The following is a 71,097-nucleotide window of genomic DNA, read 5'->3' as shown; positions in this document are numbered from 1 at the left end:
TTGGATACGAGCCCTTTATCTGATATGTCGTTTGCAAATATCTTCTCCCATTCTGTCAGTTGTCTTTTGGTTTTGTTAACTGTTTCCTTTGCTGTGCAAAAGCTTTTGATCTTGATGAAATCCCAATAGTTCATTTTTGCCCTTGCTTCTGTCGCCTTTGGCGATGTTCCTAGGAAGAAGTTGCTGCGGTGGAGGTCAAAGAGGTTGCTGCCTGCATTGTCCTCAAGGATTTTGATAGATTCCTTTCGCACATTGAGGTCCTTCATCCACTTTGAGTCTATTTTCGTGTGTGGTGTAAGGAAATAGTCCAATTTCATTTTTCTGCATGTGGCTGTCCAATTTTCCCAGCACCATTTGTTGAAGAGGCTGTCTTTTTTCCATTGGATATTCTTTCCTGCTTTGTCGAAGATTAGTTGACCATAGAGTTGAGGGTCTATTTCTGGGCTCTCTATTCTGTTCCATTGGTCTATATGTCTGTTTTTGTGCCAGTACCATACTGTCTTGATGATGACAGCTTTGTAATAGAGCTTGAAGTCTGGAATTGTGATACCACCGACTTTGGCTTTCTTTTTCAATATTCCTTTGGCTATTCGAGGTCTTTTCTGGTTCCATATAAATTTTAGGATTATTTGTTCTATTTCTTTAAAAAAAATGGATGGGATTTTGATAGGGATTGCATTAAATGTGTAGATTGCTTTAGGTAAAATAGACATTTTCACAATATTTGTTCTTCCAATCCATGAGCATGGAATATTTTTCCATTTCTTTGTGTCTTCCTCAATTTCTTTCATGAGTACTTTATAGTTTTCTGAGTATAGATTCTTTGCCTCTTTGGTTAGATTTATTCCTAGGTATCTTATGGTTTTGGGTACGACTGTAAATGGGACTGACTCCTCAATTTCTCTTTCTTCTGTCTTGTTGTTAGTGTAAAGAAATGCGACTGATTTCTGTGCATTGACTTTATATCCTGACACTTTACTGAATTCCTGTATAAGTTCTAGCAGTTTTGGAGTGGAGCCTTTTGGGTTTTCCACATATAGTATCATATCATCTGCAAAGAGTGATAGTTTGACTTCTTCTTTGCCGATTTGGATGCCTTTAATTTCTTTTTGTTGTCTGATTGCTGAGGCTAGGACTTCTAGTACTATATTGAACAGCAGTGGTGATAACGGACATCCCTGCCGTGTTCCTGACCTTAGCGGAAAAGCTTTCAGTTTTTCTCCATTGAGAATGATATTTGCGGTGGGTTTTTCATAGATGGCTTTGATAATGTTGAGGTATGTGCCTTCTATCCCTACACTTTGAAGAGTTTTAATCAGGAAGGGATGCTGCACTTTGTCAAACGCTTTTTCAGCATCTATTGAGAGTATCATATGGTTCTTACTCTTTCTTTTATTAATGTATTGTATCACATTGATGGATTTGCGGATGTTGAACCAACCTTGCAGCCCTGGAATAAATCCCACTTGGTCGTGGTGAATAATCCTTTTAATGTACTGTTGGATCCTATTGGCCAGTATTTTGGTGAGAATTTTCGCATCTGTGTTCATCAAGGATATTGGTCTGTAATTCTCTTTTTTGGTGGGATCCTTGTCTGGTTTTGGGATCAAGGTGATGCTGGCCTCATAGAATGAGTTTGGAAGTTTTCCTTCCATTTCTATTTTTTGGAACAGTTTCAGGAGAATAGGAATTAATTCTTCTTTAAATGTTTGGTAGAATTCCCCTGGGAAGCCGTCTGGTCCTGGACTTTTGTTTGTTTGGAGATTTTTGATGACTGTTTCAATCTCCTTACTGGTTATGGGTCTGTTCAGGTTATCTATTTCTTCCTGGTTCAGTTTGCAGGACTTCATCTTAAAACACTGTTCATGGGGCTCCTGGGTGGCTCAGTGGGTTAAGCCTCTGCCTTTGGCTCAGGTCATGATCCCAGGGTCCTGGGATCGAGTCCTGCATTGGGCTCCTTGCTCAGCGGGGAGCCTGCTTCTCTCTCTGCCTTTCCCTGCCACTCTTCCTGCTTGTGCTCAATCTCTCTCTGACAAATAAATAAATAAAATCTTTTAAAAAACCAACAAAACAAAAAACTGTTCATATTCACCACTGTCATCAGAGTTGTAAGATCCCCTGCTAGTTCTTTTGACATGTGTTAATAATGAAATGCATACATTCCTGTATCATAAATGTGTTTTTAACATGTTTTAATAATTATATTTCAGAATAATGTTTTAACTTTTTATTTTAAGGTAAGATTATCTTAATATAGACATGAATTTTAAGAAATAATTCAGGCAGATCCTGTATGCCTTTCACCCAATTTCTTCCCATGTACTATCTTGCAAAACTATAGTACAATATCACAACCAGCAAACTGATGTTGCTACAGTCCCCATCCTTGATTCTGATCTCACCAGTTTTATGTGCACGTGTGTGTGTGTGTGTGTGTGTGTGTGTGTGTTTGTGTATTTAGTTCCATGCAGTTTTATCTCATGTGTAGGTTTGTGTGACCATGACAACAGTTCTATCACCACAAGGATCCCTCGTGCTATTCTTTCATAGTCAGACACTTGCCATCCCCTCCCTTCCCTAAACACTGGCATCCTATAATCTGTTCTCCATCTCTATAATTTTGTCATTTAAAAAATGTCATGTAAGGGAATCTATACCTTTTTGAGGTTTACATACTTTCCAAAGTAGATAAACTTTTGAGACTGGCTTGTTTTCATTCTGTATAATTCTCTTGAGGTCAACTCAAATTGTCGTGTAGATAATAGTTTGTTCCTTTTTGTTCTTGAGTGGTGTTCCACGGTAGGCATGTACCTAATTTATTTAACCATTTTCCCACTGAGGACATTTGGATTGTTTCCAATCCTGAGGTAGAATTGCTTTTTAACGTATCTTGCTTTATGTTTTTAAAAATATTATTCTGAGAGAAAGTCTAAGGCTTTGCTACACTGCCCAAGGGGCCCACTGGCACAAAAATGTAGTTCTAAGGAGGAGGAGGACTATGTATTTCCATATTATCCTTTTCTCCATAGGGACTGGGTGGGAATGGGCACAGGGGTCAGGGGAGGTATTTCAATGCTCTGTGCTGCTGGGTGAAACCTGATGTAGGTGATCTCTGTCACTGCAGTGAGCCACTGAGCCGATCTTCACTGTAATGAGGGGAGTGCCTCTGTGGGAAGGAGACTCAGTGACTGAAAAGGTGCCAGAAAAAAGCAAGGGACCCAGACACAGGTCAACTTGAAATCCAACCAGGGGCCCAAACCTAAGGAATATCTGTCATGCTCACAAAGGAGGTGTGAGTGATTCTGAGGAGACAGAGTCCCAGGGCTGAGTCCCATACCTGGATGTGCAGGGGTAGGGGAACAGCTGGGGGAGATGAGCTGTGAGTGGGCTGGAGAGTTCAAGGTTGCAAAGACTGAGAGCTAGAAGTGACTGTGACAGTACAAGCTGCTGGGAGTTTTAGCGGGGGCATCCTCCTGCTAGGTGCAAACCTATTTCATTCCTTTTCAAAAAACCACGTGACCTCTGCTGGCATTGAGCTACACTTGACTTCACCTGTGAGAATCTTATTTTGGTTGGAGGAGTCAGGGCACACACTGTGATGATCACCAAACCTCCTATCTCCCAAGAGCAGCCCCCTAACGGAGACATTTGGGGTAGAATCTGTGATATCTTCTTTTTATGCCCAGCCCTGTGTGACCTTGACAGGAATCTGGTAGTTAAGTGCCAAGGAATGCTAGTAGCTAAGACCCCATTCAGGAGGAAGATGCTACAGAAAGATCGGCGGGGGGAGGGTGGTTGGAGCAGAGTCACAGAAGGAGACCATAAATCATCAAAGGTAAACCAGCCACAGTTGTGCAACCACTAAAGAATGAATGGGCTTTGGTATTGAGCATCAGTGGCTGCTCAACTCACAAGAAGGGCAACAGCCTGACAGTACATGCCCCTTAATGGATGAACAGCACCAGCTGTGAAGTATCAAAGCTAAATCTGGTCAGAACGCAAACTCCCAATTTACAGAAAAACATGAGGGCAGAGAAATGTGCTCAACACCACCAAGGAAGCAATCAGCACAATCCAGACCATGGGAATCCCAACATACAGGACAAACAACAAGTTTCTTCAGTAAAAAAGGTTTTGAGGAAAAGCAAAAAGATGGAGGTGGGAAAGGAACCTATAGGTTTAAAAAGACAACATACACATCAGCCATTCATAGTGTAGACTTTATATGGATCCTGGTCCAAACAAACACACTATAAAGGGAAAAGATTATGACATCAGTGACTGGATACTTGATGATATTAAAGAATTAGTGTTAACTTTTGACAATGATCAAAGCCCTTAACTTTTAAAGGCACATATCAATATTCATGGATTACATGACACAGTGTCTGATATTTGCTTCAAAATAATACAGGAAGGGATAAGTGGGTGGGTGTGTACATGAAAAAGATTGGCCACTGGTTGATAATTGAAGCTGGATGATGGTCACATGGGAGCTCATTATACTATCTTGGTATTTTGGGGGGACTGTTTGAAAAATACCATAATAAACAACTTAGCAAAACTATAAAACATATCTGGTGAGGAGGGGAGAATATCTGGATTCAGAGGGAGATGTGGTCAACCAACTGGCTGGGGATCAAGGTCAGGAGTGGGGAGTCCTGCTGCCTGTGCCTGGGACAGACACTTGGAGAAAGCCTCCTGGATGGACACATGGGATGAAAAGATGAAGGAATAGTCAAGCAAGCCTTTCTTTCATTTCTCAACCATTGATTAACAGTCAGCTTTCCAAGAGTTTTGAAAAGGAATGAAATGGGTTTGCTCCTAGCAGTTCAAAAGAAAGTAATATCAGAACTTGGGAAGATGGCAGAGTATTAGGGAGACCCTGAACTTGCCTTATCCTTTGAATTTAGCTAGATCAACATTCAATTATTTTTGAACAACTGGGAAGATGATCCGAGAATAAAGAAACAATCTGCACAGTTGGAGGGAGAGAACATGGCAGATGTGAGGCTTATCTCAACAAACAAAGCACATCTACTTAAGGGTCCAAACACTCCCCACTACAACCAAGGAGGAACTCTGTAGAGGAAGGTCTAGTGGGAAAGAGCAGCCAAAACACAACAGAGTGTACACAGCATGCACCAGAAACACTTCCTGAAGTTTTTGTTGTTGTTATTACTGCTGTTTTTGCTGGGTTTCTCTTTCCTCCTTTCTTTTCTGGACATAATGACTAAACAGGGAAATTCACCCCAAAAGTAAGAATAGGAGGTAATACCCACTGTCAGGGATTTAATCAATACAGATATAAGTAAAATGTCTGAACTAGAATTTAAAACACGGTTATAAAGATACTAGCTGGGCTTAGGGAAAAAAAAAACATAGGAGACACTAGAGAATCCCTTACTGGAGAAGTAGAAGAACTAAAATCTAATCCGGCTGAAACGAAAAATGCTATTACTGAGATGCAGTCACAAATGGAGACTTTAACAGCAAGGATAAACGAGGCAGAAGAGAGAGTCAGTGATATTGAAGACAAAATGATGGAAAATAAGGAAGCTGAAAGGAGAAAGACAACTACTGGATCACAAAGAGAGACTTTGAGAACTCTAGTAATTCCATAAAATGAAATAATATCTGGATAATAGGGGTCCCAGAAGATGAAGAGTGGGAGAGAGGGACAGAAAATTTATTTGAACAAATTATAGCTGAGAACTTCCCTATTCGGGGAAGGAAACAGGCATTCAAGTCTGGGAGGCATAGAGAACCCACCTCAAAATCAGTAAACATAGGTTGGCCCTTCAACATACTATAGTGAAGCTTGAAAATTTCAAAGAGAAAGAGAAAATCCTGAAAGCAGCTTGGGACAAGAGGTCCTTAACCTACAAGTGCAGAATCATAAGGCTGGCAGCAGACCTGTCCATAGACACCTGGCAGGCCAGAAAGGACTGGCATGATATATTCAATGTGTTAAATGGGAAAAATATGCAGCCAAGAATATTTTTTAAAAAGATTTTATTTACTTATTTATCAGATAGAGATCACAAGTAGGCAGAGAGGCAGGCAGAGAGAGAGGAGGAAGCAGGCTCCCTGCCAAGCAGAGAGCCCGATGCGGGGCTCAATCCCAGGACGCTGGGATCATGACCTGAGCTGGAGGCAGAGGCTTAACCCACTGAGCCACCCAGGTGCCCCAACAGCCAAGAATATTTTATTCAGCAATGCTGTCATTCAGAATAGAAGGAGAGATAAAGAATTTCCAGGGCAAACAAAAAGTAAAGGAATTTGTGAACACTAAACCAGCCCTGGAAGAAATATTAAAGAGGATCATTTGAGCAAAGAGAGAGGCCAAACAAAGACCAGAAAGGAACAAAGACAATCTACAGGAACAGCAACTTTACAAGTAATACTATGGCACTAATTTCAGATCTTTCAATAATTACTCTGAATATAAACAGACCAAATGCTCCAATCAAAAAGCAAAGGGTATCAGAATGGGTAAAAAACAAAACAAAACAAAACAAGACCCATTGATATGCTGCTTACAGGAGACTCATTTTATTTTTTTTTTATTTCGGTTTTTTTTTCCAATTTTCTCATTTATTTTATTTTATTTTATTTTTTACCTCTTAATACCATTTATTTTTTTTAAAGATTTTATTTATTTATTTGACAGAGAGAGAGATCACAAGTAGGCAGAGAGTCCCAGGATCAAGTCCTGCATCGGGCTCCCAGCTCCATGGGGAATCTGCTTCTCCCTCTGACCTTCTCCCCTCTTGTGTTCTCTCTCACTCTTTCTCTCTCAAATAAATAAATAAAATCTTAAAAAAAAATCTCCCAGCAAACAAGAGTCCAGGGCTGGATGGCTTTCTAGCAGAATTATACAAAGCATTTAAAGAAGAATTAATACCTAGCGATTCACAGACCTGTATCCCCGGGGCTAATAATACATTATATATTTATAAAAAAATTAAAACATAATAAAAAAGAAGAAGAATTACCTATCCTTCTGAAACTGTCTCAAAAAAATAAAAATGGAAAGAAAACTTCCAAACTCATTCTATGAGGTCAGCATTACCAAACCACACAAAAGACCCCACTAAAAAGAATTACAGATCAATATCCCTGTTGAACATGGACGCAGAAATTCTCACCAAGATATTATCTAATAGAATCCAAACAGTACATTAAAAGGATTATTCACCACAACCAAGTAGGATTTATTCCTGGGCCGCAAGGGTAGTTCAAAATCTATAATCAATTAGTGTGATATACCACATTAATAAAAGAAAGGACAAGAATGATTCTCTCAATATGATCCTCTCAATTGACGCAGAAAGAAACATTTGAAAAAATACAGCATCCTTTTTTTTTAAGATTTTATTTATTTATTTGACAGAGAAAGACACACAGAGAGAGGACACATAGTAGGGGTAGTGGGAGAGGGAGAAGCAGGCTTCACGCTGAGCAGAGAGCCGGATGAGGAGCTCGATCCCAGGATCCTGGGATCATGACCTGAGCCAAATGCAGATGCTTAATGACTGAGCCACCCAGGAGCCCCTACAGCCTCCTTTCTTGATAAAAACTCTCCACTGTGTAGGGATAAAGGGAATATACCTCAATATTATAAAAGCAACATATGAAAAACCCATAGCATCTTCAACAGGGAAAAACTGAGAGCTTTCCCCTTTAGGTTAGGAACACGAAAACAATGTCCACTCTCACCACTGTTGTTCAACATAGTACTGGAAGTCCTAGCCTCAGCAGTCAGACAACACAAAGAGATAAAAGGATCTAAATCAGCAGAGAGGAAGTCAAACTTTCACTCTTTGCAGACAACACAGTACTCCATGTAGAAAACCCAAAAGACTCCAGCAAAAAATCGCTAGAACTGATATAGGAATTCAGCAAAATGGCAAGATATAAAATCAGTGCACAGAAGTCAGTTGCATTTCTATACCCTAGCAATGAGGCAGAAGAAAGAGAATTCAAGGAATTGATCCCATTTACAATTGCACCAAAAACCATAAGATACTTAGGAGTAAACCTAACCAACAAAGTCATAGGATCTGTACTCTGAAAACTAGAGGACACTTATGAAGGAAACTGAGGAAGACACAAAGAAATGGAAAAACATTCCATGCTCATGCATTGGAAGAACAAATATTGTTAAAATGTCTATGCTACCCAAGGTAGTCTACACATTCAAGTCAATCCCTATCAAAATACCATTGACATTTTTCACAGAGCTGGAACAAACAATCTTAAAATTTGTATGGAACCAGAAAAGATCCCAAATAGTTAAAGGAATGTTGAAAAAGAAAACCAAAGCTGGAAGCATCACAATTCCGGACTTCAAGCTCTATTACAAAGCTGTAATAATCAAGACAGTATGGTACTGGCACAAAACCAGACACACAGATCAATGGAACAGAATAGAGAACCCAGAAATGGACTTTCAGCTCCATGGTCGACTAATCTTCGACAAAGCAGGAAAGAATATCCAATTGAAAAAAAAGACAATCTCTTCAACAAATGGTGTTGGAAAATTGGATATCCACATGAAGAAGATTGAAACTGGACCACTTTCTCATATACAAAATAAACTCAAAATGGATGAAACACCTAAGTGTGAAACAGGAATCCATCAAAATCCTAGAAGACAATGCAGGCAACAACCTCTTTGACGTTGACCACAGCAGCTTCTTGCTAGACACGTCTTCAAAGGCAAGAGAAACAAAAGCAAAAATGAACTATTGAGACTTGATCAAGATGAAAAGCTTTTGCACAGCAAAGGAAACAGTCAACAAAACTAAAAAGGCAACCTATAGAATGGGACAAGATATTGGCAAATCATATCAGATAAAGAGCTGGTATCCAAAATCTAGAAGGAACTTACCAAATTCAACACCCAGAAAACAAAAAATCCAATCAAGAAATGGGCAGAAGACATAAACAGATACTTCTCCAAAGAAGGCATACAAATGGCCAACAGATACATGAGAAAATGCTCAACATCACTCAGCATCGGGAAAATACACATCAAAACCACAATGAGATACCACTTCATACCAATCAGAATGGTTAAAATGAACAACTCAGGAAACAACAGATGTTGGTGAGAAAGAGAACCCTCTTACACTGTTGGTGGGAATGCAAACGGTGCAACCACTCTGGAAAACAGTATGGAGTTTCCTCAAAAAGTTAAAAATAGAGTTACACTATGACCCAGTAATAGCACTACTGGATATTTATCCAAAGGTTATAGACATCATGATTTGAAGGGATACCTGCACCCGAATGTTTATAGCAGCAATGTCCACAATAGCCAAAATATAGAAAGAAACCAGAGGTCCACTGACAGATGAATGCATAAAGAAGATGTGGTAAATATACACAACGGTATATTTCTCAGCCATCAAAAAGAATGAATCTTGCCATGGCCAATCTTGCCATTGCCAACAATGTAGATGGAACTTGAGTGTATTATGCTAAGTGAAATAAGTCAGTCAGAGAAAGACAAATGCCATATGCTTTCACTCACATGTGGAATTTAAGAAACAAAACATGATTGTAGGGGAATGGAAGGAAAAATAAAGTAAGACAAAAACAGAGAAGGAGGCAAACCATAAGAGACTATAGGGAACAAACTGAGGGTTGCTGGAGGGGAGGAGGGTGAGGGATGGCATAATTAGGTGATGGGCGTTGAGGAGGGCACTTGATGGAATGAGCCCTGAGTATTGTATGCAACTGATGAATCACTGAATTGTGTCCCTGAAAATAATGATACAGTATATGTTAATTAAATTGAATTTAAATAAAAAAAATTTTTAAAGTAATATCAGAGAAATGTAATTGACAGCAGAGGGCCGACAGCTCAGCTTGTTCATGCCACCCACTTACTTCCAGGCTCAGCTCTAAGCACCAATTTCCAAGCCCTATGTTGTCTTCTTTACCTCACAGTGTACCCAACTGCTCCTATACGCTGTCCCTGACCTCAGGCTTGCTGGGTATCATGTGTTCCCAGAAGCACAGACACCAGCCCTCCTGGGCAGAGTCCCAAAGCCAACAACAGTGTCCCGGCTTAAGGAATATGGACACCATCGAGTCCAACTGTACAACTGCCCTACAGACAGAGAAAGTGAGCCCCAGAGAAACCGAGGGACTAGAATCCATGTACGAAAATCTCTGGGACCGTCTTGGATAAGAGTAGGTAATTCTTGGGAAGGATTTCTACATAGAAACGTACATTCCCTCAATAAATTTTTACTGAGTGTCTGCTGTGTTACCATCAGCTGGGCTATGATGTGAGGGATCCTCAGATGAATGGGAAATAACTTCTGTACTAGAATAGCTAACTAGAACGGAATTAGAAGGGTTGCAGAGAGGAAGGAGAAAAGAATTAAACAGAATATTCATATATATTGTGGACAAGAGAGCACTGGTATTAGAGCCAGATGGCCCTGTTGATTCCTATCAACTCTGTGATTCCGGGAAAGTGACTTGGGCTCTCTGAGCCTTGGCAGCCTTGTCTACAAAATGGGTGTGATAACCTCGCTTTGCCTACTCACAGAGAAGACATCTGGAGAACTCTAACATGTAATATGTGGTTGAAGACATTTTAATAAATGAATAAATACACTGATTGCAAACAAATATGTTTGTACCAAGGCAAGGGACCGGTACATGGTGGAACGGTTACACACGCCATCCCTTCCTCTGCTGAAAGCAGCCCCCCTCCCAAAGCCCCGAACACAACACACTGGGCAGAGGTACAAAAAGAAAGACAGGCTGGGTGGCTAGAAGGGATCAGCCAGTGGGGGTAGCACAGAAAGAGGAAATGGAAGAGGTGAGATGAGCAGAATTTCCTTCCTGTTTTGCCGTCAACAGAGCATGATAGGAAGAAGTTGGTCTGGCGTGAGACTCTGGCGCGACGTCTATTCAACGTGAGTAAACATGGGTGTTACAAGAACTTCTAAATTGTACAAGAACTTCTAAATTGGAGGGCAAGTTTGCAGTTTAGAAATTCCAACTTGGAGAACCTAGAGAGAGTCCAGACTGACTCCGTAATGAACTTGGCTCAGAAAGGGATGAAGTTTGCCCAAGGAAGACAGAGGAAATAGAGAGAAAGGGACTGAGAGTGAGGCAGAGTTGGAGGCAGGGCCAAATGGGGGCTCTTCCATCAGAACCCCAGCTTGTCAAGTGCCGGCGGAGCTCTGTCAGCAAGTCAACTGCCCAGCTCCCTAGCCTGGCCTCCATGAGTAGCACCAGGCACTGCGTACAGATGAACAAAAACCCTGACTATGAGGAATTTGCAGGCTAGCAGGGAGACAGACTTGCCCCTGGACAATATTTCCCCTACAGACAGGAAGCTCAAAGCAAGTCATCAGAGAGGGCTGGAGAGATTGGGGAAGCTTCTGGAGGGGAGATGGGCCTGGAGTTGGCTGGTAGAGGACAGGAAGGGTCAGGCTGCTGGCAAAAGTTTCACAGATTCAAGTTCTCAGCTGACAATAGAAGCAGGTGTTTTGAAAATGTGATGTCACTTTTTGCTGTAATACTAGATGCGGCCTATGTGTTAAAATTGTGTGTTAGGAGTGTGCGAGAACAGTATGTATTTTAAGGTCTGTATTCTGAAGTTGGGGCAGCATGGACTCCTGAAGGAGAGGGCCCTGTGCATCTCGGCTGCCTGGCTTCAGAGGCTAGGGTCTGCACCCTTCCCAGGGCGAAGAACCCTTGCACATCTTAAAGAGCAAGAAGATGAGGCAGAGCCTTCTCCTCCCAGCCCACTTCAACATGGGAAAGTCCCTCTTGTCCTTAGGTAGTCTGTCTTGCAGTAGTGCCCGGCTGTCGTTGCTTTGGCCGCTCTTGGGATCCGTGGAGAATAGCTGGGAACTAAACCCCAGGAGGAGGGGGCTTCCTCTGCACCAAGGAATACGGTAAAGGGCTGCCCAGCTGTCTGCCACCTGACTTCTCGGCTGGCGGCTCTACCCGAGCTGGGCAGAGAAGAGTGGGTCAAGGATGAAAAACGCAGGATATGTGAGGTCTGAGCTGGTGCTGCTACTGGGACAGGCCTGGGTGGGTCTATGGAGGGCAGGATGAATTATGGAAGAGCCTACCTGGCCAGGGTCAGCCCTTCCTGGAACTCCCTGACCCTGGAACCATGACTGACTTCCCGTGGCTGGGACCTGTCCCTTTCTTTGCTGGGAAAGTGCCTCAGTGAATTCCCCAGAAACCTGGCCCTCGGTGCAAGGGCTCGGAATCTGCCCTGCACACAGGGAGTAGGTGACTGAGGGGCTGTGGCTGGAAATTCAGCTCAACAGGAAGCAGATGGACTGAAGTATTTCGAAAGAGGATGAGACAATTGAACAGCAAAATTGATGATGATAATAATGGAATTAATTTAATACTCCTGAGTCCATAACAACATACATAAATAAATTGAGAGAAGGGCCAACTCTTTCTTACGGTAAAGTCCAATTAGTAAATGTTAAAAAAAAAAAAAAAGATGTAAACTGTGAGAGAGATTTGCTGGGGTAAGAGGTTATAGCTCCCTGAGCTGGAATTTTTGACGCAGGCATAAAAACTGGTGTCATTTTGTAATGTTCCTGGATAAACGGATGAGTCTTGCAGGTTTTGGCATAGCTCTACAAGATAATTATTACTGGTACTGGCAGAGGGTGAAGCCAGCATTCCAGCCCTGCCAGGGTTACCACTCGGGCAACTGGTTTGAGCAACAGCATGGCAGTTCCTCCCTTTCTGGCTAGAAGTGTGATGGTGCCCCAGATGCAAATGCATGCAACCCTTCTAGGGACGCCCAGCTGCAACTCTGGTCACGTCTGAGGAAAGCACACTTCTGTCAGAAAAGCAAGACGAGGACCCACTGGAAGATCAAAACGTCATTAGAATATTGAGGAATTAAAGAAGGACTTCATGGTGAAAAGCAAGGAACTCTCCAACTCTCTCATGAATTGCCAGTGGCAGCCCCCGGATGCAGTTCACTCTAAAATCCCAGATGAGCCCCCACTGAAGCATGAGGTTCATTAAATTACCCAACTGTCATATTAATTGTCTCCTGTTTTGTTTTTGCTTTTAAAGATTTTATTGGTTTTTTTTTGTTTTTTGTTTTTTTTTTTTTTTTGAGACAGAGGGAGATAGAGTGCACTAATGGGGGGGAGGGGAGGAGGGAAAGGAAGAAGCAGGCTCCCAGCTGAGCAGGGACCTGGATGCAGGGCTTGATCCCAGGACCCTGAGATCTTGATCTGAGCCAAAGGCAGACAGTTAACTGGCTGAGCCATCCAGGTGCCCATTTTTGTTTTTGAAAAAACAAAACAAAACAAAACAAAACAAAAAAAAAAACAAACCTCCCAGGAATGTCCTGAATTCTGTATGTAAATAAATACAAATCTCTAGGACTTAAATGTGACCGATGTGCTGAAATGCAATGTAAATAAACTTTACCAGCACACACACACACACACACGCATGCACGCATGCATGCACACACACAAGAATTATGGAAATAGAAAATCACTGTTTGGCAAACAATACAGTAATAATTGTCAGCACCATGGATGAATGAATATTAACATTTGTGGGCAAAAGTTCCTCCCCACAAGCTGCTTATTAATTACGAAGGAATAAATAGTAATTTTATGGTGGAAAAACCTGGCAGACACCATCTTACCGGGTGATTAAAGTTAACACTGCCAGTAATGAGACATATTGAAATCATATACCTCTGGTATAATGCACTGAGAAGGACACGTCACTTCTGTGGGGTTCTTACCTAAAATACATAACTGTAATTTAACCTTGAAGAAGTATCAAACCAAAAGTTAGCGACGTTCTACATTCCTCTTCAAAATTATTAAGGTCATAAAAGACAAAACAAGATGGAGGAACTGCCCCCGAAATGGAGCGACTGAGGAGCCACGACAATCAAATGCAATGTGGGAGTCTGCTTCAGATCTTGGACCAGAGTAAGGACATCAGTGAGACAGTTGGCGACATTTGAATAAGGTCCGTAGAATGGTATTGTGTCAATGTTCATTTCTTGGTTTAGATCATTATGCTGTGGTTCTGTGGTTAACATTAGGGGAAACTGCCTGACAGGTGTATAGAAATTCTGTGCACAATTTTTACAAGTCTAAAAATTATCTTAAAATAAAAAATTTGAATAAGGTGGTGGGGGGAGGAGGAAAGAGCCTAGATTCTAGAACTTAGCTGTTCTACTTCTCTTGAGAGACTTAATGAAGAATGAAAGACAGAATGAAAACAAGACAATCTTTAAAGGTTATCCATCCCCAGGGTAGAACCAGGGCTCTGTGGCTTCTTTTGGCCATCTCCCTATTCTTTATCCTTCCAGCATTTATTTGGCCTGGAGAGACTTGGAGACCCACTCACTTGGAAGGTCCTTTGCTCCCCTCTATTGGGGTGAAAACCCATCACAGTTTGACCTCCATGCTATGTGGCCTGTGGACCCCAGGTCCATGCCCATCTCTCTGGGGACAATTTAGTTCTCATCATGACGGTCTGAAGAAGACAGGGTCTCCATCCCCAGTGCAGATCTGAATACCAAGGCACAGAGAGGTGAACCCACCATCTCTAGATCACACATAGGTACACAGAGCGCCAGATTCAAGTCTGGCACTGTGTGACTCCAATGCCAGTACCTGTGACCACCAGGCATTATTCTGTTACTGCTTAATTCAGGTATGGACAGCAGGACCAAGCTCTTGCTGTGTATCAGGCTGGCCGTGGGGGTGGAGGTGGAGGTGGCTGAGATGTTGCCCCCAGACCACAGGTGCTGTCCTGGCAGAGAGTTACCCTCATACTGGCATGCATATGGCAGGCAGAATGTCACACACGCACACATATTCAATGAGTTTCTGCTCTTGCCTGGCCCTAGTGTCAGGTTGGTTGGTCAAGTATGGTCCTTGCCCTGGGAGTTCTTGACCCAGGAGGAGAGCAGACAAATAAACAGGCAGAGATACATGCTGTGATGTGAGTCCTAGAGGGAGAAGGGTGGGGGAGGAGGGAAGATGGTTTGGAAAGTCTAGGAGATGAGAATGTTCCTGACTCTCTGGGGAGGCAGACACGGGTCTGCTTGGTGGGAATTTTGGCCGGAGGAGATGTGGGGGAGGAGGTAGTCCGATCGTGCCGGAGAGGTGTCTGAAATCAATGCAGCTGGATGGAGTTGGGAAAAGCTGCCTAGCAAAGACCTGAAGGTCTGGCCTGGAGCTGTTCATCTCCTTGGTGCAGCAGCCCGGGAACTGGTCCAGAGAGGTGTGGTTGGGGAGGAATATTTTCTAAAGTCATTAGATTGTCTTGGGGTGGGGGGAGTTGCTCCTTAATGAGGGGCGGTCCTTTGGGCTTGACTCCTTTCCAGGGAGGGAAATAGGCTGTGGCAGGCGCAAAGGGATGCTCTGTCCCCGCCTTAAAAGCAGGATGTGTGCAGGGCTGATCCCAGAGGGGGAGGACTCATACTCTCTCTGCACTTCTCTGAGGAAGCAGGACCCAGGCGCTGCTGCTCTCCTCCTGGGTGAGGTTGGACACCCCCAGGCAAGTGGGTCTGGCTCTGGTAGGTTGTGGCCATGGTGGGATTGGGGTGGGCCCTACCCGGAGGGCTGCGGAGAGGGAGACTGGGTTCAGGGGCTTAGAGAGTGGCCACAGGTGTGGGGAGAGGGAAGTGCGAATGGGTCAGGTAGAACATTCTCTCTAGGGCAACTCTTGGAGCAATTGCCTCAGCAGCTGTGGAGTGAGGCAGTCTGCCGACCCCTTTCCCCTTGACTCCAGCTCTGAGAATCTGCTTTAGTGGATTCTGGAAGTCCCCGAGAGTTGGTATCAGACAACTGAGTACCTCAGGCATTCCCTTTCCTCCCTGGGCCTCAGGTTCCCCATGGAGACAGACAGGGATGGTCTTTAAAGCTCCCCCTCCCAGGGCTGAGGTTCCCCAGCTCTGCGGTCTTCTTTTGCATATGTCTGCACTCTCTCCTTAGACCCCCTTCTTCTGCCCCAGACAGTCTCAAGATTTCCTCTTATCCATCCCGGGCTGAGCCAAGGGTTATTTTGGGGCCTGGAAGGGAACCAATAGTTAGGTGCCAGACACTCATTTGATTATTATAAACACTCCAGGAAGGAGACATTTGCTAGGTAAGGCTCAGAGAGGTTAAATAATTTGCCCAGGGTAACTCAGCCGTTAAGAAGTGGACTCATCTATTCTGTTTATTCTTCCGTGCCGCACCATGCTGAGTGTCCCACCCTCCCTGCGGGTAGTGGAGGTGGTGACTGTTTCATTCTGAACCAAGCATCATGCTGAAATATAAACGCAGAGAGCCCTAGTGGTAAGATTTCAGGCAACAATGAGAGAGACAAAGGAGAAAAAAACAAAAGTGATTCAGGAAAGACATGAAAATTATACCTTCTTCTCCAGCAGCAGCTCCTTCAAGCATTGGGCTCTAAAACCACTTCGTTTTTATTAACTGAAATAAGCTTTGGAAGGAGGGGTTGGCTTGTGATTTTATCAATGTCACAAACATCCCCAGTCCCTGATAAGAGCCAGGAAACATTGAGTAATGTGGGGTCCCAGGGAGCATGGGGAGCAGGCGGGCCTCGCATCTCCCAGGGAGCAGGAGTAAACTTCAAAAGCACTTACGCCCTGCAGGGGACTGGACAAAGGCATTCTCTTCCAGCCAGGCTCTGTGATTCCACAAACCCAGAGAGGTGTAGTGCAGTGGACAGAGCTCCGGACATGAAAACAGACAAGATACACCAAAACATTCCCAAAGATTATTCCTGGAAGCAGTCAGCCTCTTTTCTATTTTTTTCTCTTATATTTCCGCATTTTACATTGCACATATGTTACTTCGGTATTCAGGACAAATACATGCTAAAAAAGTAAAGAGAGAGAGAGGGAGATCGTGCCATGGTCCAGGGCTCCGCAATTCAGGACTCAGGTCAGCTGTGCCTGACTTGTAGTGTGGTTCTGGGCTTCCTGAGAAACCAGGGAGGTGACACCTGCTGCCTCTAACAAGGGACCCAGGACGACTTGCAAGGAGCAGGCTTAAGAGTCTGGAGAGGTAAGGAGCCCTGTGTAAATGTCGGGACCCAGTTACTATTGTTTCCACTGTGTCTTATACATCACAATGAATCCAAATGCAAGGCTTCCCAAAGTGGACCATGAAGAGGGCAGCTGTGCCTCCCATGAGTCTGAGATCAGGGCTCCCAGCAGTGGAGCTCCCAGTGTGTGGTCCAGGGCTCTGGCCCTGAAGGTGCTGCAGGGACTTCATTTCTGACCCTGTAGCACACCTGCCGAGTGTCCTTGGGCAAGTTAGTCCCCTTCTCTGAGCCTCAGTTCCTCATTTGTAAAATGAGAATAATAATAGTGCTTGTCTCACAAGGTTGTTGGGTGAAGTGAGTACATTAATACACAGTAAGCTTGGCAGAGGGGGACTTTCTTTGAGAGGCAGTATGACTTAGTGTTGAAGAGCGTGGACTCTGGGAGAGGCGCCTGGGTGGCTCAGTTGGTTAAGTGTCCGACTCTTGGTTCTCAGGTCATAATTTCAGGGTTGTGAGATCCAGCCAAACCACGTGCTGGGCTCCACGCTCAGCGTGGAGTCTGCTTGAGATTTTGTCCCTCTCCTTCTGCCTTCTGCCCCTCTCCCCATGCTCTCTCTCTCTCTCTCTCTCTCTCAAAATAAATAAATAAATAGATAAAATCTTTTTTAAAAATCTGGGTTTCAATTCCTGAATCTACTACTCACTTGCTGTGTGATCTTGGGCCAGTTCCCTAACCTCCCTGTGCTTCAGTGTTGTCGGCTATAAAAGGGGGCTGATAATAGTATTGAACTTCTATAACTTCTGTAAGGTAAATGTGAGGATTGAATAAGTCAACACAAGTAAAGCTCCTTGTCTCAGCACCCGGAACGCCGTCAGGGCTCTATGGTGTTAGCTCTATGGTGTTACAGTGATTGCATGCCATTTACTCCTCACAACATTCTTTTCTGTGTGTACTCTTTATTTTATGGGCCAGAAGATAGGCTTGTGCAAGTCAAGGGCTCCAGGATGGAAGCCTTGACTTTGTGTTAGGGCTGGCAGGGCCCTAAGTTCAAGCCCAAGGGCCTTCCAAACCAAGCAGTGAAGCAGAGACCCAACTGAGTTCATGAGTTCTCTCCCAGTGCGCCATTCCTGAGACACTAAACTTCTTTCTTCGGGTCCGCCTTGTATGGCTGGCATTTCCTTTCCCTGTTTTTCACTCACATACCATCAGCCCCCCAGCCTCTTCCATTCAGGCACCCCCAAGCAACAGTAGCAGCCTGATCGGTCACTTCATCTCTAGTCCCCATCCTTCACCCTTGTCTTTTTTTTTTTTTTTTGAAGATTTTATTTATTTATTTGACAGAGAGAGAGAGAGAGAGATCACAAGTAGGCAGAGAGGCAGGCAGAGAGAGGGGGAGAAGCAGGCTCCCTGCTGGGCAAGGAGCCCGATGCGGGGCTCGATGATGCCAGGACTCTGAGATCATGACCTGAGCCGAAAACAGAGGCTTTAACCCACTGAGCCACCCAGGTGCCCCTTGCACCCTTGTCTTTTAATGAGCAAGCCCAGACTCAGCCTACTTTCAATGCCCAGCTCTGTGACTTAGTAGCTGTGTGGCCTCGGGCAAGTCCCTAAGCCTCTCTGTGACTAACTTTCCTCATATGTAAAATGGAGATGACAATAGCACCTGCCTCCAGGAAGAAATGAATGGAGTTCTGAGAACAGAGCCTGGCCCAGCACAAGTGCTATGGAAGTGGTGGGTGTTTATTACTGTTGTTGAAAGTGTCACATAGGCAGTAAGGTTTAACATCTGGTGTTTTCTCAAACCCAGGGGGAAGAAAATAGAACGATCCCCAGCTGTGACCAGTTCACCCAAAGGCAAGTATTCCTCTATGTATGTCCCAAGGCCAGAGCACTTTCCGTGGTTGGAGAGGGCATCACTTCCTAACTCCTTGCTTCAATTTTTCCAGCCACAGCTAGGCCAGAAATGCAGAATGGTAAAACCAGATTAATAGGCAGAGGGAGTCCATTCCAAGCTGGGCCAGGGTGGAGTCCTGGCCTTGGACTCCATCTCCACCCCAGTCCTCCCAGAGCAGTTAGGGGAGCCTCCTGAGGGAGGAAGCTGGGGGTGGTCAGAGGGCACATCCTGTGACATTGGTCCAGGGAGGCTGTGCCAGCTGGAGACAGCACTTGAACGTGGCTCAAGGAGAGCAGTGGGCCAGACGTGCTCCACGGCTAGGGGTTTCCAAGGCCGCTGTGGCAGGGCTGGCCCAGGCTGGGGAAATGCCCCACACAAGAAGGGTCTTGGCTCTGCTGTGTCCAGGGCACCAGTTGGGGGGAAGGCGAAAAGCCAAGCAAGGCGAAAATGTGGTGGGAAGAAGGGATGAAGAAAGGTGACAGTACTGATTAAGTCCACGGTCACTTGCTGAACGCCTCTCAGATGCCAGCCCTGTGCTAGTGAGTTCCAACCCCTGCCTCGCAGAGGAGACAAGCCATTCTCACAATGTGACACCACTCAAGGAGACAGGCACCAAGGCTGAAGAGTGGCCTTCTGCGAGTGCTGGGCCTCAGGGCAGGAGTTACACCAGGCTAGCAGCCTGGGTAGGGAGAATTCTGGGAAGGGAGAATTGGGGTTGCATTTTAAAGGATATGATTTCTAAATTGTAAGGAGGCCAGCATAATTTTTGTTCACTAGGAGTGATCTCAGATGTTATTCTTGGTTTTACATTTTGAAAGCTGGTGTCGCTTTTTGGGGCAACATTTGAGCTTGTTTATTTGTTCACTAGTCACAGCTGCACTGGGGGCAGCATGTTCAGTACGACCGTGCCACGGGCCACCTACATGTGACTCTGTCCCAAGGGTCCTTGGCTAGAGAGGAGGGCAGCTACAGGACGGATGTGGCGGGTAGAGGAGAAAAGGTGATGGAGACACAGACAGGGACAGAGGGAAATGGACAGGGATAGGACAAGCTTCATGGGGTCTTGATCAGGGGTATTCCAGTAAAGGTTTAATAACCAGCTCTCAGGGATGGAGGTGGTGGTGGGGGCACATGCAAGAAGGAGAGGAAGCTCCAATTTGTAGCATTTGCAACGGTATAAATAGCCCCACCATGATCAATTTCAAGCTACCAATTTAAAATCCCCAAATGCGGAATTGGTTAATTCTACGATCGTTTGTTGGATGCCTCCCAGATGTTGCATAACTGGCTCTCGCAAGCCTATGGGAGCTGTTCCAGCATATTAACGACTTTGGATATTTTCTGCCACTGGTTACTAAGGTCAGAAATCCTGCTACCAGAGGCCCATCCTTCAACTTCAGGTTTGGCCATACTGAAAAAGGGAGCTAGAGGGAAAGGGTCACCAGTTCTACCTTATATTGTTGGGGCCATCCAATCCTGGGTCCCCGATTTGCTGATCTGAAGCTTGGGGCAATGGGACTGCACCCATTCCAAGCCTCAGTTTCCTCATCTAGAACATGGGAATCACAGTAGTATTGCTTCTCAGAGCTATGGTGAGGATTAAAGGAGAAAATTGCCTCCGGGTGTTCAGCTCTTAGAGGGAGCTCAACTAACATCATTGCCTTCTTGCCTAGATGGACATAGCAATATCCTCTCTCTTGTTGCCTCAACTGCGACTTCTCTGAGAGGCCCAGGGAAGCAAGCCCTAGATCCTCAGGGGGGGACATTACTCTCCGGCCAGAGATTCTTGCTGAGTCAAAGCTGGAGCCAGCCCAGGCTGTCAGCCTCAGGGAGTCACAAAGACCGTGATGTTACTGCTCCAGAGACAAGCTGTAGTTTGCCTTTGTGCCCTTGGCGTCATTGTTGGGGAAGCTCTGCTCGCCTCACCTTTGTTTTCCCTCCTCTTTAAATCCTCCGTCTCCATATGATTCCCTAGATTTCCCCAAAGGTTACACGACAGAACTTCATACTGCTAATTCCCACCAGCATGTATATAACTGACACCCTCCTTTATTCCTCTCAAGGTATTGCTGGATAAACCAAATGAATTCAGGCATAAAGAAGAGTGAACACAAAAAACAAAAACCCCAGTGAATCCAGAGGAACAGGTAGGTGTGAGTTGACAGGGACCTGAAGGGCAATCTGGGGCATGGGGTTCATGGTCTCAGAGTTCAAGGCAACCTGGAAAGATTCCCAGAGTGAAATATCAGGAGGCCAGAGGCCACGAGAGGGAAGGGAACAGTGTTCCAAGGGGAAGGAACCTTGTAAAGGTGATCTTGGCCTGCCTGGAGCCTGCTGACCCTGACTTCTGGCTTTGATCAAAGCAATCATCAGACTTGGTTGTTTGTTAAAGAGGGGACTTTGAGAAACCAGGTCAGGATCAACGTCAGTAATTCTGGCTGGACCAGAAGAGCTGGTGTTTAGTTAGTGACAACTTTTAATTAATAATCCCTAATCAGGCCCAAGTGCAGAAGAACACTCACTCCTCCCAACCCCAGTAGCTCATGGACTCCAACACCAGCCATGGCCCTTACTGCTGCCTAGGAAAAGGAGGGGATCAGGGACAGGAGACCCCAGATGCACAGGAGGGAAATGGAGGAACAGGAAAGGAAGGCACAAGGCAAATTTCCTGAGGCCAGTCCAGAGCCCAGCCCTAGATAAAGCTACCCAGGCTGAACTTCTAGGCAGACCTGGGCATGTGTGTGATTTTCCCCATTTGGCAGATGCCATTTGATAGGAGCCCAAGGGTGGTGCAGAGGTTCACTGAGCAGGAAGACTCAGGGGTTTCCCTGGGAGACATTCTGTCTCGGCAACATAGTATATTTCCATCAGCTGTGAAGTCCAGGTGTCATGGATATAGGCTGGGTCAGCTGAGGCCCTGAGTCAACAATTCTTTCAGAGTTCTTCCTGCGGGGGAAAAGAGGCAAAACTTCTACCAGGAAGGATTGGGGCAAATGTTTGCAATGTATAAGTAAGAAGCTAAATCCCTACCAAAAAACCTCTTATAAAATGAGAATCCCATCCATTAAAACAAAGAACTCTTCACAGAAGACATACAAAAAGGCATTGAACATATTAAAAAGTTCAATCTCTCTTGAATAAAAGAATAACAAATAAAGCACAGAAGTGCAAAGTGGGCTTGATTTGTATTTCTTGGTTTATGAACCGTAATCCCTAGCCTATAGGCCCTACTCCAGAGGCCATGCATGATTGCTTCCTTGAATGCCGCTTTTTTATCTCCTACTCTCTCCTCCAAAACCCTCTTCTTCATTGGCAAACAATCTAACGTGTTGAACATGAAGTCTGTCTCCTGGAACACAGAATGGGAATCATCACAGATTCTTATCACTGGCACATGTGAGGCTCTCTCTTAAAAATCATTTATTTTATTTTATTTTTTAAAGATTTTATTGAATTATTTGAGAGAGAGAGAGAGAGGGAGAGAGAATGAACAGGAGAAGGGGAAGAGGGAGAGGGAGAAGCAGACTCCCCGCTGAGCAGGGAGCCTGACTGGGGGCTCAATCCCAGGACCTGGGATCATGACCTGAGCCAAAGGCAGACAGCTTAAACCACTGAGTCACCCAGGTGCCCTTAAAAATCATTTTTAATAAAACAATTAAAACCTGGGAAACCACTGCCCCAGAGGGAACTAACTTGACCATAGACAGTGACCTGCCCTCCTCCCATGCCTCCGGCTTCTACCCAGGCAGCCCCCATCTTGAGCGCTGTGCCTATCAGTTCCCTGCTTTCCCTTTCATCTCTCTGAACTCCTTCAAAGTATTTTTGTTTCATTTGTTTTAATTCTATTAAACGAGTATCTTGTATGCATTTTTATGGGACTTAGAAATGTTGGACATATTCAAATGGCAGTAAGTAAGGAGGTAGAGATTCTCAGGTGGTGGTGGGGTGGGGGGTGAAGAAGGAATCCGAGGTGTCTCCCACGTTGCAGTCCTAGGTGACTGAGTTGTTGGTGGTGCCATTCAGTTAGAGAGATGCAAGAGAGGAGAAGACACTGGTGGGAAGATGATGGACTCAGTTCTCAACAAGGCAATAATTTAAGCTAACATTCAATGAGTGCCTACTCTGTTCTGGGCACTCCTTTCCTAGAGTGTGAAGTGCTCTACATGAATGATCACATTTAAGCTTCACAAGAACCCCACGAAGCAGGTACTGTTATTAGTAGTATCATTTTAAATATGGAAGAATGGGGGTATGGAAAGTTTAGTAGGTTCTGAGTCGCTCAGGAGGATGGATCTTGCCTTTCTGCTTCAAAACTACATATACTGGATAAAATGTTTTTCTTTTTAAAATATTAAATATTTGTAAATAAAATATTGATATAAAACTAAATATTTTTAAATAAAGTGTTTTAAAAATAACAAAAATAAGGGAAATCCTTAGGTGATAGATGTCAAGAAAATTGAAAGTCAGAGTGGACACACTAGATATTTATGCATAAAATAAGCCACTGAAGAGAAGTGCTTGTTAAAAAAAAAAAAACCAACATAAGGGGGCGCCTGGGTGGCTCAGTGGGTTAAGCCTCTGCCTTCAGCTCAGGTCATGATCTCAGTCAGGGTCCTGGGATCGAGCCCCACATTGGGCTCTCTGCTCGGCAGGGAGCCTGCTTCCCCCCGTCTCTCTCTGCCCACTTGTGACCTCTCTCTCTGTCAAAGTAAATAAACAAAATCTTTTTTTTTTAAATAAGGCACACAAAGAAGAATAATTATAAGGCATACATGAGGAAGAGTATGGAGAGATAATACACAGGTGACCTGGTATCCCCTAAATAATAAAGAAAAATCTGAGAGACATTATCAATTCTTTCAAACGATGAAAGAGAAAATAAAGAAGAGAAGCCATAATGAAAGAAGGGAGTCCTATGGAAACACCTGAGGTTAAGCCACGCACCTAGGGTGACATAGCTCTAAGTGGTAGTCTCAGCCTCCCCACACTTGTGCTCTTCCTCGCTAGCTTACAGGTACTGATGTCGATGTGAAGAGTGTGCAGGGCCTCCCAGAGCAATAGCAAAAGTGGGTTTGGAGAACGGTAAAGAATGCCTGGTTTCATCTTCTTTCTCTCCCACTGTACTCTGGCCCACAGAGCTCCAGAACTGGGCGTGTCCTCCCAACATGGCCTCCACCACCTCCCCTCTGCCACCCACCACTGAGGTCACAAGTTCTGAGAACAGCAGCTCCTTCTATGACTATGAGTACTACCTGGACCAGGTGGCTTTCATGCTCTGCAGGAAGGACGAGGTGCTGGCCTTTGGCAAGATCTTCCTGCCAATCTTCTACAGCCTGATCTTTGTGCTGGGTTTGGGCGGGAACCTCCTTCTTCTAGTGGTCTTGCTTCGGTATATACCTCGCAGGCGGATGACTGAGGTCTATCTGCTGAACCTGGCCATCTCCAACCTCCTGTTTGTGGTGACACTGCCTTTCTGGGGCATTTCCGTGGCCTGGCATTGGGTCTTTGGGAGTTTCTTGTGCAAGATGGTGAGCACCCTCTACACCATCAACTTCTACAGTGGCATCTTCTTCATTAGCTGCATGAGTCTGGACAAGTACCTGGAGATCGTCCATGCTCAGCCCCACCACAGGCTGAGAACCCGGGCCAAAAGCCTGCTCCTGGCTGCCACGGTATGGGCTGTGGCCCTGGCCGTCTCTGTCCCTGACATGGTCTTTGTGCAGACACATGAAAACCCCACGGGTGTGTGGAACTGCTATGCAGATTTTGGGGGTCATGCGACCATCTGGAAGCTCTTTCTCCGTTTCCAGCAGAACCTCCTGGGGTTTCTCCTTCCGCTCCTTGTCATGATCTTCTTCTACTCCCGCATTGGCTGCGTCCTGGTCAGGCTGAGGCCCCCGGGCCAGGGCCGGGCTCTAAGGATCGTCACAGCGCTGGTGGTGGCCTTCTTTGTGCTGTGGTTCCCGTACAACCTCACCTTGTTTCTGCACTCACTGCTGGACCTGCAAATCTTTGGGGAATGCGAGGTTGCCAAGCAGCTAGACTATGCTCTGCAGGTGACCGAGAGCATCGCCTTCCTTCACTGCTGCTTCACCCCCATTCTCTACGCTTTCTCCAGCCGCCACTTCCGCCAGTACCTGAAAGCTTTCCTCGCCACTGTGCTCAGGCGTCACCAGGCACCTGGCCCAGCACAGGCCCCACTGTCCAGCTGCTCTGAGAGTAGCAGGCTCACCGCCCAAGAAGAAATGACCGGCATGAATGACCTCGGGGAGGGGCAGGCTGAGCTTTCCTGTAGCAAGAGTGATATGGGGGAAAATTAAGCCTGAGTGATCATACCACAGTCTGGCAAGAGTGGATGGGACCTAGCTCTGTTGGGCATCCACCCAAAGCCCTCCTTCCAGAGGCTTCAGGGACCATGTTGCCACACCCTGTGGTTGTCCATGAAACCAGACTCTGGTGCACGAATTGCTAGAGTAGCTTCCCAACCGACTGCTGTGCTTCTTGTAATCATGCTCTCCCGTCATCTGATCTGCACCCACAGGCCAGAATGATCACCTCACCAGCAGCCATCACTCCAGTCTTTCTCAAAGGAGTCCCAGGCTTGCCACCCACCAGTTGGCTCCCTTCCCTGGAGCTCAGCTGGGGAAGTACTGCTGCAATATTGTTTAATGTCACAGTGTTGATGGTGGCTCCAAGGGTCCGGCAAGCAGGAGGGGTGGGAAGGGTTCCACTACGGGGGCCTGGGGGACTTCCCTGGAACGTGAGAGTTGGCAGGTGGGAGGCAGAGTGAACACGTGTTCCCAATAATCCAGGAGGATCACCCTCCCTCTGCTTCCCATGTTCCCTCCCTGGAGCCTTCGGGGGTCCCTAGGGCCTGCACAAGCAAGTCTAAAGTCTTTGTCCAGCTTCAAGACTGGAGCTTTCACAAGAAGAATCCCATTTACCAGCTTGACCTTATACTCCTTCATTACTTCTCATTTCCTGGACACCAGGCACCCCTTGTTTCTTTTCTTTTCTTTTTTTTTTTTTTAAGATTCTATTTATTTATTTGCAGAGAGAAATCACAAGTAGGCAGAGCAGCAGGCAGAGAGAGAGGAGGAAGCAGGCTCCCTGCTGAGCAGAGAGCCGGATGTGGGGCTTTATCCCAGGACTCTGAGATCATGACGTGAGCCAAAGACAGAGGCTTAACCCAATGAGCCACCTGGGTGCCCCACCCCTTGTTTCTTACACATTTCCACCTCCCTGTTTTATGCTTGCCCACTCTCTTGTGCAACAGGGGTCATTTTTCAGCCAGCTGTCCTCTCATCCTTGTTCTGTAATGGAATTCTGCTTGCTCTGGGAAACCACTTGTTTTTCCCTCTGCCTTGTGCTTTGGGTGGCATTCATGTAGAGCACAGGACTTGGTCCATTTCCAGCCTTACCTTTCCCTGGCACGGTGATTCATTTAGGATGGGCACAGGACCCAGATAGAGCTTGTGAAATGCAGCAACTAGAACATGCTAGAACAGAGGCCTGAGATTGAAGCCAAGAGGATGTGTGGTGTGTGTGTGTGGGGGTTCTCCTTCATCAACTCCAACTTCAGAGGGTGAGGTGATAGTCCAGTGAGTGCGCAGACCCCGAGGGCAGTGTGGAAGCCCCAGAATCCAGGCATGGCTGAAGCTCATCCCGGTCCTGGACCTGACAGTTACACGAACCAATATATTCCTTCACGTGGGGCTGTTTTGTCACTTGCGGTCCGATTCCTGGCTGATCTGCCCTGCCTGGGTGCTTCCCTCTTCCTGTCTCCAGTGGTTAGCATCTGTCCTGGCCACTGAAAACCTCTCCCCAGGGAGAGGTTTTGTACTGGCCCACAGTACAACCTGTCCACATCCGGCTGTGTCTGTCCTGAAAATCCAGCACAGAGCCTGGCAGGCAGTAATGCATGGAAGGAAACTTACAGACGGATAGACTGGAGGACAAGAGAACATAGGGCTGGTTATATGGAAGCTCCAGGAGATCAGGGACTTTGCCACGTATTAAATCGGCGTCCCCTGTGCTTAAGCCAGTGCTCAGAACGTAACAGAGGTTCATTGAGCATTTTTAAAATGAATGGATGGATAGAGAATGGACCAGGTGGTTAGTATTCTGCCGTTCTTTCTTCTTTCCCCCTGAGCTTCGGATACTCTAGTCACGGCCCATGTGTCATGAGCAGGGCTGTCCCTGGTTGTTGCCAGAGTTGACTCTGTTGGTTTTATACGCTTTGCTTTTCCCGTCCTCCATCTCACTCAACTCTTGTGCCTTTAGTTCTCTGTCCCAAGGCCCCAGATTCCCACTGTCACAAAGAACTCTGAGCTCCCATGGTGCCCTAGGAAACGGAGCTCTGGCTCTGAAGGTGCTGACTTGTTTGAGGATGTGGGGGATGCGGTTCTACTTAAGAGCTCCTGAAATCTGCCCCAGGGGGGACCTCAGGCCTGCCCACAGAGCAGCCTGACTGTACTGACAGGGTCTAGCGACCCAGAGTCTCCGACATTGTATCCATGATGCACAGATGGAATGGGACAAGGTATGCCAGCGCCTGACAGGGCTTGTCCCCAGCACTGGTGTGTGTGTGTGTGTGTGTGTGTGTTGCCGTGTGGGCTGTGCATAGTACATATGGCTGTGTATGTGGGTCCGACATGAACATGTCACTGTGTCTGCATGGGTCTGGGTTTGTGCCCATGGGTTTTCTGTGTGTTCCTGTGTGTCTTCCTCTAGCTGTGTAGGTGTGGGTATGTGCTCTCTGCAAATAGCAGGTGTATAAAAAGGGCCCTGAAGCCTGTGCCCAAGGAGAAGGAGAAGGGCTGGCCACAGGTGACACGTTGATCCCTCTCACTGTCTTCCTTACCATTGACTGCTGCTGACCATGTTGAGGGCTCTGACTACACACAGAGGGCACTGGTCAGGGAGGGAATTGGAGGTGGGCTCTCGCAGCCCAGGCCAGGACAGAGCCCCCTTCATCCTGACCTTACTTCCCAGCCTGGATGTTGGATGTTGGTTGCTGCTCTTTCCTGGGAAGGAAGGCTCCCAGGATTCTCTTGGCCCTCAGATTCCAATGCAAGACGGACTTTTCCCCTGGCTGACCCGGGAAGGACAGGCATGGCTCTGCCTGGGAGCAAGGCTGCCCACCTTGCTCTGTGAAGGTGTGAGGGTTTACAGCAGTTATTACCTATGGGGGTGGTGGTGGAAACAACCAAGCCAAACCAACACAAAAACCTCTTTTCTCTCCCAGATGCCTGCAAATCTGCCACTGGCATGTCACCCCAGATCTCGTTCTGTTATAAGCTATCGTCATAGAATACACATTGTGGGCTATTCTTTGAGGGAGAAGAAACTGGTACAGAAATGAGGATTGGGGGGTCAGGCCTGTTGTGTCAGAATAGGTAGTGACTAAATGTATCCCTGGGGGTCTCAGTCTTCCTACTGCCTCAAGGCCCCTGGTAGGGAAGGAAGGGTCATCTTTGTAGAGAGTGTGTCCAGCCCTCATGCAAAGCACATAGGACTACAGTTCCCATGGGGCCCTCCCTTGTCCTTGGGTAGGCATTGGGCTCTGTGCACACACTCTAATTCTGGGTGCTCACTGTTTCCTGGGAGGCTGTTGTTATGGTGGATATCCATGACTGTGGGATGGTACACTTGTATTCATCTCAACCTGACCCATGGAGGATTCCCTTGGTCCCAGGCATACCCTCAAACATGAAGTTCCTGGGAGATCTAAAAGGAGTCACTTTCAGTTGAGACCTCTTGACTCAATGGACTTGGGCCCTCAGGTCAGGTCCCTGGTCCAGATTTCTCTGGGTGTGGGGAAAATGAGGGGATGCAGCACCTAGGTCTGGACAGGGCCCAGGAGTGTGTGAAGGCTCTGCGTCTTTGCCCTGATCCGGCACAGGGCCTGGCTGTGTGGAGAGCCAGGAGAGCCTCGTTGGTAATCTCCCCGTCGTGGCTCCCAGTCTCTCAGTCCCCTTCACCTTCTCCTGCGTTCCCCATGTCATTTTTTCTTGTGCTCCTAGCCCCTTGCAGAATAGGAGGGAATATTCTTCCTGAATATTCCTCTTGACTGGCTTGAGCTCTGTTAGCTCCAGGCAGACATCATCATTTTGGGGCAGCTAGACCCAGAGAAGGGCAGACTCTGGCCCAGAGTCGCATAGCTAATGGGGACAGACTCCTAACTCCAGCCCCAGGCCCTACCTGAGTTGCTCTAACAGCCTGTTATCGTGGCAAAACTCTGGACAGAACAGCCAGCCTCAAAAAAAAAAAAAAAAAAAAAAAAAAGGAAGAGATCAGTCATAGATGTGGGATAGATGAGTAAGAGAGAAGCCCCACTGGGCATCCTCACGGGGGTTCTATGCTGCCTGGCTCCCCTTCTGCAGGACCCTTGGCCAGTCCCCACAGCATCTGCCCCTCCTGTCCGGGGCAGCTCAGCTCTGGCAGCCAGCAACACACTCTCACCCTCTCCCAGCCCTAGTAAGCATACCTGGTGATGGGATTGTCACCATTTCTTGTGCCAGAAAGCTGAGTGAGGCCAGGGAGGGGAAGGAAATGATTCGAGGACATGAAGTAAAGTAGCTGAGATGGAGTCGATTTTCTATCATTTAATCTCCATTTGGGGAATTGGGGATCAGAGATGAAGTAATAAGACACCAAGCCCTATGAGCTCCAGTCTGGGGGAGGGAGCAGGACACAGAAATTGAAGGCACATAACAGATGTGCTGTGATGTAAACTGTGCTAGGGGAGCCTCAGGGGATGGAGTTCATTTCTGGCCAGAGGATGGGAGGGGGGAGATCCAGGAAGATTTCCACCCGTAGCTAATGGTTGGCCATTAAAGCAAGCAACTCTACAGACCATTCCACTAGAGAGAGTTGGCAATGTTGAATTGTGCTGGATTGAAAATTTGGGGACCAACTGTGGCAAAGCTTAAATGTTAGGTGTGTGGAGGAGCCAGAAAAGTGAGAGAATGACAATCAGACGTGAAAGGTTTGGAGAAAGGGCAGGGTGAAGAGAGGGCCAGGCAGGCCTGGTGTGGAGAGATGCAGAGTGTTGAGCTATCACAGGGCAGTGGGGGTGGGGAAAAGGGGACAGTTTCAGAGACACTGCAAGGGCTTGAACTGACAGAACTGGAGCCTGACTGTGGGTGAGAGCTGGGGAGGAGAGGATGTCATCTCTGTATCTGTCTTGGGGGGATAGATGGGTGGTGATGTCTTGAGGAGAGACAGACAGGGAAATCCAGAAAAGGACATGGTTCAGGGCAGAGGTGGGGGACAGATGCTGAGTTCTACGTGAGCCAAACTGAGTCAGAGGGTCTGTGGGACCCCAGTGGAGAGGATGAGGGTCTGGAAGTCAGAGAGGGCTCCAAGCTCAGCAATGGTTGAGGAAACCAGAGGAGAGACTAGGATCACCCTGGGGTGGGGGTGTGGTAGGGGTGTGGAGGGTCCCCACGGAATGGGGACCCCTTGAATAACTCCCATCTAAAAGGCAACATGTCTCCAGACCTGCTCTATCCAATTCAGGAGCCACTAGCCACACATGGCTGTTGAGCACTTAGAATGTGGCTGGTCTGACATGAGACATGTTGCAAGGAGAAAAAGTACATGCCAGATTTTGAAGGCAACACAAGAAAAAGAAATGTAAAAATATTTCACTAATATTCTTATATTGATGACATATTAAAATGCTAATATTTTGGATATATTGGGCTAAGTTAAATATATCATAAACATGAACTTCACCTGTTTCTTTTTGCTTTTTTAAAAATGTGTCAACTAGGAAATTAAAAATTACACACATGGCTTGCCTTGTGTTGCTCTGGACAAACCTGAATTCCACAGGATGTGGAATAGGCATTGAGGGAAATAATACAGTGAGGTGGAAGGGTGGAGGGTAGCATTTGCAAGGGGTTTGCATGGCTCACGATAACCCGTTTCTGTACCACGGGACTTGTCAAGGTAGGCATTCTTTCCAAAACTAAGTTTCCCCTAGATAGTTCCCCTTCCTGTGGACTTTGTATGAGAGGGGGGGTCTGCAGAACCCACTCTGAGAGACGGTGATTTCAAGAGATATAGATAAGCCTATCAAGTAGCTAGAGAAAAGCCAGAGAGCTAAGGAAGGCCACCCGGACAGAGGTAGGAGATCCCACAGAACCCGAGGGAAGGGGGGTGCTTCAGAAGGGCTGGAGGAGGTGGAGATCCCAAGGGAGGTCTGGAGGCCAGGCTCACAGCCACTTTGCCAGGGCTCAGTCGATAGGTCGCAGGCGGTAACGGAAGCGCACCTCGTGGCTGGGCTGCATGGTGCCAAAGCCCCAGCGGCGGGGGTCCACAGGTGGCACAGGTGTGTCAGGGTCCACGAGCTCCATATCAAAGTACATGACCATGAGCAGGACAAAGAGCTTCATCTCATTGATGGCCAAGAACCTTCCAGGGCAGATGGAGACACCTGAGCCCCAAGGCATGGTATAGTGGTGGATCTTCTTGCCGGCCTTGTAGAAGTCCACTTTGCGGCTACCATTGGAGTCGAGGAAGCGATCATACTTGAAGGCAGTGGGCTCCGGGTGGATGTCAGGATCCATGTGCACTGAAAGATAGGGGAAAAGGGCCACGGTGTCTCCACTTCGGAGCTGGTACTCCTGTCCGTTGGCCATCTTCAGGACGTGGTCACCGTGTACCACCCTCAGGAGGGTGGGCGCAGCCCCCAGACGCAGCGTCTCCTCCATCACGCTGTCCAGCACTGGAGTGCGGTGCAGGATGCTGACGTCAAAGTCGAAGGACTGCCTGGCCTTCAGCTTGGCCTCCCCCAGGACTTGGGTGGCCTCCTCCTTCACAGCCTGCATGGCTTCTGGGTGCTTTAGCAGGAACAAGAGTGCCCAGAAAGAGATCGGACCCGTGTTCCCCTGGGAGGCCCAGAGCATCATGAAGTTGAACTTGTCCTGCATGGCTGGGGCTACTCCCTGCTCCCTCAGATACTGAAGCATGTAGGATATCCAGCTGCTGATGTCATTCTTTTCCAAGTTGTGCTGCACGGACAGTGCCTTGTAGAAGAGACGCTGGAGCTGGCCCACTTCTAGCCACTCCCGGGGCCCCAGCAAGGAATAAACAAACCTGGGGAACAAGAGGTCAAACTTGCGGAACTGGACAAACAACTCCTCGGCCTGTCGCAGGTCCTGCTCCTGGTCATTTGTATAGCCGAATAAGCTCAGGTAGCCAGCCTTGAACAAGATGTTGTAGCAGAAGTGGAAGAGGCCGTCTTCACGCCAGCAACTAGCATCTGGACTCTGGCCCATGGGCCCCAGCATGACCAGGGACAGCCCGTGCAGCATGGTTTTGTTGAGCTCTGCCAAGCCGTCCCCCATGAGGTATTTGGTGCTGGCTGAGTGTATCATCCGGTAGTCTCCTTGCGCCGACCGGTACCCAAATACCTTTAGCACCAGTTTTTCCGCATACTCCACAAAGTCTAGTTTTCTCTGTGCATCCTTGAGGATGGGGCCAAAGGAGAGGGGGTCCATGACAAAGGTAAAGTACTGGCCGCCTAGCTGCACTGTGAACACATCTCCATGCTTGGCCCACATGTGCTTCAGGAATTCAAACATATTCTTCCGGAAAGCCATGGCATGGCCCAGCCAGGGTATAGGGCCTTTATCCAGAGGGGGCTCCTGGGGCCTGCGTTGCCGGGGCGGCCCCAGCAGACACAGGAACCCCACGGTGAACACCAGCAGGGCTCCGAGCACCAAACCCCAGAGCACCATGCCTGTGCCCTTCCAGGTTAAGCTCTGGACACACTGTTCTCTGTGTGTCAGAGAGCTTTTAAGAGGCTGTGACAAGTTAGGGATGAAAAGGTCTGTCTGCCTGGACCTTGCCCTGTAGCTGTAAGTTATATTAAATAACCCTGGGATCAAAGTGTTCTCTTCGATTTAGCACTTGCTGCAACCTGGTGGGAGGAGGGGGTGGGAACAGAAGGAAGCTCAGAAAGAAGTCTCTGGTTATGGTCACAGTCCCCTTACCAGCTTTAGGCTTTGCTCTGATCTTTTCAGACTCAGCTCCAGCATGATGTCTACAAAGCTTTCTTGGATCCCACCCTACCCCCATGATTTACTGACCATTCATACCTTTATTTTCTCATGCATTTATTTATTCGTTAATTTATTAGGTCATTCAGCAGAAATGCACCAAGCACTTATTAAGTTTCATATCTCTCCCTTCCTTATCTTTAAACGATCCATAGAGCCTCTGTTGGGGTCCATTATCAAAGGAACGAGACTCAGACAAAGTGAAGGTTATGAAAAGCCTTATTCTATGCCAAGCATTAGAAGTTAGACTGACCGGCCAGGGCCACCTCCAAAGAGAGCGACCCCCTCCCGATCTCACAGACTGGTTTTATAGGGCATAACCACAGACCCAAGGTATGTGGCTTCTATTGTTAAGGCATTTACTCCCGGAATCGATACCGGAACCATACCAGGAACTACGGGGGCGTTTATTCCCGGAATGAAGTCCGTGGATGTAAACAACAATATGGCTACCTAGGCAATGTGGACTTGCTCTGGCTAAGCAGGCCCTAATGGTTAAACAGGTTTTAATATTAAATTGGACCTAACATTCCCCCCTTTTCTTTGGAGATTAGTCAATTCTTTGACTCTTCAGCCAGTTCTTGAGGGTGAAAACAGGCTGACCTGAGGTGTTGTTAACCTTGAGTATTGTTTCATCTACTGTTTTTCTGATTTTCTCTTGGGCTGTTTTAGGCCGATGAGGTGTCCCCTGGCTGCTGCTGAGTGGGAACAGGGTTAAAAGTGACCAAGTTATGAAACCCTTTTGAGTCTTAGTTTTAGTCCACAGTTAGTGGGGTCCACCGGCAGTGGCTCCCATTTCTGGGGGGTGTCCTTGTTTTCGGCTCGTTTGACATGACACAAGTGAATCCAAGCCCTGATGCCTTCTACTTTTACTGCCGTGGGGGTGGTCAGGATGACCATGAATGGTCCCTTCCAGTGGGGCTCCAAGTTTTCCACTCGGTGACGGTGCATCCGAACCAAGTCTCCGGGTTGGTAAGGATGCGGTTCTACCTCTGTCCCTGTCTCAGTGTAGGCAGCTCGGATCCCTGTGTGGGCTCTTTTTAAGACAGACTGTAATGCCTGAAGTGACTGGAGTACAGACTGATCGGTCATTTCTGCTAGGGCAACCTCTTATAGCCATGGGCAGAGTGGAGGGGGTCGCCCAAACAATATTTTAAATGGTGTAACCTTGTTTAAGTAGGGTGTACATCGCGCCCTAAGGAGGGCAAAGGGAAGATCCACCCACCCACCGCCAGTCTCCAGAATTAACTTTGTTAAGGTCTCTTTAAGAGTCCGGTTCATTCTCTCTACTTGTCCGGAGCTCTGGGGCCGGTGGGCACAGTGTAGTTTCCAATTAGTGCCCATGGCCTTGGCCAGTGCCTGTGAGACTGAACTCACAAATGCAGGGCCGTTGTCTGACCCGATTGCGAGAGGCAACCCAAACCTAGGAATTATTTCTTCTAGTAGTTTTTTGGCTACCATTCCTGCCATTTCGTGTTTGGCGGAAAAAGCCTCTACCCAGCCTGAAAAGGTATCCACAAAAACTAACAGGTACTTGTGTCCGTACTTTCCCTGTCTCATCTCTGTAAAATCTACTTCCCAATAAATTCCTGGTTCCCTTCCTCTTTCTCTTTTTCCTCTTCCCATCCTAGTTTCTCCCGCATTTACTGCCTGACATTGAGCACATCTATCAGCCACATCCTGAGCCATACGCCCTAATTTAGAAACCTGGAACTGTTTACCCACGAGCTCCTTAAGCTTGCGTGTCCCTAAATGAGTGCCCTCATGTATTTGGCTTACTAATTTTTTTTTTCCTAGTCTTCAAGGAAGAATTAACTTTCCTGTCCTAGTCTTAGCCTAATCCCCTTCATAGTCTAATTTAGTCCATTTTTGTAAATATTTTAAACCTTCCTCTGAATAATCTGGTTTTTCTGGTAGTGCTGGAGCCGGGAGTGTATTTGCTGTTCCATCTGCTTATTGGTTTCCTTTTGAAACCAGATTATTCCCCTTTTGGTGCCCTGGGCAATGCATAATGGCCACCTCTTTCCGGTCCCAAATAGCCTGCAGGAGAGCCAATATTGTTTTTCTGTTTTTAATTTCTTTTCCTTCTGCTGTTAATAGGCCCTTTCTTTATAAGTAGCCCCATGTATATGGAGAGTAGCAAAGGCTACCTGCTGTACCTGCTGAACCTATAGATGTTGGCAGTTTAACCCTTGGCCATCTGCAGTGCCTTGGTGAGTGCAATCAGCTCCACTTTTTGCGCCAAGTTTCCATGTGGCAGGGCCGCCTTCCAGAGCTGATGTTCAGGAGAAACCACCGCAGCCCCCGCATACCTCTTTCCATCGGCCATGTAGCTACTCCCATCTGTGAACAGAGTCATCTCCGCATCGGGAGGGGAGTGTCTCTGAAGTCAGGCCTTATTGCTGTGATCTGGGTTAGGACCTCCCCGAAGTCCTGTGGGTGGTCAGCTAGCTTTTCTGGCAGCAGCGTGGCTGGATTTAGCACTGCCCGGGGCCTGAAAATCACTTTCAGTTCATTGAGGAGGAGGGCTTGATACCCTGTCACTCGGGCATTTGTCATCCATCGGTCTGGTGGGGTCCGGAGGAGGCCTTTGATAGCGTGAGTAGTGGTCAAGATGAGATTTTGACCCAAAGTTAATTTACTTGCATCCTTCACCAGGAGGGCCATGGCAGCAATTATGTGGAGGAAATGGGGGAACCCAGCCGCTACTGGATCTAGTTATTTATTTATTTATTTATTTATTTATTTATTTTTGCTAAGATAGGCTACTGGCCTTTGCTAAGACCCCAGAGTCTGAGTCAAAACCCCTTTGGCCACCCCTGCCTTTTCATCTACATACAAGTGGAAGGGCTTAGTAACATCTGGGATGGCCAGTGCTGGGGCACTCAGTAAGGCTGTTTGTAATTTTCAAAATGCTCCTTCTGCCTCAGCTATCCACTCTACCATAGTGAGTCCTCCCTTAATCAGTTCGTAGAGGGGTTGGGCAATCTCCGTGAACTGCGGTATCCACAGTCTGCAGTAGCCCACTGTCCCAAGAAACTCCCTCACTTGTTGGGGTGTGGTGGGGCAGGGTATTGGGTGATCACCTGTTTCCTGGACTCAGACAGTGAACGCACTCCCTTGTGGAGATCAAAGCCTAAATAAGTGGCGTGGCTCTGACAAAGCTGTGCTTTCTTTGTTGACACCCGATACGTTTTTTTCCTGCAGAGTTTGTAAGAGAGTTTTTGTGTCGTCCCTCCACCCCACCCCACGAAAGCATGACTCATAGTCCTCAGCGGCTATTAGCAAGTCATCAACATATTGTAACAGAGTGACTCCTGGGTTGGTGATTCTGTACTCACACAAATACTCGTGTAGAGTTTCATTGAAGATGGTGGGTGAATTTTTGAATCCTTGGGGAAGTCTTGTCCAGGTGAGCTGGCCCTGGAACCCTTCCTGTGGGTCAGACCACTCAAAAGCAAAGAGGGGTTGAGACTCCCTTGCCAAAAGTATGCAGAAAAATGCGTCCTTGAGTTCTAAGACGGTATACACAGTTCTTTTGGGGCCTAGGAGGGAGAGTAAGGTATAGGGGTTGGGCACCGTCGGGTGGATGTCTTCAACTCATTTGTTAACTTCCCGCAAGTCCTGAACGGGTTGGTACTCCCCAGTTTCAGCCTTTTTGACGGGCAGTAAAGGTGTGTTCCATGGAGACTTGGAAGGAACTAGGATCCCGTCTCCTCAGAGGCGGTTAATTTGTTTTCTGATCCCTTTCTTTGCTTCCCAGGGGAGGGAGTACTGCCGGACTTGAACGGCCGTAGCTGTTGCTTTTAACTGTACCACTACTGGAGGTTGTCCCTTAGCCAGGCCAGGAGGTCTCCCTTCTGCCCAGACTTCGGGAAATTCGACCTGTAGGGTTTGGAGAAGGCTTCCCTCCCTTATCTCCTCTGGTTTTGAGACTGGCTCATAAAGGAGATGTTCACCTACTGCTGCCACAAGCATCTGCACAGTGAGTTGTCCCAAAGTCACAGTCATGTCTCCTTCTGAGAACTGAATGCCAGCCCATAGTTTGTGGAGGAGATCTCTTCCCATCAGATCATACGGGGCATTCGGGAGGACCAAGAATTGATGTTTGACTACTCCCGAGGCCAAATTTAAAGTCCTTTCTGTTGTCCATTTCTATCTTTCTGTGCTATTTGTCCCTTGTACCTAGACTTCCTCTCCAGATAGTTTTCCCATAGGCTTTAGTAATGATGAAAATTGGGCTCCCGTGTCCACCAAAAAATCAATTGATTTCCCCTCCACCTCAATTTTAACCTGAGGTTCAGGGAGGGGCTCTGAACCATGGCCCCTTCAGTCTTTGGTGGCCAGCATTGCCGTTTTCTTCTTAGGGCACTCTCCGGCCCAGTGTCCTTTTTCCTTGCAGTAAGCACACTGATCTGAATCTAAGCCTTCCCACCTGCTTTCTCTGTGTTTAGGGTTTTTGTTTTTTTTTTTTTTCCTCATTGACCATCTCCCACCTGCCTTTTTTTTTCCCACTGACCTTTTTTTTTTTCCTGTCTCCTTCCCGCCTCATGTAATGTCAAAACTTTAACTATTTTGTAGTCTATTTTTCATCTTCTTGTGTATCCCTGTTGTTAAACACCTTTTCTGCTATTCCCACTAACTCAGTCAGATTATTCCCTTCAAATCCTTCAATTTTCTGAAGTTTCTTCCTTATATCTGGGGCTGACTGACTGGCAAAGGCAAGATTTACTGCCCTCTGATTTTAACATTTACTTGAATGGATCACCAATATAGATTTGCCATTACATAGGACTTTAGTCTTCCTTCCTTAAATATTATGCCTCATTTGAACAGAAACATTTTACAGGAAAAGATTTATTAGTCTTTTTTTCTCTTCTTGTGAATAAATCCATCAAAACTGATCTAATATGGTCAAATTTTTAACATATTTCATTGTTTCCTTTCAAACCTATACACCAAGGCAAATAAAAGTCACTTTCCCCGAGCCTTCTACGACTTACTATATACCCTCAAGTTTAGTTTTTATTATCTCCTTCCATGTTCTGGTGCAACCAGATATTTTTTTACTTTAAGACAAAACTATTTACTTTCTTAGGCCCTCTTTTTTGCGTGTACAGTTTTTTAAAACTTACTATCAGTCAACTGCCTTTCCTCTGTTTTTTCAGACGACATTAAAACTTTTAATAAAAACCTTATGGCGTTTTTCTTTTGGTAGTCCATCCTGACCATACTTAAATTTTTTTTTTTTCTGAAAATTTCCCTTCACAAACCTTTTACAACTTTCTTTTGTATCCAGGTTTTGTCCCAAGCCATTTCCTTTCAAACAACCATCTCATTTAGGACAAAATTACTTTTTCTTTAACAAAATGTATTCCCATTCCTTATCTTTCTTATGTATCTCCTACTTTTTTACATATAGGGTTATCTCCCTTACTTCCATCAGTCTTAGTTACAGTTAGCAGAATTTTCTATTCTTAGAAACATTTCAGTTTCTAGTGATGGTTAAGTATTAACCAATTGTGAACAGTTACAACAGAATTCTGTAGATGGCAAATTTATGAATCAGTTAAGCACAAAACATGTTTACCAACAGATTTAAATATTCTTAGTTTCTTTGCAGTAAGAAGTCAAAAGCACAAACCTACATCAAGTACTCAATGCTTTAAGACTTAATTGGGTTAAGACCTAGATGTCCAACAAATTTAATTCCATTTGTCATCCAACCAAAACTTTGAAGTTTCAGGTTACCAAAGACTTTGAAAGTTACTTTAACAATTACCCATTAAAACTTTGAGACAGACAATTAACCATCAGTTCAGTTATTTCTTTGCTAACAGATTTTTAACAAACAGCATGAGCTTATTTGACCTTCAGTGAACTTTGATTGAAGTTTCACATTTACTGCTGTAACTTTAAAGACATGCCTATCTTAATTAAACCAACAAACTTAACTTAGTTCAAATACTGATTTACGTTTCACCTGGACCCACTCCACTTTTAATATTTACCTGAGACAAGGGTGGGAAGATCTGGAGTGGGGGGGTGTTAGGTCCAGGGGCTGCTCTTCTTGCTCCTTGACAGTGAAGAGGGAAGCAGCCGTGATGCGGGAAGCACCGAGGATGGTCTAGAGGCCAGTTATGCAGGCCACACCCAAGTTGCTGCAGAAACAGAAGGGGAAGTGCTGCCAGAAGGCAGAGAAAGGATTCCCAGTTTTAGAGAGTTTTCTGGGTAAACCTTGTCACCCAATTGGGTGGTTTTACTTTGAAAATCCTTGAAATGCTGGAGAACAAGACTTAGGGGTGTCATAGGTCCCTTACTCTCTGCTTGCCCCATTTCTCCCAACACAACAAACAACACAACAGACAACAAAAAGACAAGACAAAGACAACCGCAGACCAGACCCAGCAGCCCTTCCTCAACCAGATATCAGGTCTAAGGATGTGCAAGATATAATCCCAACTCAAAAATACAACCTGCTGCTGGTGGGGATTTTCTCGGTCCCCTGACTGCCTAGGGGGATTCGAACCCTCTGGCAATCTCCCAGTGGAGGGATGGGGCGTCCCCGCATCCATTCCAGCCCTGGGGAGCAATGCTGCATCCAGCTTCTCCCCAGTGGGCTACACCCTGGAGCTCTGCAACCAGACAGACAGATCAGATCCTGCAGGATAAAATCTCGAGATCTTACCTCCGGAAGCTTTTCCCAGAAATTCTGATGCTGACTCAGTTCTCGTCCTTTAATCACAGACGAGCCCCCAGAATGTTGGGGTCCGTTATCAAAGGAACGAGACTCAGACAAAGTGAAAGTTATGCAAAGCCTTATTCTATGCCAAGCATTAGAAGTTAGACTGACCGGCCAGGGCCGCCTCCAAGGAGAGCGACCCCCTCCCGATCTCACAGGCTGGTTTTATAGGGCATAACCACAGACCCAAGGTACGTGGCTTCTATTGTTAAGGCATATACTCCCGGAATCGATACCAGAACCATACCAGGAACTACGGGGGCGTTTATTCCCGGAATGAAGTCCGTGGATGTAAACAACAATATGGTTACCTAGGTAATATGGAGTCGCTCTGGCTAAGCAGGCCCTAATGGTTAAACAGGTTTTAACATTAAATTGGCCCTAACAGCCTCCCAGACTGGCAACCCTTCAAGCAGAGGTTCAAACTTCAGTCCCTGAGCCTGGGGCCTGGAGCCCTACTGCTGGCCCCGCTGGCTTGCACACTTCTCCAGCAAGGGCAGATGGGGAATCTTGCAAATATGAAATGTTGGAGTTGATAAGGATTCAAACCAATTGCTTTATTTCATGATGAGGATGTAGGTTCAGAGTGTAGTGGGGACTTTCTCTTACCACTGTCCTGGCTTCAGTGGGGGGGAGTTGACCATTTTCTCGGGACCTCCTGGGAGGTGTCAGGCCAGGTCCCTGCCAGCAGGCCCAAGAAGGAGAAAGCTGTGCCATTGACTCTAAAGCCATTGCTGAAATAATGTGAGGTTTAGACTCAATTCAAGCCATTCTGATAACCCCCAGGTTACTCTTTAACTTTCTAAGTGACCCACAAATAGGGACTTTGTTTCCTCAGATTTCCACATGCCCTCTCTAGTGAGTTCCCTTTGTCTCGTGGAGCTCCCCTTTGTGGGGAGCTGGAAATGTTCACACTCTGCTTCCAGGAAGTCCTCTCTGGTTGCCTGCGGCAACCACAGCAAGTACTCAGTATCATCAACTCTCCTCTGGCTTAGAATCAGCGGTCAGAAATTGTGGGCCAACTTCCATGAGCTGAACTTTGCCCCCTAGCCTTTAACGGATCGCAGCATCACCTTACGTTCATTCTCACCTATATTTATTAAATCCCTCCTTCCTTGGAACAGACCCATCTATCCATTCAACAGATATTAACGGCTCACTTAACTACCAGAACTTCTGCTATAACCAACCTCGAATCAGAGGGACACGGTCCCTGCCCTCTTGGAGTGTATGGTCTAGGGAAGGGGGAAATATATTAGTTCCTAAACAAATACGTAATTACAATTGTGTTAAGTGCTGCATGGGAGAGGAGCAGATGGGGAAGTGGGGTGGGGAGTCAGGAAAGCCACACTGATTAGGTAGTAATTAAGTGGAGGCCCGGAGGAAGACAAAGCCAGGTCAGTGCGTGCTGCGTGCGGTGGTGGGGTAGACACGGAGGTCGGGGAGCGCGCGGGACGTGCTGTTCAATGCAAGTGGCAGGCGGGTCCAAAGGACGGATGCATGTCCATTCTGGCGCCAGCGTGGCTGAGGGGCTCAGAGGAGGGGGAAACGTTTTCAGCCCAGCGCAGGCTCGGCCAGCCCAGCGCAGGCTCGGCCAGCCCAGGATGAATTGGAGCTTGGACCTATCTCACGGCACTGAACTCTAGGCCCAGCTGGTCCAGTCCAGTTGGAGCCATTGAGGGGCGGCCTGACGCAGGGGCAGTCCTTACTGGTTCTTAACCCGGCGGAGGCTCGCTTGCCCCGGGGAAATCGGCCCATGCAGCCGCCCGGCCAACCCTCTCGAGTGGCCAGCGACCCAGAGCGAACCCCAGGAGCCCCGCGGCACGCCTCAGCCTTCCCAACTAGGGCCGCAGCTCCGCAAGAGGGTGACACAGAGCCGCAAAGTGGGACTGAGAGGCTCGGGAGGACCAACGACAAGCGGAGATGGCCTCCGGGCATGCTAGAGCGGGCGCGGGTTCGAGGGCCGGAAAGGCGGTGACGCACTTCCGCCCTGCAGCCTCCGCGGCGGCGTCTCTACGTAGGTGCTGTGGGAAGTCCGCTGTGCGGAGGCGCCCTCTGTCCGTCGATCGGCCAGTCTTACTTAGGCATTGTGTGTGTGTCCGTTTGCCTGCGGAGCTGTCAGTTTAAGGGCGTGTGCTGGGGGAGGGGCTGTGTCCTTCACTGCCACCGCAGCTGTTTCCGACGAGCGTCACCGCACTGCGGACCGCATTTCTGAGAGTTCTCACCTCCTAAGCCTGGCGGGAGCATTGTTTCGGTTGTCCTTAGACATTTTCCGTGCCCCTTTCCTGCACACCTCCTTTGCACACTCCGTGGGGAGCAGGGGGTGGTCGGCCGTGGTTTGAGTCCTGTAGACAGGGCTCAAGCGTGTCTCTGGTCCCTTCTGGTGTCTTCTCGTTACATATATATGGCCCAGAATTTTGAGCAATTGTCCACCGATAGGAGGATTCCTTTTACCTGCTGTGGTTTCTATATTGGGGTTCTCCTTTGGAGGTTCTCTAGTCCAGCTGTACTGACTACCCCTGCATCTTGTTTGCTCTTTGTTGCAGTGCTGGATGATACGGACTGCTCCCTTAGTGCATGCCGCTTCCTGCCCTCTGTCTCACCCCCAGAACAGAACAGAACGACAGTGCTGTTGAAATGGAGATGCAGGAGGAGTTGTTTTACTCTGCCTTTAGAGCAAATAATAGCTTCATTTAATTTAGTGCTGGACTTATTTATGGCTTCCTTTACTTCCTAGCTTTCAAGGTTCCTTATTTTTCCATTCCTCCCTGGTTTTTTAAGGTTCTGCCTCTATGGTAGCTGGATTCTTGGCAGCCTAGCCCCAGGTTAATTATTTTACTCCTAGGCTGTATCACATATACCAGGTGACAGTGAAGTCAGTACAGAATTTAAAGGGCAGACTTGGGTTCTTGTTTCAACTTTGTCACCAACTCATGACATGACCTAGGACAGTTCAGTTTACCTCTCTGGGCCTTACTGTTACGCTGTGTCAAACAGGAAGCTGAACTTGAGGTACTTGCCAGCATTGAGAAGCCATTATAAAGGTATTGGGTTGCGGCTTAGATATGAGCGAAGATAGAGTGAAGGATGGGAATTGGATTGATTGACCTTGAGCATCTATCCTATTCATGGCTCTGTACTGGTCATCCCCATTGTCACTGTAATCATCAGTATTCTTATTCTGAGAATTTATCATGAGCCAAATTTATGCTAAATGCTTTACATGTATTAAGCAATCTAATCCTCACATCAATTTGTGGGGGATCCCCAAGACCACCCTCACATTCAGAGATTCACTAGAAGAACTAATGGGACTCAGCATATAGTTGTACTCATGGCTAAGATTTATTACAGTGGTGTACTGAGGATATATAGCCAGATCATAAGGGAAAAAGACACACACATGGAGTCTGAAAGAATCCACATGGAAGCTTCCTAATGCTTTCTTCTTCAAAGAGGAAATCAAGAGAAATTAGAAAACACCTTGTGATGGATGAGAAAACCAACATACCTAAACTTATGGTATATAGTGAAAGCAGTGTTAAGAGGTAAAATTATAATTGTAAGGCTTACATTAAAAAGAATATCTCCAATCAATAATCTAAGTTTACACCTTAAGGAATTAGAAAAGAAGAGCAAGCCAAACCCAAAGCCAGCAGAAGGAAGGAAAGTGTAAAGATTAGAGCTGAGATAAATGAAATAGAGAATAGAAAAACAGAAAATCAGTGAAACCAAAACTGATTATTTGAAAAGTTCAAAATAGACAAAACTTGAGCTAGATTAACTAAGAAAAAAAGGAGAGAAGATGTAAATAAAGTCCAAAATGAAAGTGGAGACAAAACTATTGACCTTACAGAGATAGGATTATACAAGAACACTTTGAATAATTGTATGTCAACACTGTCAATAATTATACATAAACAGCTTAGATAACCTAGAAGAAATGGACAAATTCCCTGAAATATAAATTACCTAAACAGACTTAAGAAGAAATAGAAAATCTCAACAGATATATAATAAGTAAAGATATTACATCACTAATTAAAAGCCTCCCAACAAAGAGAAGTCCTAAACCAGATGGCTTCACTGGTGAAGTCTACCAAATATTTGCTTTTTTAAGTTTATTTTTTTAGTAATCTCTACATGAGATTAGTAATCTCTAATGAGCCCCAATGTGGGGCTCTAACCCACAGTCCCAAGATCAAGAGTCAATCTGTATCAATAGTACCATGATACCAAAGTCAGATGAGAACATCACCTAAAAGAGTATTTCAGGCCAGTATCCTTTGTGAATTTAAATGTAAAAATCTTTGACAAAATATTAGCACACCAAATCCAACAGCATATTAAAAGCATATAATTTGGTTATTCACCATAACCAAATGGGTGTATATCAGAAGTATAAGGGTGATTGAACACAAAATCAGTATAATACATTAATAGAATGAAAGAAAGGAACCTACATGACCATTTCAATCAATGCAGAAAATGGATTTGACAAAATTGAACATCCTTTCATAATAAAGTCTTTTAGAAAACTAGAAAGAGGGAAAGTTCCTTAACATGATAAAGGGTGTTTATGAAAAAAACATAGCTAATATCATATTCAATGGTGAAAAACTGAAAAATTTCCCTTTAAAATCAGAAGGCCTGAGACAAGGATACCCACTTTCACTGCTGCTGTTCAAGTGTATACTGGAAGTTCTAGCCAGAGATATTAGATAAGAAATTAAAAGATCCAAATTGGAAAGGAAGAGAGAAAACTATCTCTAGTTGCAGATGAAATGATCCTATATATAGAAAATCCCAAAGAATCCACAAAAGAACTACTAGCATTAATAAATTCAGCAAAGTTTCAGGGTACAAGATCAACATAAAAATCAGCTGTGTTTCTATACACCAGCAGTGAACAATCCAAAAAGGAAATTAAGACTCAGTTCCATTTACATTGACATTTAAGAGTTAAATACTGAGGAAAAAAATCTAGCCTAGTTGGTGAAAGACTTGTATGCTGAAAATACAAAACATTGCTGAAAGAAGTTAGATTTACATAAATGGAAAGACATTCCATGTTCAGGGATGGGAAGGCAAAACATTGTTAAGACGTTAATACTACCCAAAGTGATCTATAGATTCAACACAATCCATATAAAAATTCCAACAGGTTTTTTCACAGTATTGGAGAAGCTGATCCTCAAAATCAGATGGAATTGCAAGGGGCCCCAAATAGCCAAAACAATCTTGAATAAAGTTGGGAGGTCCACTCCTCTTGACTTTGAAAAACTACAAAACTACAGTAAATAAAACATTATGGTACTAGCATAAGGATAGACATATAGACCAATGGACTAGAACAGAGTCCAGAAATAACCCTCACTTATATGATCAGTTGATTTTCAACAAGGATGTCAAGACCAAAAGGGAAAGAAAGCAATTTCAATAAGTGATGGTGGGGGGAGGGGGAACTGGGTATCATTTGCAAAAGAATTACCTTATACCACATACAAAAATTAACTCAGTGTATCAAAGACCTAAACAAGTTCTAAAATTATGAAACTCTTAGAAGAAACCATTGAAGATAATCTTTATGACATTGAATTTGACAACAATTTCAAGTGTATGACATCAAAATCACAAGCAACAAAAGAAAAATAGGTAAATTGGATTTCATCAAACCCCTAGCAGGATAAACCCAAAGAAATTCCAGACCAGACACAATGTAATCAAACTTCAAAATTCTAAGGACAAGGAAAAACATTTTGAAAGCATCTAGTGAGAGAAACAGTGTATCACCTATAGAGAAACAATTCAAATGACCATGGATTTCTTAACAGAAACCATGAAAGTCATTTGCAAGTGGCACAAAATTGATCAAGTGATGAGAAAGAACTGTCAATTCAGAATTCTATGCCAATAACAATATCCTTTAGAAATGAAGGTAAAATCAACGTGTCCTCATATGAAGGAAAATTAAGAGAAATTGTCATTAGTATACCTACCCTAAAATGATGGCTAAAGTTCTACAAACAGAAAAGAAATAGTAAAAGCAGGACTCTTGGAAATCAATACAGAAAGAAGCATACAGACAAATGTATCTGGACTGCCAGCCACACAGTTGAGTGGCAAAGAAAACTGGAGCACTTAAGTCAGGTACTGGACCTGGTGAATCCTGGCAAATAGACTGTATGGATTGCCCACCTTCATATGGAGAATACTGTTGGGCATGGGCTATAGTAGAAACCCTTTCAAGATAAGTCACTACTATCTTCCACACAGCATATGGGGACAGTACTACTCAAGGATTCTAGGAGGACCTATGTTACACATTTAGCTTCCCCTAACACACCCAACAAGATAATAGTGCTATTTTTATAGCTCAGAGTACCAACAGTGGAGAGTGACCTGGGACATTAGCTGGACCTTTCAACACCTGTATCAACTCCCGAGAAGGTGATATTAAGAGAGACTGTGAACTCTTAAAAACTGAAAAAGATAATTGGACAACCTGTCAAAAATGCTGTCAGTGGGGGCACCTGGGTGGCTCAGTGGGTTAAAGCCTCTGCCTTCAGCTCAGGTCATGATCCCAGGGTCCCGCTTCCCTTTTTCTCTCTCTCTCTACCTGCCTCTCGGCCTACTTGTGATCTCTGTCTGTCAAATAAATAAAATCTTTAAAAAAATGTTGTCAGGGCTGTACAAATTAAGTTAATTTGGGCTCCAAATGTGATAGTTACGTAAAAGTACACCTCCCATTTAAGTATAATGTTTATTTATGAGGTTCAGGAGTGGGAGAAAGCCCTAACTGGCTACAGGAAACCCAGACTACATAATTTACCCTAATTACCATAATTTATCGCTCTATTTTTTCCCCCTCCTATGCCTATCACTGGAAAACTGGACTGCTAGAATTTGCAAATAGGATAAAAAGAGCTGGGGGCTGGGATACTGAAACTTAGTTTATCTCCATACCCAGCCATGCTTGCTGGATTTGGGCAATTATAGATAATGATTATAATGCCCATGAATTAGGTGAAAACTCAGGTGATGTTGGCATGACCCACATGTCAGAGGGTAGGAGATCTTCTAGGATGTTCTAAATTATAGAAGAAAGGAACTTCTGAGCTAACCAAGGATAAGTCTAAGCCTATGGTGTGGGTGAAAAATGGAGAGGACAGGGAAAAGGTGAGAGACTAGTCATAATGGTCATATGATTGTGGAAGAAGAGGGACAATCCTGGTTGGTAAGATTTAGACTCTGGGCCTGGGAAGTCAGGGGCAGAGGGAGGGAGGGACCATTACCCTCTTAGCTTTTGTCTGTACAATATCTGAGCAGCAACCCAGGCTTCCAACACCACCCTCAATTTTACAACTAGCCAACAAATAATCTTAATTTTAAAACTCAGAATCCTCCCAATAGCTACTGACTCCAGAAAAACAGTCTCAGCAAGAAACAACAGAATAAGATGAACTTCCTGGACGTTGAAATTATTCTCTTTAGGCTCATGCTGTTATTGTTGGACTTCTTGTACATTTTTCACAGACCACTGATTGTTCTAAATTCTCTAGCATGAATGGTAGTGGACAATTGTACTGCCCTGGATTTTTTGCTGGCCAGTTTAGGAGGGGTATGGGTCATTGCCAGTATCTCTTGCCTCATTTGGATTAATGACCTATTTAGCTGGATAGGCTTCAGATGAGGAGACCGACTATGGTCCAATTTCCAGTGGGCCTGGTTATACTACTACATGTCACTATCATGGTCATTTTTGTCTGAAGTTGCCTAAGACACATGGAATGTATTTGACCAAAGCCTCTATCAGTACAACTAATTAGAGTATCTGATAACCTATGTGGTAGTTCATATTCCTGAGAATCTTTATGTGTAAACAGTTGGGAGGTCTTGTTGTAGGGGAGTGGCTTCACCATGGTGTCCTGGTTAGTTTGCACATATATAAACTGTGCAGGCAAAAGCTTGAACAACAGCTACTCTGAGTCATGGCAGAACACCTTGGGATCCTTCTAGAACATGAGAGGGCAAGAGGAGCTTTACAGGCTTTCAAACCCATCTCCCACTCCCTTCCCTATCTCTTGTGGGAGATGATCAGGAGATAATTTCTCATTGCCTCTCAGATTCTAAAGAGGTATGAGGCTTTCTGGATATAACTACAGACTGTAACACTGCTTAGCTACAGTCTGAAATTGGCTCCTCACCAAGGATTCCTTGAGCCCCCTTTTGTTTTGGTGTCATTGTGTTTGGTGTGGGGGACAAGGATCTGGGGACTGGCATGTTTGGATACTGGGATGGAGCCCTGCATCGGGCTCCCTGCTCCTTTTGCTGTTTACATAAGCAATACATTGTATGAATCTAAAAGCAACTTCTTGTATCTTTACTGGTCAAGTCAGTTAGGACACGGCCCTGATCTTGCCTGCTGTTGTGTGTTTAACAGGAAGAAGAATGGAAAGAGTAGAAATATATGGTGAATATGGGTAAAAATAGACTATCTCCTCTTTAGTTTTGAACCAAAACGCTGGTCAGAACCATAAGAGACCTTCCTTCTGGTGGACCGTGACTTAATAATCAGGCACCTGATGGCTCCTTATTCTGAGCTAAAATTCCCCCTGATTGTTTTGTACTGAGTGCAGTTTTCTCCATCTTGTCCCTAAGAAGATCATAGGAGGATTTGTTGTGTGCTCATCCTTCCTGTGATCTTTCCCAGGGTAAGACTCACCGCTTCCTTCTCAGTGCTCACAGACTATTCACTCCTGTCCTTTCAGGAGCTTCTCCAGTATCCTCTTAGAAACAAGCATGCAAACAAATCAGGAATCTCATCTGAAGTCTCCTTTGTTCTGTGATTTTTCACAGGTAAGGTACCTGTAAGCCCTTAATACCTGGGGACCCGACAGGAATCTGAGCCTCTGGACTGGAATTTCAGTGAAGCAGACATCTTCCTACTTTGTTCACCCCAAGAGACTATATATACAAATGGGAAATGGCGAGACCATATAGAAAAATAGAACTCCGACCCATAGCCTGCAGCAATCAGTCCAGGAAGCCAAAAGGAACCCTGTGGCAATCAGCACCAAAGAGCCAGAATTTTATTAATATCCTCCCCCCAACCACTCACATAAGGTGCCTTGTTTCTAGTAAGCAACCACCCCCCGCCCCCAACCACCACGCCAAGGATCTCCAATCAGAGCATATCTGAAGTCTCTCCTCACCCCCTCCCCTCTCCTCTCCTCTTTTTTCTTTTCTTTCTTTCTTTCTTTTTTTTTTCTCTTTTTTTTTCTTTTCTTCTCTTTTCAGCCATAAAGCTTTCCCACTTCTCTGCCCAGCTTAGTCTCTGCCAAATGCAAGTGATGGTTGTTGACTCCCTTGCTTATAGCAAGCTCTGAATAAATAGTCTTTGCTTGTTCTCATTTTGGCGGTCTTCTTTTATTTCTACAATTTCTTTTAAAGGTTTAACTTCCCGGCAAGCTATGTGATGTTAGATAAGCCATTTCCTCTTTCTCCACCTGAAAAACTGGTTCAACATTTATTCATTCCTTTATTGGACAAGTATTCCTCAGCACTTAAAGAAACTGGGCCATAAGAGGTGCTAGACATTGGGTAGATATCGAGGCACAAAGACGATCAAGGCCATTAGCTGCTCTCTGGGAATGTAGAGCCCCGTCAAGGGATGGAGATCTATGAACGGGCATGCCAAGAGAAGCAAGTGCTCTTTCATACTAGCATCCATCCTACGAGCGCAGTGCAGTAGAGCAGAAGGGTGGTCAGTGGGAAGAAGAGGGCTGGGAAAGGATTCCCGGAGGAAGCCTTCTCCCCAACCGCCCGCTCCCCTGCATCCCCACAGCGGTGCCCCGAGGCAGCTAGAGTCTCTGGAAGAGCCGGACGCGCTCGGGGCTCCCTGTTTCTTTTTAGGGCAAGAAGGGAGGACCACAGAGACGTGGCGCCCTCCGCCGTCCTAGAGAAGCCAGAGTGGCAAGAGTGCAGCCGCCTCCACCTCTCCCGTGCGGAGCTCTGGCTCGCGCAAAGCGTGGGGAGCTGGCGCGGGGCTGGCCCGCTTCGCGGGGCGTGGAGTGCGGGACGTGCGCTGCTGGCTGCCGGGCGCGGGGCCGCCCTATCGGACCCGCCCGGGTGCGGAGCGTCCCTCCCCAACCCCGGGCAGCTCCCGGTCGGGCCCGGCGCGCGCTCGCTTCCCGGGAGGGCGGCCTGGGCCATGGCGGCTGCAGCCCTGGCGATCGGGGACCCCTTCGGCCCTGCACTCGAGCTGCTACCGGGACAGCCCGCACCGGTCCGGGCGCGCCCGGTGAGTGCGGGGCCGGCGCCACGAAGCTGGCTCGGCTCTGCCCCGGGCTCTAGGCCCACAACGAGGGGCGGAGGGGGCAGTGCGGCCACCGGGAAATCGGGGTGCAGCCCAGAGTGGAGGGGCCGGAGGAACAGGCAGGGAGCAGAACGGATTCGACATTCCCAGACTGGCGCCAGCAGGGGAAACACACGTGCAGCTGCACAGGCGGGAGCCGAGCACTGGGGCAGAGGTGTTCACAGAGCGCTGTGCGCCGCAACGAATGTCCAGCATTTCCATGTCCCTGGTTTTTACAGAGCTGGTTATGTTTGAGGTGGGTCTTGGGATGAATCGGAGTTTGCCGGCCCCGGAGGGAGGAACTGCATCTCCAGGCTGGGGGAGCTGCAGGTGCAAGGACACAGATCTGGGCAAGGCAGGGGTTTGGGTTCGTGACAGGTGACAGGCTAGGGGATGGGCGGGGGGCAGGGTGGGGGGAGATGATTCTTGGCAGGTGAGCGGGGCCTCTGAACAGTCAGTGGAATTGCCCGCGGCGCAGAGGATTTGGATGTTTTGAGGCGGGGCAAGGGTGAACCAGACAGTCTTTGAGCCCTGGGGTGCTGGGTGAGTCGCTGTGCTGACTTTGTAAGGCAAGGACCTACGTGAAATGCAGCAGTATCAGCCTCTCAGTAGTATGGAGATCGAGATCCTGAATGAGGCAGTGGCTTGGAATTAGAAACCTTGATGGCTCTTCATTAGTCCTGCTTGTGTTTCTTAAGGAAGAAGGTAAGAGAAAGTGCAGAAGCTTGGGCTCCCAGAGATACAGGAAAAGGGGGGGCATTGAGACTGAGAAGTGAGGAAGAGAGTAGGGTGCCACGTTTGAGAGAATGTGCTGGAGTGGCAGAGTGCAGGGAGTCAAGTCAGAGTGTGGATCTCCAGAGCAGCCTGGGTATTCTGAGGGGCCTTTAGCTGCCTCTGTGGCCCATGACAGTGAGGGGGAGGGAGAGATGAGAAAGAGCCTCACATAGGGGCAGCAGGGTGGCTGGAGTGAGGCTAGAAGGCAGTGTGGCCCAGTAGAGAACAGCTGGAGAGGCAAACAGCCCTGCATTCTGTCTCCATTCTGGAACTTTGGGGGCAGTGATTCTCTGAGCCTGTTTCTTCCATAAAATGAATCTGATCCACTCCTCATAGGCTGTGAGGCATATACAAAGTTTAATATAGGTAAAGTGCCTGCCAAAGTCTCAGTCAATAGATGGTAGTTGTACTTCTTATCAAGGGTTGACGACCTCTGACTGAGGGCCTGCTGTGGGAAAGGAGGGCACCTAGAGTCCAGATCATTGTTAGGGCCACAAGGATGAAAAGGGAAAACTTGCAGAGACTCACAAAAAAGAAGAAAGGATGAAGAGACATGAAAAATTGATGGCTGATCCCTTGTATCTTTGTAAGTAAGTAGGGGTGCCAATCGGCAGAGGTTCCGGAGACCTTCAGAATCCAGAAACTGGACTGGCATTCCTTCCGGTACTTCTTAGTGCCTGGTCTACCCCTTACTCCAGGCCTGGGTCTGGGATTGTCCTAGGGCATTTAAACACATGTTGTTTCAGGAGTTAGTGACCTTCGAGGATGTGGCCGTCTACTTCTCTGAGAACGAGTGGACCAGCCTGGCCCCCGCTCAGAGGGTCCTGTACAGGGATGTGATGCTGGAGAATTATGGGGCTGTGGCTTCCCTGGGTAAGGATTTTATTTTTGGACTCTGCTTCTGCCCTTCAGAGTTTCCTGGCTCCTTCTGCCTTAGAAGCTCAGGAGTCTTTGATAACCCCCACCTGAGTGGCACCCTCGGAACCTCGGATTCTTAATGACCCAGCCTCAGTGGTTGCTGGGAAGTGGGAAGTCCTGGTATACATTTGAGCCTCATATCAGACTTTCTTGCCCCAGGGTGAGAGCTGCCTGACTCCCAGCTGGGGGTAGAGTAGAAAAAGAGCAAATTCCTGGTGCCCCAGTAATGCCCCACCAGATTCCTGGTGCCCCACCAAGTGCTCAGTTTCCCACCCGCTCCGTTTGGGAGATCAAACCCAGTACCAAGCACCCTCATGCAGATGTCTGAACTTGAGAGCTGTAAGAGAGGCAGAGAACAAGAAAGCTCAATCTCTCAATGAGTGGAATCATCCGTGTGCTTACTCGGACTGTTATTGAGCACCTCTTACTCTAATTCCTGACCTTTGTAAGTCTCCTGCTCCTCCCTCCGCCCCCCAGTCTCTGGTCCCTTTTCTTGCTCTCCCTAGTTAATTCCCTTCTTTCCACTCCGCCCCTAAAGACGAAGCCTGGGAGGAGCCCTGGGATTGCTCTCTGTCACCCCACTCACCTGCCTGTCCCATTTCCTTCCCCGCAAGCAGCATTTCCATTTCCTAAACCGGCTCTGATTTCCCAGCTGGAACGAGGGGAAGCACCCTGGTGGAAAGCTCCTCAGGGAGCTCTGGATGGAGAGGGCCCGAGGGGCATCTCCTCAGGTGAGTGAGGACAGGTACCAGTCATCTGACCAGTTCCTTTGTCTTGATCTTTAAAATGTAATAAGTATGCATTCTCTTAACCTAGTGCTATAGACACCAGTGGAATTCCTTTTTTTTTTTTCCTTCTTTTTCTGTGCTCCCACGATTTTCCATCTTCTTGAGTCTGTTTATTATTTACCCTGGCTCCTCTTCATTCACCTGTTTGGCCTTGAACCCATCTCCACTGTTCTTATCATGACCTCCATTCATCTGTTCTCCCTGACTTTGCTGTTGACACACTGGGCTGGCCTTTCTACATTCTCTACCTCCTTATAGTCTTCCAGCAGAAGGTTCTGACTGCCCTTTTGTGGTGTCATGCCCCTCTTTATCATTATAAATCAAGAAGACCCAATAACCCTGAGCCTTATAGTTCCAATTCAGGGGTGTCTGGTGGGCAGAGCCCTGGTATTCCTTTCGGCCCAACACAGGGCTTTCTTGTCCCTAATTTCCTAGTGACAACTGTGTCCCCTTTTTGCCTCCCTGGCCCTGTTCCATCTTCTTCCTGCAGAAGCTCTTCTGTGGGCACATGGAACTTGAGCTGTACCTTCAACTTCCCCATTTTCACAGTTCCTTGCTGTGTCTGGCAGTCTTTCCATATTAGGATGTTTTTGATTGCAAGTAACAACCCAATTCAGATTGGCTTAAACAGAAAGGGGGAATTTACTGTTTCATGTAAGTAGGAAGTTCATAGGTAGAGTGCAGGTACACCTTGATCCAAGTTTCAGTCTCTGCTCTTTTCTCTCTCCTTGTATGTTGGCTTTGTCTACAGTCTGGCTCCTCTTGTGGTTGTAAGATGACTGGTAGTTATATATACACTATGGAGTATTATGCCTCCATCAGAAAGGATGAATACCCAACTTTTGTAGCAACATGGATGGGACTGGAAGAGATTATGCTGAGTGAAATAAGTCAAGCAGAGAGAGTCAATTATCATATAGTTTCACTTATTTGTGGAGCATAACAAATAATATAGAGGACAAGGGTAGATGGAGAGGAGAAGGGAGTTGGGGGAAATTGGAAGGGGAGATGAACCATGAGAGACTATGGACTCTGAAAAACAATCTGAGGGTTTTGAAGGGGTGGGGGGGTGGGAGGTTGGGGGAGCCAGGTGGTGGGTATTATGGAGAGCACGTATTGCATGGAGCACTGGGTGTGGTGCATAAACAATGAATTCTGTTACGCTGAAAAGAAATAAAAAAAAAATAGTACATAAAAAAAAAAAAAAGATGACTGGTAGTTGTAACCAAGGCTCTGCTTCTTCATACCTAGGAAGAGAAATAGGGCAGGCCTTCCTCAGGCCTTTGCGATGTACCATCTTAAGTCTTATGGCAACTCTAAACCAATCTCTGTGGCCAGAGAAGCAGGCACTGATGGTCTTGGCCTGGACTGCCAGTTTCTGAAACTATTTCTCTTGGAGTGAGTGGGATAGGTTAACCTGCTTGACTTAGACCAGTGAGGGCTACACTAGGAACTGCAGTTGGGACCACTCCCCTCCAAAGGGCATGGCTACTCCATAATGGTGGGGATGACGGGAGGGGGGTGGTTGGCTGTGGTGGTGGATTGGATGTAGAGAGACAACTGTAGTGTCCTCTGCCTTCTCTCAGGATCTCAGTGCTTACTCTCCTACCACCCATGGGAATTTCCCATCTTGGGTCTAGGCAGAAAGCTGACAGCTTTCTTGAGTAAAACCCTCGCTCCCTGACCTGTAGCAAACTTCCTTTGAGTACACGCCCCTATTCAAAGTCCATTTTCGTCTTAAAGAAGAGAATATCAGGGGACACACAGTCCTTGGCTTCTGCAATATAGAAGGTGGTCATTTGGAGGGTGAGGAATTGTTCTGTTTTTTTAAGAGGCTTTGGATGGGAGTTCCAAAGAGACAAATATTAGCTAAGCCTAAAGAAAAGTTTATTCGAGTGGACCTTTGCTATTAGAAGTGTCTGTCATTAGAATAAGAAGTAACTTCTGGAAATGGCTGAGTGAGGCTTTAGGGCCATATCTAATGGGTGCCATAGAGAGACCGACCCATAGTTGGCCCTTTGTAGAAAAGGAAGGCAATATAGATAGGTGGATAGAGAGGGAGGAAGCTAAAGGACTGTGGCTTCCCAACATAGCCTCAGGAACTACTCTTTGCAATTCCATCCCATCCTGATTGTTTTCTTTGTCAGTTGGCTTTTGCCTTCTAGAAGAGGTAAAGAAGAGACCTTGTCTATCCTATTTCTTCTTGACATTTAAAAATGAGTGATTCATTTTCATGTTCTGGGAAACTGATGGAATCCCAGCTTCGCTGTGCATCTGTTTTCTATCCTTTATATTGTTCTCCTTAAGTTTTAGGTCACCTGTGTACCAGTCTCTCCACCCACCTTCATTCTCCCTTACCACTTCCATCTCTGCTCCTTTCCTAATGCGCCCCAATCTTCTGACTGAGCCAGCCTTATTTATATCTTGACCCTGGCAGGATGTCCATTTCTAAAGCCTGCTGGGATCTCCCATCTTGAGCAGGTGGAGGAGCCATTGAACCTGAAACCGCAAGGAGAGGGTCCAAGCCTAATCTGTACTGGTAAGTGAGGGAAACAAGTGCTTTCCTCCCAGGCACATGTTTTCCACTGTCTTTCTTTGTAAACTGTTAAAATTCCATTTTACTATTTATATTCTAAATAAAAATCCCTTGAGAAATCCCCAAGTCAACCATTTAATGAAGAGCAAAGTTAAACTCTAAACTTCAGCTTTCATTTGGACATGATCAATTAGTTCAGGTGGGTCTTGGGTCTTAGGCTCTAACAGAACAGATGGTCTACTGGCTGCTATGGTCAATCAAAATTTTAAAAATAAATCTGCATTTTATTTATTCTGTTAGTTTTTAGGGATCGGAAAGCAAGTAATATATGGTCCCTCTCTTGCAGGGCCTCACAGTCTAATGGTACATTCTACATATACATATATATAAATACGTATACATACATATAAATGTATAATTTACATAAACATGTACATACATATACATATACATAAATGTATAGTTACAGCAAAGTCCGATGCTGTAACAGAGGTGTAAACAAAGCACTGTGGGAACAAAGAGGAGGAAGTCTTTGCCTGAAGTAGTTTGGGGAAGCGCTTTTCATGGTGGAACTGGGAATTGGGTTGAATGAGAAGACCATATTTCCTTTTAGTGTTGACCAGTATGAGGAAGATTCTCCCTGTTGCTTCCCCCTGTGTGTGACAAGTTCAGGTTCCCCAGGTATACCACAAGGATTTGTTATTTCTGGACAGGTCCTCTGTCCTGAACCCTGGCCTTCTCGTGTTAGAAACCAGACTACCTAGAAGAAATTCTGACTTGTCTCCCTTAGATTCAACTCAACTATTTCTGGAGAGCCCTCCCGGTGCTTGGGAATCATAGCCCTCAGGGACTCTGTGTAGTTTTTGCCTTTCTGTGGCATACACTTTGGTTGCTTTCTGTATTATATCCCTGTTGTGCCATTTTCAGCTAGAACAGGGCCACTGAGACACAGGGGTGGCACTTGGAGTGAAATGGACACATTAGTACCCCTTGGTGACCTTACTCGCTCTGTCCTGGGTAATGATGACATTTGCAGCTTTGATTTCTTCTTTCAGAGGGTATGTTGAAGAATGAGAAAGAAGATTTTGCTCTGAAGGAGGAACATTTTGAGGAGGCAAAGGACCACATGGTGGTATCATGCAGACCTCGGTGGTATGGTTCCCAAAAATTCTGGTTTGGAAAAACCTGTGAGGAGTTAAAAAGCAGATTAGGGAGATGGTCTGACTACTCAAATGGAAGAAGTGTGGAGAACACTGCAAATGATATTATAGAAGTGATTGTCAAAGATGAGATGGTGTCAGGAGAAGATAGTTTGGAGAACACGGATGTGAATACCCACCTTGTTATCCGTCAGAAAATTCTCAGTCAGCAGGTGTTCTATATATGTGAAGAATGTGGCAAGTGTTTTGATCAAAATGAAGACTTTGACCAACATCAGAGAATTCATAATGGAGAGAAGGTCTATGGATGTAAGGAATGTGGGAAGACGTTCAGTTTTAGATCACATTGCATTGCACATCAGAGAATTCACACCGGGGTGAAACCCTACGTGTGTCAACAATGTGCTAAAGCCTTTGTTTGGAAATCAAACCTGATTCGGCACCAGAGAATACATACCGGAGAGAAACCCTTTGAATGTAAGGAATGTGGGAAGGGCTTTAGTCAGAACACAAGCCTTACACAACATCAGCGAATCCATACTGGGGAGAAACCATATACATGTAAGGAATGTGGGAAAAGCTTTACGCGGAACCCAGCCCTACTTCGACATCAGAGAATTCACACTGGGGAGAAGCCTTATGAATGCAAGGACTGTGGGAAAGGCTTCATGTGGAACTCCGATCTTGCTCAGCACCAGAGAGTCCACACGGGGGAGAAGCCCCATGAATGTACGGACTGTGGGAAAAGCTTCATCTGCAAGGCACACCTTATCCGACATCAGAGAATCCATACTGGGGAAAGACCCTATAAATGTAATGACTGCGGGAAGGCCTTCAGTCAGAATTCCGTTCTGATTAAGCACCAGAGGCGCCATGCTAGAGAGAAACCCTGCAGTTGTCCAACCTCTCACTTTCTTGAACATTAGCAAACACATAATAGCGGTACTTGTTTGTAATTCTTACGCACCAGGAACTCCGGAGACAAAACGAGGTGGTTGTCCACAGTTTGTTTTAACTCTAGTCGCCAGTATTATCTTGCCCCTTCTGAACAGATTCCCCTTGATCTAGCAAGACTGGTCGTCCTGTTCTACCACATTCATGCTAGGCAAATTTTAGTTGAGTGTCTGCTCTGTCAGATACTATGCTAACCACTTTACATACAGTCTTTAGTTTCTCTTAATCCTGTTCAGGTGGGTACTCCTCATTTTACAAATGAGAAGTCTGGGGTTGAAAGAACTTATAAAACTCATTCAAGGTCACTTAGCTAATGTATTATGGAATTGAGATTGGAAGCAGGTCTATCTGACTCTAGATTTACTGTTCTTTATTTGTGCACATTTCTGCTTCTGCTCATTTCTATTTGCTCAAGTTTCCCTAGGCTAAAAATTTCTCTTCCTCATCTAAGACCCAGCTCTGTCAGCCAAACAGGTTTCTCTTCCTCTTCTACTTGTCATCAGTACTGTCCAAATTGGTATTTCACTATGTGCTGTCTTAGATTCTAATGTCTTATGTAAGTCCAGCTAAGTGGCTCTTTGAGGACCAACACTATTTCTTTTATGTTTTTCAAATTTTGAAACGTATTTATTTTTGACTAGCTATAACATGCTCATGATAAAAAAAAAAAGTTGAAATAGTTCAAAATGGTGTTTAGTGAAAAGTAAATCTCCCAGTCAACCTTCTCAGAGACAGCCACTGTTACTGGTTGTGTGTGTTCCTGGATGTATTCTTTTTATATACAAGTACTCAGCTTTCATAAGTCTACCTCACTGAAAACCATATTTGCTGTAGATGACAGTGCAGTTACATTGCCAACTCCCGAACTTTCTTTCTTCCTCTGAGGTTGTGGTCCACCTTGAGGTCACCAAGGTAACTTAAGGAAAGTAGTGGAGGGTAGTCTGAGATGTGCAGTCTTGAGAGACCTAATTCCCCTTGTGCTAGAAGATAGCACTCTGGGACTGGGAAAATGTAGACTTTTGTTTTGTTTTCATAAAAATTTGTATAGCTACAACCCTTCTCATTTTTCCACTACCCCAGATGCCTTTCCAGTCTTTCCCTTCTATTGTCATGATATCCCACATTCCAGAGTAAGCTGGAGCTTCCAGTAGTAAGCTACTGACTGTTAGAGAAACAAAGGCCCTATTCAGAGAAGAGTGCTGGCCAAAACAGATGAAATGTACATTCCAGACTTCACCTTTAGAGCCATTTTTCAGTTTGCACTTTGCCTCTGCTCATTAGGCATTCCACTTTAGAAGCTCCCTACCAGGTAATATAATTGTTGACTAAGGAGCAAGGAAGAGAAGCCAGAGGCTGGCTTGGACTAAACTAATACTTCCTGAAAATTACAAACATACTATCTGATTGCTGAAGCCTAAAACCATGTAGTAAGGAGAACTTGGCTTAGCATAGTCCAGTTAGGGTAACCTCTAATAAGGATTGAAACTTCAGTACTACACAGAACCAAGGAATGGAAATGAGTGATGTGAACAGGCATTTGGGGGAAGTTTATTAGGCAAATATCACTGAGCACCTGCTTATATGCAAAGCACTGTGCTAGGTGCTGCATGAACAATGGTAAGGCAGACCTGCTTCCTGCCTTTCTGGAACATTGATCTAGTGAGAAAGACCAAACAAAAAAAATTAAGTAATTTATTTAAAAATTGCTAAGTGTTATGAAGGAAATGAATGCTACAGAGAGAGGGAATGATGGAGAGGGAGCCTCTTTATATAAATGGTCAGGGAAGGCCTAGCCTAAGAGGTAATATTAAAGCTAAATCTCAGAATGAGAAGAAGGCACATGTATCAAGAATGGGAAAAACAGCAGGCAGAGGGAACTGCTCTGCAGACTCTCATGTGTGAAGGGTTTGGCATGTTCAAGAAACCAAAAGTTTTGGGGTATAACATAATGATCAAGAGTAGGAGAGGCATAAGTTAGATTTGTAGCCACAGGTAGACCAGATCATTAAATTCCATCCTAAGTGAAATGCCATTAAAGGGTATTCAGTGGAGGAATGACATGTTGGATTCACATTTTAGGATGATCGCTGACTGATAAGTAGCCAATGGTCTGTAGAGGGTGGAAAGTGAAAGGAGACCATGTTGGAGATGGCTAGCAATCCAGATTGGAGATGATAATGACTTGGAGTGGATGGTGGTAGTAGAAATGGAGAGAAAATGTGTTTGAGATATAGTTTGGAAATAAAAATCAGTGACCTGCTAACAGTGGATGCAGGAGTGACAGAATTAGGGACAGCTTTCTAGTGTGTGGTTTGAGCAGCTGAATTAGTCAGCAGACCACTTACTGGAGTGAATAAGACTGGAATGGGAATGGGTTGGGGAAGGAGAAACTGAGAACTCTGTTATGGATTAACATTTGAGATATGTATGAGATATATAAGTAAAAATTTCAAGTGGTGGTTGTGTATGTGGGCTAGAGCTCAGGTCGGTCATATCTAGAGTTTTGCATCTGGGAGTCCTCAAATGAGCAGAAAGTATTTAAAGCCATGGGAAGAAATGAATGAAATCCCCTGGAGTTGCTCTACCAAACACAGTAGCCAGGGGCTATATGTAGGTATTTAAATTAGATTTAAAATTTAGGTTCTTATATTGGCCAGAACATACTGGATAGTGTAGACATAGAACATTTTCATCATTTCAGAAAGTTCTGTTGGATGGTACTGCCTCCGGAGAGTATAGCAAAATATGAGAACCCAGGATAGAGTCCTATGACACACGAATTCAGTATTTAGGGAGTTGGACAGGTGGAAGTGCCAGGAAGAGATACTAAGAACAGTCAGTGAGAGATTGGCAATATTACCAGTGGACACATTACACAGGCACAGTTGATAGAGGGTTGAGTGCTTGGACTAGTGCTACAAGGAGATGATCATTAGAATCCTAAATATTGATAAGCTCCCAGAGTGAGGATGATATGTATGCTAGATGACATCAGTATCCTAAAATGGGAGAGAGATAATGAATAGAAGAGCAACCCGTAGAAATGGAACCACAGAAGAGAAGAAACAGTTTGGATTAATGGAGGAGGATCATGGAAGTTGATCAACCCTAGGAACTCTTTTCCTCAAAGATGGAAATATTTGTAGGCAGAGTGGTGGAATGGCAAGACAAATTTTAGGAGTATCGCAATGAGAGAATTATCAAAAGACAGCAAAAGATGTGTATTTCAGAGGGATTAAGAAATAGCATGTAGAAATGGATGCCCCCTACTAGGAGAATTCCTGACTAGTTTTCTCCTTACCAGAGCCCCAGAGACAGGTACTTGAAAGCCCTGAGCCTATATCAAAGACTGTAGTCTGTGATGAAGGATTCATAACATGGAAGACCTTCCAATTTGTAATGACACTTCCCACGCATCTCAAAGTCAGAAGAGGAATGAAATTAATACTCACTTCCTAAATTTTGGAGAAATTTAAATATAAAAGAAAAATTAGAAGTTTAAGATACTTTTTGATAAATTGCAATTAGCAATATATTAAAATCAAAATTGATTATGGTAAAATTTTGTCTTCAAAGTTTTCAAAAGTAGGATCAGAAAGTGAGGAAATATAAAAATAGTGTACAGAGTCATTCACATATGAAAATTAGCTGTTCTGCCCAGAATCTCTTGGGGGTAATGAATAATGAAATCCCTTCTGTTTTACAACTCAGAGGGAGCTACAGAGTTGTCTTAGAAGCAACTCAGTTGCAAACCAGTATCTGCAATTCTTTTTTTTTTTTTTTTTAGTATCTGCAATTCTAAGCATGTCTTTGTCATGGTCAAGTCAGGGTTCCGTATTATTCATCTCTGATTTGGTTCCCAGCATCCATTCTCCTTCTTTATGGTGACAATAACCCAAATAATCTTTGGGAAAACATCCTTTCTCAGCCACGTGGTTTGGCCTCACCCCCAACTTCCTGAGCCCAGGTCCATCAACTTGTCCTATTTGGGCACAGAACCAAGGAGATATGAGGAGATATTTAGTAGGCCTTCTGAAAGAGAGAGGCTTTTCTTTGAAAACAACCAAAGAAGACACTCTCTGTCCTCCTCTGTATGATATATAGGAAGATATGAGGCCTTGAACTAGGGCAACACTTTCTTTTTTCTGTTAAAAGGACAAGGGAGGGGGAAGTCTGGAGCTTCCTGGTGTTAGCATGTGGAGCCTGAGAATGAGGGCAATACCAAAGAAGATAATGGCAAACTAGAGAAAAAGTGGGTCCCTGGTGACATTGAGCCACTAGTCCAAGCCTTACCTGAGAGAGACTTACCTCTGGGCTTTTCAGCTATGTGAGCCAAAACACATCTTTTGTTAAACCAATTAAATTTGGATTTTCTGTCATTTGCAAATAGTCATACTGATAGAGGCTTGTATTTGAAAGCAGTGGTTTCTAGTACAACACCTTAATGTTTCATTTTCTCCTGCTTAAAAGTCACACGAGCTGCTCATTTGTAAATCATCTCAGTTGCTTGGAGTTTGAGTGGCTAAATAGGCATGCCCCATGCCTTAAACTTAATTTCACGAATACCACTAGACATATTTTGTCATACCTCAGCATACCTTCCAAATGTGAATATAATACTCTCCATTCCAGATTCTCTAGTGGATAACTTCCTGTCTCCTTTGAAGTATTTTCTAGGTACCCCCTACCCGACCTATGTGAATTTGGGGTTTGCCATATCACCTATATTTTAAGTTGGTTTCTTGTGAAATAACCGGATATTTTTCGTATCCACTGATGCATTGTTTTACTGAGCAGTGTTCCAATACTACTGAGAGGTACAGAGTTCCCTAGAGCATGTTCTCTGAAATTGAAAGTCATTTATCTGCCAAGTGATTGAGAAGTAAGCAAGAAGTTACTTCCTTACCTAGGCAAAAAGAGAAAACAGACAGAACTGGCTTTGATCTTCCCTTCCCCCCAAGAACAGATTTATATTCCTGGTGTAAGTGATATGGGTGTTGGAGTTAAGCCACAGCATTCTTCAGCTTCCACCCCCATTTCCAGCATCCCTAGTCCAGGCTGGACTTAGTATGTTGCTTAGTATGAATGAACTGTGAGACCCATTCTGATTGCTAGTATATCGAACCCACTAAAGTTGATAAAAAGTTATTCACTCATTTTCAAGTACATAACAAAAGTTTTATTTTGTTGATAATATAAAAAGAAATGAGAAAAACTGAGCAGGAGCAAAGAAGCCAAAATGTAAATTTGTCTATCAGACAATCAGCTATTGTCTTGGATGGTGTCCTACACTATAGATTTCTCTTCCCTTTGGATGTGTTTCCTGCCCACCAAAAGCACCCTATGGAGAGGTTGACACAGGCTTTTGACTGTGCCCCATTCCCTTTGAGAACACAGTAATTCTACATACATGGGATCTAACCCCCAGGCCCCAAGTTTATTTTATTTTCCTGGGAGACTCAAAGGATAATCATGCAAGTGGGGCTAAGCTCCTCTGCTATGTCTGTCCTGGGGGTAGCAGATCAGATTCCCTGACGTTCCTTTGAAAAATGCAAACCTGTGTGAAGAGGAAACTAGAAGAAGGGGAATGGAATATTCCCCTATTTGCTACCAATTCCAATATGAATGGAATTGGTAGCAAATAACACAAAAGACCAAAGAACTCAGGATGTACACAGTGAAAGTATTGTGAAAAGGTAACAGGGGGAAGCATGGGAACATGGGAAGCAACCCATGCTGAAGTTAATATGGAAACTGAAAATCAACTCAAAACATATGTAAGACATAGGCATGAATATAAACGTATTGCATGCAATTTCACATTCTTCCATCAATATAGCCATACCTAGAGGTTTGCTTAAAACTCCCTTTCCTCAGAAGGAGATGCTGCAGGGATGAATGGGCCAAGCTCTTGCCTTCTATATGGAAAAGCAAAAATAGGAACCCAGGCCCACGTCACAGTGCTCTGGGACACCGATCAACACTTATCACTCAGCTATGGGACCATCAGTCACAGAGCAAGTCCCACATCCATTACATACCTGGGAATACTCATCTACAAGGTCACAACATTGCCCAACATTTTAAGTGGCCTCCATGGACAAATAACCCAGGGCAGCTCATGTGCGTTTAATAGCCCATTGAAGACTAGTCATTAGTGAGGACCACAGAGAGAAAGCCCACATCTTGTGGTGAGTCAGAGATTGTGAAAGGTGTGGATGTAGGTCCCACAGAGGACCATGCAGGTCAACATCTGTCAGAGGTGGGGCCAATTCTCATGCAGGACCAAAGCCCATGATAGCAACTCCCCACTACCTTCACCCCCAGTGCTTGGCAACCAATCCTCTGCTCTCTGCTTCTATGACTTGGACCATTTTATACACCCCATGGTCATGCAAACACACAGTATTTGTGTTTCTGTGATTGGCATATTACACTTAGAATAAGGCTGTGCGGGCTCATTCCTGGTTCTGCACATGATAAGTTCACTTCTTCTTTGAAGTCTGGTTCTGCACATGATAAGTTCACTTCTTTTTTGAAGTTGAAATAATAATATACCACTGCACTTAGGTACGACATTTTCTTCATCAATTTATCAATTCACCTGTGTATGGACACTGGGGTTGTTTTCATTTCCTGGTTATCGTGTAGAACGCTGCAGTATGTATAATGTTGAAGATGTAGCCTAGAGATGCTGGTTTCCTTTTCCCTCACACTATGCCCAAAAGTGTGACTGCTGGAACATGTGGTACTTCTATTTGTAGTTCTTTAAGAAACTCGTAACTATTTTTAATTCATTATGTCTGTACCATTTTACATTCCCACTGTGTACAAAGGTTCTGATTACCCATACCCTCTTCAAAATTCTCATGGTTCTTTTCTTCTTCTTTCTTTTCCCTTCTGTCTCCTCCCTTTTCCTTTCCTTTTTTTCTTTCTGTAACTGGCATCTGAGCAAGTGAAGTGATATCTCATTGTCCTTGAATTTGCAGTTCCCTGGTGATCAATGATGTTGAGCAGGTTTTCATATGTCTGTTGGCCATTTGTATATCTTTGAAGTAATGTCTATTCAAGCCTTTCTTCCATGTTTAGACCAGGTTAGTGGCTTTCTTGTTTTTGTTTGTTTGTTTGCTTTTGTTTTTGTTTTGTTTTGTAATTCACATGCAGGAGTTTCTTATACATTTTGAGTATTAGTTCCTTTTACAATGTGAATTTGCACATGTCTTCTCCATTTCCATCCTCTTGATTGTTGAAGAGGCTATTCTTCTCCATGATGTAGTCATGGCATCCTTGTTAAGATCATGAGCCCAGGTATGTGTGTTCTTTTGGGGGCTCTCTATGCTAATTGGCTGTTTTCTCTGTCATTTTTATGGCAGTACCATATTGTTAGAGTATTGTAACTTGCAGTACGTGTTTTTAAAATTTTTCATTATGTTCAATTAGCCAACGTATAATACATCATTTGTTTTTGATGTAGTGTTCAATGATTCATTAGTTGCATATAATACCCATTGCTCATCACAACACATTTTAAGTCAGGAAGAGTGGAGATTCCACTTTTTCCTCATGCTTGAGATTGTTTTCTCTATTTGAGGTTCCATAGGTATTTTAGCATGATCTATTCTGTTTTTATAAAATGACATTGGGGGGACGCCTGGGTGGCTCAGTTGGTTAAGAAGCTGCCTTCGGCTCAGGTCATGATCCCAGCGTCCTGGGATCGAGTCCCACATCGGGCTCCTTGCTTGGCGGGGAGCCTGCTTCTCCCTCTGCCTTTGCCTGTGCTCGCTCTCTCTCTCTCCCTCTCTCTCTCTGACAAATAAATAAATAAAATCTTTAAAAAAAATAAAAAAAATAAAATGACATTGGGGTTTTGATAGGGTTTGCATTGAATTTTACATTGCTGCTTCTAAGATGTGGGTGTTGACCTTACTGTTTTGGTGTCCCAGGACCTCAAAAAGTAACTGGCAATGGTGCATGGGCCCAGGAAATACTGGAAAATGAATGATCCCTTTAGGTCAGCACATTACTCAGCAAGGAACAATGAAGGGATAGGCAGTTATATCTCCTTCTTTGGGTTCTACAGCTCTGCTATCCAGGGTGCTAGCCACTAGCCTATATCTCTTTGCATATAACTAATTTCATTCAGTCGTTCATTAACTCAATTAATTCCAAGGAAAGAAAACATCAAATTGCTCAGTCACACTAGCCATATTTCATGTGGATCCCTGAGAGCTGGAATTTGGTTTCTAAGTTTGGTTGTGAGAGCTATAGTAAACTTGAAAAACTGAGAGTGTGAACAGTTGATTCTGTAGTTTCTCTATTACATTTCAGTTCACAATTGTGATGAGGGTTTTACTGAAGGGCTCAGATTCCACCAAGCCCAAAAAACTTTTGAGAACCCATGGGAAAAATCAGGGAGTGCCGGATGACTCATCAAAACCTCAACTACAGTTGGAGGAATGGCTGGGCCCCTCCCTCCAGTAATGAGATTGCTCATGTATGTGTGCCTATAGGTTTGATTGTGGAGAGCCTTCAAGATGATTCCATCCAGAGGGGGGAAGACTCTCCAGGTCCAAACAGGACTCAGGTAGGAATCAACGGGAGAGGGTTCCAGGTAACAACTGGGTTGCACCTGCTGATCTGGAGTCTGCAAAAGTGCATGTGAAGTCAGAATAGAGAAAAAGGTGTAGAAGTCTGATTTGCTCAGTTCATAACTTAATGACATAATAGGAAGAGGAATTGTGTCTGTGGGCTTTGAGTGTGCTGTCTTGGAAAAATTCTGTTCTTGCTTTGCTCTCTACAACTTTCATTTATCATGAAACCTGCACTCCTCCCTTTGCCACTGCGGAATGTCTGATCTTCGTTTTGTTCTGTTTTGCTTCACACCTCTTATGAATGGTACAGGGACACAACTCTCTCACAGACACCTGACCTAGAGACAAAGTTCCAGTGTGTGCCAGGTGGTGAATGAGAGGTAACTCTCTCCTGCTCAGCTTCTAGGATTTGTAACATCATGTTTCTATCATGCTTGCTCCTCCTTAAGGACCTCTCCCACACCCACATATGTTAAAGAATATTATCTCTGGCATCACTGCATATGCTCCAGTGTCCTTTCCCAGAGTCATGTGGGTGCATGTGCTTCCATCTGAGAGAGGCCCATGTGCAACCGCATTGCAGATTCTCCATGGTGGGCAGCAACTCTAGAGGACTATGTGAGAGACTTCTGGGCCTGTTTCAAACACCTGTACTCACACCCCACTGACCTATCATCTGTCATTGACCTGAGGGCAGAAACTCTGGGGAGCAGGTCCAGGGGTCACTGCTCCTCTCAGTACCAAGGGTTCCTGTCGTGTGATGTTGGCCTTGCCCCCCTCACATCCTTGTCATGACCACCCTGTGACCTTTACTCAGGCAAGCTCAGTGCTTTCCTTCCAATGGTTGGGCCAAACCCTGGCCAGGACTGTATGCTTATGGGGCCATACATCCTAAGGAAAAGTGGACAAGTTACCATCCTCTAACTTTCACTCACCCTTTGTAATGTTTCTAGGAGTTTCTGGGGTTGTTTCAGGTGAAAATGTCTCCTGAATATGTTCATGTCAGACTTAGAAAGACACAGGCTACATGGAGGTAATTGACACTTTCTCCCTCAAGGTCCTCAGCAATGCCAGACCCAGGACAGCAACTCCCCAACCAGAAGAATCAGTGGCTTTAGTGAGTGGGCGCCAGCACGTGGACTGTCTGTCCTCCAGTGCTTCCCTTCTTCATAACAATGTGCTTGTGGAGTTTGGCAGTAGAAAGGAAATGAAGCATATCTTAGGAGAGGAAGAGGAGGGGAACATGGCAGGAGAGGAGCCAGGAGGGAGGAAGGTAATAACAGGCACAGACTCTCGTGGGGGCAGTGATCTCCTGCAGGAGGGACAGGAGGACACAGGCATCCATCCATTCCTGGTCATGGAGAGAAGATGAGGCTGGAAAGGCAGGTCAGAGAACAGACACCCACTCCCTCCCTGCAGACACCAAGGGCTGGAGCCTGGAGAGGACTCAGAGCTGAGGGCCAATCACCCAGAATTCAGGGTACTTCCTTCCTGGAGAAGCGGAGTCTGCGTTGCTATCTCCACTAACTCTGACTTCCTTTCCCACAGCCACCCACACATCATCAGTGCCATCCATATCCACCCAGAGACTACTTTGCAGATTCAGAGGACTCAGATGAACACAGCAACATGATGTCCATAACACATTCCTTCCTCTCGTCTCTTTTTGCTTTCTCTCTTTGCAATGCATAGCCCCTCTTTAGAGCTCTCACCCATTGTCTCTCTTTATGAGGCTCACCCTGAGGAACCTGGTCTCATCCAGGTACTTGGGGCCTTCTCTCTTCAGGGTCCAGGAGATGTTTCTGCAGCCCATCACCCCCTTCCTTAGCGCTGCCCTGGCCCCTGAACCTGGGCCTGCACCACTGATTCATAGTGAACAGTCCTGAATGGCCCAGCAGTGAGCCAGGCTGGGAGTCAGAAGGGCTGAGCCGGATAGGGCCCAGAGATGGCTGTCCCTGACCTGGTCATGTCCACCATGGGTGTTTTCCTACCCTGGTGTCTCTGGTCATGCCTGACTCTTCCCTTTCTTTCAGATATCAAATACTTCTCTATTATGGAACCCTAGAGAAAGAGCAGAGGGTGATGTTTTGCAGGAGAAACACAAAGACAAATTGTCAATGTGGGGTCCCTGCCATGAAAAGGGTAAGGCAACCCAGTGTATATGCTGCTCATCCCTTTCCCAACTTACTTGTTGGATCTAGAGTATAATCAACCAAAATGCTGGCCTGGCTCCTATTTTCTGTCACCATGAAGAAGACAAAAGTATGGTTATGATCCATGTAGGCCACTAGAGGATGCCCTGAGCACATCTCCCAGGAAACCAGTACCTAAACCAGGCAAGCACCTGAGTGTTCCGCCCTCCCAACATGGTAAAGTGAGCAGAGGGCTTCCTCTGTTAATAGCTAAGGACGATGAGGCATTTAGAGGTTGGGTCTGACCACCTCTGATTCAGGCATCTGGCAAATGAGTGAAGACACAGGCCCTCTAGTGCTCATGCAAGCAAGGCATCTCACCTCCTCCTGCTTTGCATCCTTCTGGGCACAGCGCTGGCTGTGGTATTGAGGAGGGGACTTTGAAAAATCTCCATCTGAATGGCAGCCGCCCGCATGCTTGGGTCCCCTGATCCCATGATAAATCTTGTGGGTGATAGGATCTAACTTAATGGCATCAATTTCCAATGTGAGTTTTGAGGTTCTATGGACGGTACCTAATTTGGCAGGCAAGGCCATCAGAGAACGGCAGTGCTATCTGGTCCCAAGGCAAATATGCCCAGCTCCTCAGCATGTACACTCTGTAATCTCACTCCCTGTGTAGTACAGGAGTATGTAGTGACCACTATGCCACCCACAGCACCCAATGTGCCCAAGGCCAATCCACAGAGAAGTCACATTGAGAGCTCTCAGAGAGACTGGGAAGGAGACTGCCAAAGAGCAGAAGGACCCCACAGCCGCAAAGAGGCAGCCTATAAGGGAAGGGTCCCTAATGGAATGCTGGACACAGTCTTCATTCAGTTTCTGGGGATCTATGCAGGCTTCTCTTCCTTCTTAAAAGGCTTGGTTTCTACAGAGAAACCTCCAGTCCTCAGAGCTCAGAAGTATGTCTAACAAGAAGTCCTACAACTCTTGTAAAAGCTGTCCCAAACAAAATGCCTCTTGATCTCATACAGCCCCACCTCATGTTTCCTACAGCTACAGAGGAAGGCACGCTGGCCATATCCCAGGCTTAGGTGCTCCAGAGGTCCCCATCAAAAGTGAGACAGGCCCTTGGTGTCCAGATGCAACTTCAGTGGTTTCCCAGTGGAAGAGCCATCATGAAAGGATGCACACATAGCCACTGGGGAGAAACAAACCTGGAGGTACTGGTCAGGGGCACTTGACAGTTGCAGGCCTCAGAAACAGAAGATGTTTATCCTTCTAACCAGGAGATAAGACTGGGAACCCCTGTAGACAAGACAAAGGGAAACTCTGATACTGCCACCACCCCCGAGGTAGGTTTAGAATCACCTCTAAAGACCTAGCCTCTGAGGAGGATGCAGCACTCCAGGGCACTCCCAGTGCATTTCTGGGTGACACCAAGGCCATCTTCAGTGACAGCACTTGGCAGCCTTCCAGTTCTTTCCCCCTGCCTGGAGTAAGGTCCACTCCACCAGCTCTTTCTCCAGCGCCCAGCAGGAATGCACAGCAGGAGACATCCTGGATGAGGCAGGATTGTCAGGGCCCAGTGGCCACCCTAAATTCCAACTGAGGGGCAGCACTGTTCATCCTTTATCTCAGAGGACACACAGCTCCCCTAGTCCCCCCTCCTCCCTGTCAGAGCCCCTATCAGTCACCTCTTCACAGTCATTGTTCCCAGCCCTGTCCACTTAACTGGCTGACTCCTGCTCACTCCCAAGTATCAGGCAGGGCTGACTTGCTGTGTCCCCAAACCTGCTCCCTCCATCTCACTAGGCAGTGAGTCTGTATGCAAAAACCATCTCCTGACTGGCCAGATCCAGAAGGACCTGCAATCCCTGTCTCCTTTACGTTGAAGCCAATCCCAGATAACCCTCTTAAGGGGGAGGAAAGAGACCCTCTGAAACCCAAGGCCTCAATGACAGTTGAAGCAGATACCAGTGGTGCCTTCCCTATTGTTCCCAGCACATCTGAAATGGTGATCCCACCATCAGGCAGATTCTCTTCACCTGGCAGAGCTCCTCTCCAAGTAGGGTCCTAGTGGCCCTCCTCAGGTCAACTTGCCCATCACTGCTGCTGCCACTTCTTGCCCCTCTACCAGCCCACCTGAAAGACTGGGTCCCTAGCTAGCCTCTGACTTTGAGGTCAACCTCATTGACACAACTGTGTTTCAAGGCACTACTGCCCCCAATATCACATCCCCAGGGGCTCACCCTGTCAGAGCTCCCTGACTTATAGCTGAAGGCGCAGAGTTGCTGGCTGCTTGGCTTCCCCTTGGGAGGAAGGGTCTTTTCTCAGGCCTCTACTCCTAGCAGCCCCGTCTCTGTGGTGAATACAGCAGGAGCATCTTGCCAGGAGGATGATGCATCTATCCCCTACCCAGGGCTTGTTAGATCCCAAACTGCTGGGCCCTAGACTGTGACTTTTTCCTCCAGGTCTGGATTGCCCTCTTTGGGGTGGAAGAGGAAAATTCTTGGCCTCAGAAAATAGCTCCCTTGAGAATTACTCAATGTCCATTTTCTTTCCAGGCTGGACCATGCAAGCATCATTTAGATGAGAAATGCATGGTTAGGTCTGACTCTATGACTCTGGAGCCAACTGGGTGTCCACAGATACAGCATTCCATCCACAGCCCTGCAATTATGCCCCAAAATGGGCGGTTTCAGGCTGTTGTTCAATCCCTGGGACACAGCCTTCACAGGACAGGTGATGGAACTGCTCACGTCCCATTTCCTCCAGGCCTGGATGTGGCAGGACTCCTTCTGCCTACGCTTGACTCCTCCCCTCTCCCTCTTTCCTTCCCCAAACCCTCGTGTCTTCTCCAGAACTTATCATAAGTCCTTGTTTCTGTTCCTCTGTATAATTGTTATGTGCCTCTGCTGTGGAGATCAAGAGTTCAAAATCACTGATTCAGATGTGATGTAACATGGGGACCAGACTGTTTCCAAGTTCTTGTGACTCAGCTAACAGGGAATAGAGAGTAGCACACCTTGATGGCTAGAAGGACTGACATGTGCATGTGAAAATGTATTTGGGGTTTCAGGATATCAGGGGTCCCAGGGGATGGACACACCGGGAGAC

The 71,097-nt window shown here is 45.8% G+C and overlaps 3 protein-coding genes across 3 annotated transcripts; 2 read left to right on the top strand and 1 right to left on the bottom strand.

Annotated features, from left to right (window-relative positions):
* The first annotated feature begins 23,693 nt into the window (after positions 1–23,693).
* Positions 23,694–25,392, top strand: ACKR2 (atypical chemokine receptor 2). Its single transcript, XM_080802632.1, has one exon. The coding sequence runs from the start codon at positions 24,119–24,121 to the stop codon at positions 25,271–25,273; it is 1,155 nt and encodes a 384-aa protein (XP_080658758.1). The 5' UTR covers positions 23,694–24,118; the 3' UTR covers positions 25,274–25,392.
* Positions 25,393–29,545: 4,153 nt separating this feature from the next.
* Positions 29,546–32,847, bottom strand: CYP8B1 (cytochrome P450 family 8 subfamily B member 1). Its single transcript, XM_080828527.1, has one exon. It carries the CDS (start codon positions 32,702–32,704, stop codon positions 31,199–31,201), a length of 1,506 nt encoding a protein of 501 aa, XP_080684653.1. The 5' UTR covers positions 32,705–32,847; the 3' UTR covers positions 29,546–31,198.
* A 16,889-nt stretch (positions 32,848–49,736) lies between these two features.
* On the top strand, positions 49,737–58,298 carry ZNF662 (zinc finger protein 662). Its single transcript, XM_080803558.1, has 5 exons — positions 49,737–50,380; positions 51,645–51,771; positions 52,434–52,547; positions 55,042–55,143; positions 56,196–58,298. The coding sequence occupies exons 1-5, from the start codon at positions 50,330–50,332 to the stop codon at positions 57,224–57,226; spliced, it is 1,425 nt and encodes a 474-aa protein (XP_080659684.1). The 5' UTR covers positions 49,737–50,329; the 3' UTR covers positions 57,227–58,298.
* The last annotated feature ends 12,799 nt before the right edge of the window (positions 58,299–71,097 follow it).

This window comes from Martes martes (assembly GCF_963455335.1).
Source record: "Martes martes genome assembly, chromosome: 1".
Classification (NCBI taxonomy): Eukaryota; Metazoa; Chordata; class Mammalia; order Carnivora; family Mustelidae; genus Martes; species Martes martes.
This window is presented reverse-complemented; position numbering and strand designations above follow the sequence as displayed.

What these genes read in the sequence shown, in the direction of transcription:
- ACKR2 (XM_080802632.1), top strand. Translation starts at nt 24,119, where the DNA reads ATGGCCTCCACCACCTCCCCTCTGCCACCCACCACTGAGGTCACAAGT.
- CYP8B1 (XM_080828527.1), bottom strand. Translation starts at nt 32,704, where the DNA reads ATGGTGCTCTGGGGTTTGGTGCTCGGAGCCCTGCTGGTGTTCACCGTG.
- ZNF662 (XM_080803558.1), top strand. Translation starts at nt 50,330, where the DNA reads ATGTCCAGCATTTCCATGTCCCTGGTTTTTACAGAGCTGGTTATGTTT. An exon ending in CAGAGCTGGTTATGTTTGAG is followed by an intron (nt 50,381 to 51,644) that starts GTGGGTCTTGGG and finishes ATGTTGTTTCAG; the next exon opens with GAGTTAGTGACCTTCGAGGA. An exon ending in CCCGAGGGGCATCTCCTCAG is followed by an intron (nt 52,548 to 55,041) that starts GTGAGTGAGGAC and finishes TGACCCTGGCAG; the next exon opens with GATGTCCATTTCTAAAGCCT.